This window comes from Tenebrio molitor, chromosome 1 (genome assembly GCF_963966145.1).
Source record: "Tenebrio molitor chromosome 1, icTenMoli1.1, whole genome shotgun sequence".
NCBI lineage: Eukaryota > Metazoa > Arthropoda > Insecta > Coleoptera > Tenebrionidae > Tenebrio > Tenebrio molitor.
The window spans coordinates 15,155,618-15,227,706 of record NC_091046.1 but is presented as its reverse complement, the minus strand read 5'-3'; the positions used below and the strand labels follow the sequence as shown (position 1 = coordinate 15,227,706).

Genomic DNA, 72,089 nt, shown 5'->3' with positions numbered 1-72,089 from the left:
ATATCGTAATTATTTTTTTTTACCTTGCATATTTTTGGACGATCCCAGAAATTTCGCTTAATTACTTGTTTTCAGTAATACGCATCGGACTTTCTCAGATACATAGATATCTGTGCTCATATTTTTGCAAATTCGCTCTTATATGCGTGGGTGACCGCAAATAAGCTTATTAAATTAGAAATAAGCCATTAGGTATTAGGTATGAAAATGGCTCTCAATTTTAAAATTTTTACGACGCAGTAGTGGTGGCAGTTCGTGCCAAAACAAGGGTTTTTCGTTGTAAAGAGTAGTTGTGTAGTAGTGAAAGATCGCACTCAGGCAGCTAAAAGTAATCACTCATTCACACTTCACACTGCGCCGCTGTATCCAAAGACTTGCGGCAAGGAATGCTATTTATCAGCCGTTTCCCGCCCGCTTCTATTTATATTCACTCATCTCCAACAGCTGCCTCCTCTGAAATAAAATGAAAGGGTAGTTTCCTTTTATTTTTGCGAGCACTGACTGTTTTAATTGCTTCTAATTAATAAAAAGAACAATTTAGTCCGAACTATACAAAAGTGCATACATAAGTGCCATCATTTGTATCAACTTGAAAGCTTACGGACAAGGAAAATTAAACAACCATTGTGCTTCGCAAAAGGAAAAAATGAGCTTTGCTAATTAATTTGCCTTTTGTACTCCCGCTGTATCATAATTACTCTGCTGTTTGCATGCGCCGTAATCGCGCATTGTTAAATTTAAAACTTTAATATCCAGCATCGCTACAATTAAGAACGAGGTCCACCAACCGTGTACATATTTCACGAGTTTTCATTTCAGTAAATTTTGCAAAAGGTTTTTGGTTGATTTTTTTGTTTTTGTTTTAAATAGCTCAAATTTCCACTCGTTAAATACCAAAAGAACTCTTTTGCAAGCCGATTTAATTAGGATTAAAAATGAAATCTCTACTGATAAGGTTTGTAACCCGTGTCGTACTCGACCTTCGTGAGATGCAATCAAGATTCAGTTTCCATAGATTGCCATTATTGCAGTTTTGTGGTTTCCAAAAGTTGTAAGTGGTGTTTTTACGGTCGGTTCGTTTTGGTCTAGAGAGGATACCGGATGCGTTTAAGATGAAGAGTTTATTTGTGTTCGTTAATAAGGATGAAGGTCGGCGGCGACGCCTGCTCATAATAACTCTTTTATATGAGGCAACATATCATATCCAGCACTTCAAAGCAAAAATGCCTTTACCTCTTATTCACTGCCTATTTGGATTACCAGCGACATCACAGAAACTACAAGATTTCAGGTCGATCTATTAAGGGACTATCAATCCGGGCAGATTCTCTAGGTCGGGATTACACAAACAATATCAGAAGTATCATACCTGTTTCCATTTGATTCGAGAACACATAATTTAACTCGAATAATCCAGTCGTGAATGTCATTATTAGGTACTATATTTGTCATGGACGAAGATCAAAAATGGTTTTGCTTTGACAACGGTTCCTATATGAATGAGTCACGGTTACCAACATTTGATCGATTCGCCGCCGCGTCTACTGTCCAGTAGGTACTGTAATTCACAAATTCAAAGTTAAGTCATAAATATGTAATACGTATATTTATATGTGCTAAAAAATTGTGACAGTTTTTAAATTTTCTTTTGAAAGCTTTAACTCCGGTATTTTACTTTTTGATTTAATTTTTTTTAATTCATAAGTTTCCAGTTCCTATTTGAACTTCCTAATACATATGTACAAGATACGCACACGTTCCAAATAATTTTTCAGCGAATTGTTAGATTTGCTGAAGCGAGTTTTTGAGGAATCGGTCTCTTTGTGCATTTATACGTTTTACGTGTACCCTGCTGCAACAAGTGGTAAGATCGTGAAACATAAATACAAAGGTTTACAAATATAATGCATTGTGTTCGGTTGCTTTAGTGTATTAAAGTGCATCAACTTCGAACTGAAAGAGATAATCTTCAAACGTTTGGAAGATATTCAAACGAAATCAGACGTCTACCCGCAGTACATTAGGACTTCTTTGAAGCGAATGGGGTTGTAATGTCGTTACGGGGTGTCGCATTGAACGAGAGTTACGAACCACTATCAAACAAGGTGACATATTAAATCCGACAGTTGGATCAACCGCAGACGAAAATTTCCCTGGGGATTGACCGGTGTTTTTAACCACACAGCATCGAAATCTGAGAGCTACGGTTGTCTGTTTACCTGCATATGAAAGTTGTTCATTATGTTGCATGGAGTCTATCAAAGGTTTTTTGTCTCTCTGTGCACATAAATTGCGACAACTCCACTACTGAGTATAACATGATCATGTGCAAATACATATTGTATTGATTCGGTAAAATCTTAAAATAATGCATTTTAACAAATCTAAGCGAAATTCCAGAGTATGTGAATCTGGATCGTTTCTGCCACAACAGGGTTTGTTATGGTTGTTTCAAAAGTTTGATACCTTGCCGTAAACCATAATACGTGATCTAAAATTAACGAAGTACCATCCCAATCGTGCCTAACACCGGGCTGAGAGGATAGGCTTGTGACCGCCGGGATATAAACTGCCGGTTAAACATGACACACATGTGCATAAATATTTTAACGAACTCACTTTAAATTACTTACAAATTAAATGGTTTCACTTGACTTCACTTTGATACCGAACACTAACAGTCAAAATTATTTACGATATATGACAGCGAGACGGTGCAAAACTAATAAATTTGAAGCTTAAAGCGTAAATTTAGGCAATTATAATATTTCAAGATTATTACAGGTACAGCTATTTCCTTCATTCCGGGATAACAGTAGCAATGAAATTATAATGCGACTGCTTTTCCTTTTTCGGCGATTTTTACGTTTTATTGCGCAAACTTTCCCCGATACTACAGCCATTCTGTATACGGCACAACACACATGGCAGTGAAATTTTACCCTTTATTGCCCCACCGCTCTCACTTTTAGCTTGGGATCACAACACAGGCGAACAGTTTTCCTTGTTGACATACGAGAAAATGTGCAAATACGTATAAAGTTTCCCCATGTCTTCATCAAAAATAATTCCATCTTCGGTCAGCTGAAACTTCTAAATGAACTCGAAGCTACCCTTCAGTATTTCTGAAATTACCCTGAAGCCATTACGGCCAGATCTCGTACAGTGAGGAATTCAACTCTAACGGTTTCTGCTTGACCGAACTGTGGTAAGGCGATGACCAATAAATCTTCGTAATTTTCCATAACTGCTGCGAGGGTTGCATGATATTTCCATTTGCGAAACTCGACAAAGTATTCCAGAAAAAATTTAACATTAATAGAAGAAAGCAAAACCGAATAACAGAAACGCGAGCCATAATCTTTCAATTAAGTTCGAGGCGAACTCTACAAAAAATTGATGGCAATTGATCTGGTTTATTTATTCGAATTAATTTGATGTTAAATTGGACAGAGATATCCCATTAATTTCAATTACCTTCTAAGAAGATGTTGATAAGTGGCCTCAAGATTTATTGCCTACTTATTATCAAATGTATTTATCGCCACTTAGAGAAAGTGTGAAGAAAAATAAATGCCCAGTGCCGAATCGATTGACCGCATTGAATGTAATAAGGAGGGAGTGAAAAATCTAAGGGCGAGGGTGATGTCGTGCCGTTACACAAGGAGGAGGGTTGTTACAAGTAGAATAGAGTAATCCTAACAAATGCACTACTCGAGACTAGGAGGGTGATCGATAATACAAAAATAGCAAGAACTTGAATCAAAGAAATTGTAGGTAAAGAAAAGTCTGTCGGTAATCAGGGGGAAAGGGTGGAGAGCCAAGCAAATAAGAAAGTGGTTCTTTTATGAAAAATGCACATAACTTTTTCTTGGCGGTCAATATCGTGAGTAGTAAAGCGAGACAGGGCATTTTCAATAAGAAGTGATGATTTTTCACGAACCTTTTAGCGAGAATATAGGCTGTGTTTGGGAAAAGAAAATTTATCTACAGATATGGAATTTCAATGAGCCATCTATTTTTTGGTAACTTAATAAACTAATTAAAATGTGCAAAAGCAGTGCAATAAAATTTTCTGTTTCGAGACATACCGGCTCTCAAAAACGAGTAATTTTCAGTTAGGTATTATTAGGTAATAACCGTACAAATTTCACTAACTACATAATGTACGTTGTAGACCATTTTATACCTACACCATTCTACCGAACTTAATTTTCTTTATCAAATCACGTATTCTTCTATTAATACTTAAGTTTAAAAATGTACTAACGATTCAATTATTACACATTAAAGTGTAGGTATGCCTATATTTTAAACTATTCGCCTTATTCTATGGTTTTTATAACCTTTTACTATGTACCTACATATGTTAAGAGTGTTCATTTAAATTTCCCGTCAAAGTTGGCGTTGAAGAGTCGATTGTGAACGCACCACTCTTGTAAAAACACAAACAACAGTAAGATACTGACAGCTGATCCGTGATCCGTAATCCGTGATGGGTTCACAATCGACTCTTCAACGCCAACTTTGACCGGAAAATTAAATGAACACCCGATATTTGCAAAATATGCTTAAATAAAATATAAAAAATTACGGAACACTGAAACTGATATCGAGACACTTTTAAAACTCACAGTAAATACACATATCGCGTGTTCATTTAAATTTCCGGTCAAAGTTGGCGTTGAAGAGTCGATTATGAACGCACTACGGATTACGAATCACAGATCAGCTGTTTAAATCTTACCGTTTTTACACGAGTGGTGCGTTCACAATCGAGTCTTCAACGCTAACTTTGATCGGAAATTTAAATGAACACCCGATATATACAAAATAAAAAATAAAAATGATTATTTTATGTATTGTATCGTATACAATACAATAATATGTATGTAAAATGACATTTGTGTTTTTAGGTTTTAACAAATTTCATCGGTATCACAACAATTCAGTAATTGTTCACTTTAACTACTTCTGGAATTTTCGCGTTTTTTCTGGCTAGACAGCCTCAGGGCGTTCTCCTAGATCGTTTCCCACCATTCAAACCTTGTGCAAGTGCCTTTTTTTCTCTCTTGTTGTGTTTCAAGGTCGCGCCAATGTCTTAGTATAACTAAAGGGTAAGGAAAATTCATTTGCACAAGGTTTGAGTGGTGGAAAACGATGTAGGAGGACGCCCTGAGGCTGTCTAGCCAGAAAAACCGGGAAAATTCCAGAAGTAGTTAAACTGAACAATGACCAACAATTCTTTCAGTGTCTTTGTTCAGAACTGCTAAGCAGTAAATATTTTCTATATAAATATATAAAATATGTATTTTTGGAGTACAATGTATTGATTTGGAATTTTTTTTTTCAATCAAAGTAGGTGGGTAGGTAGGTAGGTATAGCAATTAGTAGTAATGGGTAGGTAACAATTTTTCACCTAACAAAGATAAATATCCTTTTAATTTTAAGTAGTGCAACACATGAAACATTCACGGAACACTAGAATTCCACGCAACATCATTAAGAACCATTGCTCCATTTACGATTGCCGAAGCTATTAATACCTGAAAGTTAAAAGACTCGTAATTAGTCCTTAAATTTGTATCTTCTCATGACCAAATGGAATATATTAAAGTAATGAGTATAACGTAATAGAAAAAGATATACATATTTTTTTATTTATGATATTGATTAAAGATATTGAAAGGGGTTTAAAATTGAATTTTGAGAACATCACAAATTAAATGTAGCTTATTTTTAAATTATTCCCTATAAAGCTACATACATATGTACAATTTTTGCATTGAAGTTTTTTATATTTTTTTTTTGTTCGACACTCATAATTTGAGAATTTTCTCCTGTGTGAACGGATTTTGATAAATGTCACAACTTGTCAAAACGAAACGTCAAACTGATTTTAAAGATTTTAAGCGATTTGGAGCTTTTAAAGGGCTCGTCGAACAAAAAAAGGTTGCATTCAACTGGTTCGTGTGTAAATTAGGATCTTTTTGGCACTCGTGGGCCTTTAAACCCTACTCATGCCAAAAAGAGACCAATTTACACACGAATTCGTTAAATAAACTATCCTGCGTTCATTTAAATTTATCCTCAAAGTTGGCGTTGAAGAGTCGATTGTGATCGCACCACTCGTGTAAAAACGTAAGATTTAAACAGCTGATCCGTAATACGTATAATGCGTTCACAATCGACTATGCAACGCCAACTTTGAGGATAAATTGATACTATTATTAATATTTATATACCTAGCTGATTAGAGAGAAACTACATATTTAATTAGAAAATGAACGCACAGTCATCAGCGTTATCTGTAAGAATACCGTGTAAAACATTTCTTAACAAGAATGTGCATGTAGAGTTCACTATGTGTGTGCAAAATCTATTTGAATGAATAATCTGTGTATGAGAACAGTAAAATAGTTTGTTTAGTAACACATATTGGGAGTAGATAATAACTTAAACTAAAGCAATAGAACATGAAAACTAGCAACGATTTTATAATTACGTTTTTAATTAAAATAAATGTATGTGTCGCATTAGGAGAATGTTACAGTAGAAACGTATGTGTTACTGACTTTATTAATAGATCAACTTTCCGTATTAGGCACTTATTAAGATATTAATCTAACAGAGAAATAATAAATAATCTTGATACTTTCCTCCCGTTTTAAATTAACATTACGCATTATAATGATTAGTCTCATTAATTTATTACGTTGCACTAATTACTTCTATCCAACGTCGTTCTGAACTAATTTATGATTATTTATTTTCTTAAAGTAAAGTAAAATGTGTGGTAAAATGTTCGATGTCGATTAACGCGCATAATCGACGAGTGCGCCTGTGAAAAATGTTATTTTAAAATATCATTGCCACCAGTGCATATTCAAATTATGAATTGAAGATTAAAACTTTTTCCATTTTCAAACACACCGGAATTGTTATGGCAAAGAAACTGTCAAATCGCAGCAAGTTTGGATTCAGGAGATGATGAATAATGAGCCTGTATAAAGGGTAAGGATCAAAGTTTCTGCCAAAACTTTACTTGAATGGAAAGTCGAACTGAATTTTTAACTTAGACAACTTGCATTTCACTTAGTATTTCATAGTTTCTTTCATCTGTATTTGACGTCGACCACATGGGGTGGAAAACAAAGCCGAGTTTTAAATTACCGGCTAAAATATAGAGTCTGTTAGTGACAGCAAAACAATTTTACTCCATGTCATATGAAACTTTATGATGTTTGTGATTATGTTTTCTGTTTGTTACAAGTTTTTCGGCTTGATTTATATTTTGTGATGTTTTAAAACATTCTACAATTACCTTGTCGGCCGTTTGTTATTGCAATGTTATCAATATAAATTACTCACGATTCATTTTAGTTGGCACACATATTAAATAATATTTTACCAATTATCATCAAAACAAACGCTTGGACCTCCATTTTTCTAATATTTTCTAAAATTTTACTAATCAGAATCAGTAATTTCGAACTAAAATATTCAGATCTGTCTAAATTTATTCCTCAACCTGTTCGATGATAACAATAGTTAGCCACGTTAGTACGTACCTGTTTATATAATTAATTATAATATGTTAATTAAAGCAAGGGCGACAGAGAGATTGACATTTACGGGAACAATGTGATAGTCTGATATTACCGCATTCCATTATCTACCATACAGGCGGCTACGTTGTAAAGATCTTATCTACACAATATATGTAACAATATGATGTTCAACACTTAATAGCTACAATTAACTTCGTATTATGCTGATCTGTACAACTTATTATTGTTTCTTTTGTTACAATGCTACGTCAGAGTTACGTAGGCATCATCTTTTATTTTAGTAAAACAACTGATTTATGTACAAAGTATTTTGCACCTTCAGCTTCTCTCCACCATGAACATATTTGCTAACGTCTGTGTCAGCATTTCACCAATTCAGCGACTATGATGGATGGCTTCAGCATCTGTTTTCGCGCCCATGATTGACAACTGAACGCGCGGCCGCTGTCTTGGAGCCATTAGTCAGCGCCGTCCCGAGACCTGTATAGTGCCTTTCCTGCCCTTCACTCTATTATGATTTATGATCAGTTCATTTCATTTTCATTTAAAAATATAATTACATTTTCTAGGAACCTAAATAATGTAATTGTTCCTTACATTTCATTTATATTTGCGTAGGCTCGTCTGTCAGTTGCATCTATCTAATATTTATTACAGTGGTCTACTTAAATCAACTTCAATTCAGAGTGCGGAATTCCTTTCCTTTCTGGGAATTCTAGGACAACCGAGGAGGCAGCTGAGTTGAAGAGCACTTTATTAATTTACATATGTAATATAATGTAATGATTGTGATTTTAAATATTATTTCATTCTAGATAAATTGCTTACTAGATATAATGAGCATTTATTTCATTTGATTAATTCGAGGTTAAAAAAATCAGGTAATTCGATAACCATATTTTTCAGTAGGTACTTGGCATCTGAGTTTACTTCAAGTTATAAGTTATAACATTGTAAAATATTAATTATTGGAATTTTAAATTAAAAACAAAATGATGTGTCATGTTATGTTAAAAACATAATACAGGACGTTTAAATTACTCTTGGCTTCTTAATTTGACTTATACCTAATTCTTCCAAATATCTTCAAAATCACAATCTTTGCGTGTCTCATGTTATGACGCACAACTTTTGAGTTAGGACTATCTCTGCACAGCCAGAGGGCTTCATATTTTCTATAAAAATTGGGCTTTGCATTGGTGTATTAATCATTTAAACAACTTAATAACTCAGGAAGATATGAGCATACAAAATTTGTACAGTTTTTTTCGACCCTCTATGTATTTATACAGGGTTATTATAAATTATTGTAGTCGAAGCAGGCCATGCCCATGTTATGAAATGTTTGCCGCTTTCATGTGAACTGTCAATTTTTGTCGCTGTCACTGTCATTATTTAGGTGAAAATTACGGTGATGAGGATTTTATTTATTTATTTTTTTAAATTAAAGATCGAATCCAAAAGTATTGAGTTGTTTTGCACCCAAATTAACTCCTGTGTGTGAACGGTGTGTACTCACTTATTCACATCATTTTGATGTTTTTTATATGAAGCGGCAACCATACATTTTACATTCAGTTTTGACGCCTACTACAATCATTTGTAATAACCCTGTAGAAGTTTATATACTGTTATCTAGTGTTAATTATGGCATTCTTAAGTAATGCTTAATATTTAAACAAGTGTTCTACAGAGTGGCTACGAAAATTGGAGTCACTTTTCTTCATAATGCCAAAAGATGTCGCTGTTTCTACAAAAAATTTAAAGATACAAAAATACATATATTTAATGAAATGGCAACATCTAATTCAATATTTCGTGCAATTATCACTATTTTTAACAATTGTCAGTTATGTAAAATAAACCAATGTACAATGTTGCCAGCAATTCCATTTCATTTTTTCTTGTGGTTCCATCTTTTGGGCAAGTGTGGAAAAGTGAATCCAATTTTCGTAGTCACTCTGTATATGTTGTTACAAAATTACATTATTTACAATTGGTAGGTATAGAATTTGACAATGTACTCCACCGAACTTATTAATTCTTAAGAGGGCTCATTAATAATAATTATGCTTTTATTCCTTTGTACATCTTACACAAAATTACTATATTTAATTAATTTAATAAATTACGTTACGCTAAATGTAAAAAATGAATAAAAGCAGATAATTTATGTAGGTACTCGTAGATATGATTTCTCAAGACGTAACAAGTAGGTATGATTCAGAATACAAAGATAATCTCATAAATGTTAGATTAGTCGTTTCCAACGACCCACGAGTATAACAATTACTTACCATATGAAAATATTTACTGTTGTGTTGGTCTAATCAGATTTGTCGTTAAATTAGATTTACTGTTGTCAAGTAAGCTAGGTTTGTTTGAAACTACTATGAACAGCGAACAGTCGACAAGACTTTTTTTATTGAGTAGCACGTTAGAACTAACAGCGTTAGTGAGAAATCCTCGATCTACGTGTTTGTCGTGTTATCCATTTACTTAATTTATTAAACTTGCCGGGAAAGTAAGTTCATCAAAGCTCGTCTCGTAAAAATAAAAGCTCGGTAACATGATTAATGGTAAAGCTCTATTACGATGCGGTGCTTTAAAATGCTCTCGCAAATCATGGTTAAGTATTGAATAATTTAATTCACGTCATGCACAGAATACATTTGGCAACACATACCTGATCCAGCCCATGTAATAACTTTGAGAATGCGGTGGTGTTACTGATTTATTATTAATGGATTTCCATTAGACTTGAACAATAGTGTTAGTGAAGTGGAGGATAACGAAATGAAGGGAGCTACACCATCTATTGTGGCCACCCACGAATCAACCTTACCGCTTACTTCGAGAAATATTTACGAATTTCCCTCTTACCGAAGACATAAATAAATTACGTTAAACACGTCTCCCTACACTTGATACATTGGGCGGGATCGAATACATATTTTTTAACTGGCAAGAAGAGGCGTATTACATAGATATTTTAAACAAACTCGAGTTTCAGATTTACTAGATGTTATTATTTAATGAAAGGGAGATGGTTACGTCTGATGTAGATCAGAGATAATTATGTTACATACTAACGTAAAGATCTTTGAACTAAGAAGGGTGTTCTTTATTAACACTTACAACACTAAAAGTGACCCTCTTTTAATCTAGTTTATGAGGGGCTAATATATTAAAGACATATGGGAGATTCTCACGACACAATAGTACTCAAGCTTATTTTCACCAGAATAATCAATGACGTTCTCTTATTCTCGTTAGTCGAATAATAAACAGAATATGAAAGTACATTTAAAATATCTCCTGCGAAAATTTAAAATATATTTTTGCGCGATTGTACTCTATTTGCTTGATATTTACACGTCTGTTTCCAAAACGGTAAGTTGTGTTTACTCGTTGCTAACGAAACTCGACGATAAGTAATTTTGGTGTTCTAGCACGGTAAGTAAATTTATTCAAAATTAACCAATTATTATAATAATTTTTATGCAGACAGAAGTTGAAGACAAGATGTTGGCACTTTCTGGAAACTTATATAGCTCTTGTAGTCGGCCTTCCTTGCAGCTGCAATAGATTGTCGGGACATTAGCATTGTCAAAATTTTCATACTCCCATTTTTCCTTGTCTTCTTGATTACACACTGAGGTCGTCGGTTTCGAAAATTCTTTTTAGTCTAAGAAGGTCTTCACCTTTATTAGCTAACAATGTGGCTGAACTTCGAGGAAACGAGTGACTTCTAGTCCTAGCGTTGTCTGGATTTTTCAGCAATCAGAGATGAACGCACCCCACATTCCAAGTTTTTTCTACAACATCTAAGTACTTCGTTTTCAGAATCACTAAGTAAGTATACTCATTTTACCGCTTCTTTATTAACACGACAGGCGTAAATATTTGTATAAAAAAACTCCAACGGCGGTAACTGTTTGCAGATTGCTATAGAAACGCAATAGAAAAATCGACATTATGGCAACATGATGTGAAGGGTAACACATATCGCATTGCATTGCCTATTCTATGAATGCTTTGTAATAAATATTCAATCGCGTAAAAAACGTCATAAGCATCACGAACGTTAAGTCAATGTACCGATATCAGACAATAATTGGAGTCGTCGCTGTGATCCTCCTCCAAACAATTGCTTCGATCGGTACATTGTCCTTACCGTTCTCCATACTTAATATACATACAAGTATTTCTTACTAATATTTAGCGAAATTAAAATTTGCACTTTTTCTTTCTCTTTTACGAGTGAAAGGTAGAAAATATGAAAACAGAGGTACTATTAGAACAAGGGTCCTAGTTTTTTCTTCAAAAAAACTAGAAAGTATTTATCACAAAAATATTTTCACTCACTCTTTCGTTTCAATTGATAATAATTCTCTCATGAGCGAAGTGTCAAATTAGGAACTAGAAAAATGTAAAAAAAATATTCGATAAAAAAAGATCAATATGTAAAAAAAAATATTTTAAAGAGTTCTATTGGTGATTAAATTTATTATGTGGACTGCCATAACACCCTGTAAAAATGACAAAAGGGGCAAACATACATTATTATCACCAGAAGCGGCTCTGATAAATCAGTTCTGTACAAGATTATAGTAGCTTATTTAACGAGTTGATTACAACGTTTTTTTGTTCGACGAGCGCCTTAAAAAGACTCCAAATCACTTAAAATCTTTAAAATTAGTTTGACGTTTCGTTTTGACAAGTTGTGGGATTTTTCAAAATCCGTTCACACAGGAAAAAATTCTTAAATTTTGACAGTGTCGAACAAAAAAGTTAATTTACACTCGTGGAGTAGAGAGAATGGAATTTATTTACGGTGCTCTATCAATTTTCGGTAAACGATTCGAGCAAGAAGAATTCATCGAAATACACAGAGATCGTTCTAAATCATAACAGTGTCTAATAGTAAGATGCAATGAACGCCGTCGGTAAGCTTCAGGTGTTTTTTAGTGCCCTTATATCGGGTGTTCATTTAAATTTCTCCTCAAAGTTGATGGCGTTGAAAAGTCGTTTGTGAACGCACCACTCATCAGTCTGCAGAGTAAAAACACAAACAACGCAAAAGGTAACACTAGATTTAAACAGCTGATCCAATACAATGGACTCTTACGCCTACTTTGAGGTTAAATTTAAATGAACACCCGATATAAATAGAGTATGAGTTTAGTTACTTCTACTTTATCTAGTGAAACAATAGTATATTATTATTATACGAGTTTTGTAAGACGCTTGATTGTGATACGAGTTGGTTGGGGCACGACGAACGCAGTGAGGAGTGCTCCAACAGATCGAGTGTCACAGTGCGCCTTATAATGTATTATTTTTTTCTACTTTGGTTAAAACTCAAAAATCTAATTATGAACGCTTGAGATGCCTGACGCTGGCCAGCGTGATATTACAGCAATACCAACGTAAGACGTATTTAAAAAACCCAAAAACAGTTTCACAAAAAGTTCCTTTGTGACACTACTTTTACTTTCACAAAGACTCACTTATCAAAAAAAGTTATTCTACTATATTATTAGTTATTAGTGTTATTACACACATCATATCACATGACATGTCAGGTTAATTCTACGATAATTATTTGGTCATATTAAAATTATCACCTATTTAAAAATGGTTAGACAATTGACATTTACCAGCAAACTGGTAAGTCTCTAAGCAAAAAAATTGTTTGTTACAAAAGTGTATGTTGTGATTCAATACTTTGTTACATAGTTGGAAAACTGAATTCTTGATAAGAATTTACAGATATTAACGGTGTCAGCTGGTTAATGTTCATAAAGCTTTTACTTCTTGAAAAACAGCAGCAGTCTTAAGTAATGGTAATATAGAATTGAGTCTAGGGTTCGTTAGTGTATCATAGAAATATTTATCAAACAGGTTGACTAGATTGGCACTGCTATTCGTTGTTTATATTCTTGAATATTCTCCGTAGCTTTTTTTGCAGACCAAGTTACATTCGATGTACGAGAATCACTAAATTATTTATACATATCAATACGATGAATTCATGAGAAAAATAAACAATAAATATATGTAATTCTTTTAAAAAAGTGCTAACATAAAACGGCTACACAAAGTTGCGTGCTTCTGTTATGGTAAAAATAGGTGACAACGATCCAAGTATGTACCATGAAATAAGTCATTCTGTTAAAATGAGAAGCTTAGCGCGTACTATAACTACAATATGTGGTTTTCTATGAAGTACTGATGCCTATCGTGTACAACATTAAATTATTTATTAATTTTCGAATGCACCTTTTAAAACAATGTCAAATAACTTCTCAGAAAACGTAATTTTGTGTTTACTCATTTCGGAATCCAGGAATTGTGTTCTTGCCAAAATATGTTAATTATCTTAAACGGTTAACGAATGTTCCACTCATTGCCAAGAAAGTTCTTTTGAAAATCAAACTTTAAGACTGACATCAGTCATGTAGTTCTTTGCCTCGCTTGGTTTGTCTTTGTTCAATATTTAACCGTTAACGGATAGATCGTTACTCTGCCTTGTAACGTATATAACGTATTGTAAAATATTGCTTCGTAATACAAATCTATTTCCAGGTGTCAAAATAACGACAACAAAATTTATAAACTATCTAATTAAGAAATCAGGTGTAAATCACGTCCAACGCAAATTCTAGAGACCTGCCGTACACATGTGCGTTCGTTCATTTATAAAACTATAAATCCTTCAAGGATCCCAAGCGAGGAGTACGGTAGACTGGCGGGGTGCGCCGCCTTCTGGGGGATTAGGATTTGCATGAGTATCGAGGTGCGTGTGCCGCGGCATTTATTCGTTTGGGGGCTCAGTATTTATAGCGTCCCCCGTTATACTCCCGTTATACTGTAGGTACCTTGCTGGCGGTGTCGGTCTTGATACATCCAATAATAACACCGCATTACGGGGATTTATTCACCGATGGAATTTATTTCGCGTAATTCTACAAGAAAAAACAACCCCCTAGTTATGGAAATCCGAAAGTATACTTTGAAACACCTTCTCCGAAATACGTGGCCATTGTGTAATTTCGGAGATTTATGGACGAGAGAGTTTTAATTTAAAATCGGATGATTAAAAATTCTGAAACTTTCCCCCCGTCTGTATCGATTTACTTCTTCCTCCGTACATGAATCGGATAAATCGAAGCAGATGATAATCAGGAAGGGTCGTTCCAAAACCTGATTAAACCAAGTCAGTCATCAATGAAAAATAATTTCCTGTTAGGAGATGAAATGGTTTGTGTTGAATATAAAATACCTCTTCTACTTACATACCGGCGGAAGTTTTATCAGTATTGATTGGATAAAAATATGCCCAATACAAGAAGTTTTCTCAAATTTAATTATTAATTAAAAGAAACTTTCAGGATTTTTTTTCCTGCTGAAACTTTTTGACTTTGATAGAGGGCTGATTTAAGATGAAACCAATAATTAAACCGGCACATATCGGGATTGTAATGAACCTAGGATGGGCGGATAGACACGTGGTAACACGCCCTCCCCTGATTAATGGTGCGGGCAACATGCTTTACATCGGTGTTCTCATATATCAACCTGCACACTGCCCAAATCTCCGGTTTATAACTTATCTGTCCTGAATTGTAAATTGAACGTTTCTCCGTTTTGAATTTTGATGTGTCCAGTTCCTCGCCAAATGTGTTAACCGAACATCCTATTTGGGTTTGCCAAGCAGTAATCAAATTTGCGGAAACTCGCTGTGATGACGGCATTTAATGTTTGCCCTTAGGTCAAGAGTGATAAATAAGTTATAACTTTTTTCTCGACTTGCCGACAGATCTTTCACTCAACATAGCGTCACTTTTATAATTGGTTTGTTTTTAATGTCTCTACACAGAATCAATCCGTCTAGAAGAACAGCAAAGAACGATCATTTATTTTTATTTAGGATGCTGTTCTCGCGTCGTAAATTATATTCTTATGTCACCAACAAAAGTCACACAAGTAAGTATATCAACAAAGTTGTGGGCGCCTGTACGTAACTAAAGCTCGGACATTAGTATCTGTCATTATCGCGTTGCTAAATTTATTAAATTCATTTATTTTCGATGAAAGCAAAAAGTATGAATTTACGAGCACTCCATACATTGCGTGTTTCATTTTTGCATCACTGAATAGCAGTTTCTGTAAGATGTTTACTGTGTGGGTAGTAGCAATGACAGCTACATACATATATACAGATTTGTTGTTGCTTTTTAAGAAGATCTGGATAATTTATGGGAATAAATTATTTTTAATTGATCGTTATCGTTGCTCTTATCTAATGAGACGTTTAATTGTTAAAAATAGAAAAAGGATCAACTAATATCAATAATAAATTGCCTTAAATTATTATCTTTCCTTGTATTATTCATTTCAATTTTTATATTTCATTTTACAACAGCTGCAAGTAGAAGTGGATAGTGATGGCTATTACTCGTGAAAATTATTTTGTGTCGCGAGTCGCAGGCGAGTGACATACTTCATCCGAGCGACTATGTACATAATTGCTATGATATTGTGGAGTGAATTTTGAAATTATGTCTTATTCTCTTATTCAACGGGTCGTGGGTAATGAATCGTGTTCCTGTAATCCAATGAAAAACACTTTAATAATTACAGTATTATCCGATAGGAGTAGAAAAAATTATTTAGTCTGATAATATAATTACAATATATGTAATGCAGCATTAAAATTATCAGTACAGTATAATTTACGTCTCAAATAAAATTAAATATAGTGCGTTCGTAAAGTTCGGAATAAATTCCATAAAACTGTAAGTTTTAATTTCTGAGAAAAATCCTCGAAGAGGTCAACTTTTATTTCAAAAAATGCATATTCTCTGTACTTCTGTTGACCGCTTTTCATCTCGTAATTATGACGTCCTCAATATTTTTTTTTAAATAACCCCACTTTTTTCTTCTCTTTCTGATAGACCTTCGTACTACCTAAACGCTGAGTGAAAAAAATTGGTACCTTACATAACAATTTTTTTGGGAAAATGACAATTTTTATTTCAAAAATTTAATATAATTTTTTCTATAATTGATTCAAAAATTGCATAGTTATCAATGCGTGAAGTGGGTCATTTTCTTACGTGTATTTTTTTTACATTGTTAGTACTATAGTAACTATAGAAACAATACATAACAGTGTGTGAAAAAAGTGCACATAACTTTTTCTGTGTTTCACTTCACGCACTGTTTTTTGTTAGTTACCTAGCAACATGGTCACTAGTTGACATACGTCAGGTTTCCTTCAAAAATTTGAATTTTAAAATTTAGTTTTAAGTAAAGCAATTATGTATAGGAAAAATTTTGTTTATATTTCGTGCGTGAAGATGTTTTTGTGCATGAAAAGGTCTTTTAAGCCGAGACGCAGGTCGAGGCAGTAAAAGCCTTTGAATGCACAACATTCTCTTCACGCACTTAATATAAGAATAACTATTTAAGGTAAACTTTTTTTTTTCAATGGGTTTAGTTAAAATCGAAGGTTTATTTTAATAGACCAAACAATTTAGAAGATTTGCGGCAGAGAATTCGCGCTGAAACAGAACAAATAAGTCCTGACATTATTGAGCGCAGTGTACAGTGTCGGTACGTGCTAAATAGTTGGCGGGAGGCAATTTTAACATTTGCGTTGAATTTTATTGTTAACCTTAGATGTTTGTTTTAGTTTGACGTTAATTAAAATTTTTACAATAAAAATTAAATTAAATTTTGTCAAAAAAATGTTATGTAAGGTATCTATCAATTTATTCCGAACTTTACGAACGCACTGTATCTAAATTGTCTCAATAATTTATTTAATTGATTAAAAAACTTATCGCAGTAACTAGAAACTAATTTATTATTCTATGAGAAAAACTGACTGCGTTCCATGAAGGAAATAATAAATTTCACATTGCAGTCTTGAGTTTTAATTTATGAATTATAAAAGTGTCATAAAAAGAATTTAAGCATCTCATGAGTTTTTAATGACGAGTTCACATGTGAATTAAAATATACATTCTTATACATATAGAATACCGAGTGTGGTAAATATACTTATCAAATTACAGATATTGCAGGAAATCCTAAAAAATGGTAAAAATTTCTTATCGATAAAATCCATATTCCAGTTGAGTGATTTTTTAAAATGTCATTACATATTAAATTTGTCAAACTGGTGCAGTTCATGATCATTGTCTGTAATAAATTTTACTGTGTACCAAGTCCAGGTACTTAAATCTCAGCGTCCGTCAAAGAGTGGTTACCTATTTAAAATAAATGTTATTGTTTCATGTTCGTAATAAATTGTTGTCAATAAACACAATAAAAGATCTGAAAGATATTAAAAAGTTTCACGTTACTTTTAAAAGGTGTGTGAAACTATAAATGTAATTGCACAAGAAATCACGAAAGATACGATCGTACAAGCATTTTTTATAAAAGAAAGTCTACATTTTAGACCTGATCAAGATTATGTGAGTTCAGCGCAGTTGGCTGAAAAGAATCTACTGTAGATTACGAAGAATGCAACATGTGTCACATTAAGAAACTGAAAGATCAAGTGATAAAATTGTCACACATCATTACCTAATTACAATAGAAATTCAAATTGTTCAGCTTTCTTTATCTTGTGATAAGAAACATATGTTTTAAAGTAAAAATATACACATTATCAAGAACAAATAAGATAACGAAGATAGGACATCTTCTTCAATTTACATTTTAATTAGAGGGATTTACATATTTAAATATTGATATCCGTCTCATTTCAATATACCTACACTAGTTTATCGACATTCAATACTGATGTTATCTGTACTATCTTCAATTTATGTTGGTAAGAAATCTTCGTTACCTTGCTATCGGTTTAAAATTAGGAAAATCAAATCGCAGACCAATAATTTACAACAAATGTACGCTTCTAGGGTTACATTTTATATCACTGCTCAAGTTTCCGGATAAGATAAAGTTACATTTAATTGCCGCGCCCAAAGTTGCAGTTATATTTAGAAGAGCGAGATTACTTTTTGCTCTACTTCTCATAAATCATCACAGAGTTCCTTTCAAATTAAAATTTTTGCTTCTTGATGACGGACTTATGAGCAGACAATATTTAAACGATTTCTTATCGTTTTGATGAGAGTGTATTGGTGGTAATAAATATAAATCATATTATTAATTTACCCAATTTATATCTATTGACGTGCAGTGAACTCTTTTAACCTCATGAATTAATAGAATTTATTTTGATTTAGATCAGACAAAACACTTAATTGACGCATCGAGGTATTTATACTGCACATCTTAGCACAACACATTAACTGCATAAATTTATCGATAATAGGAGCGCCTGTGTACTATTTTATCTTTGTGCAGTTTGTTATACACTTACTTACCTTTCGGTTTATTATTTTTCCGTAGTAATTGTTCGTTATAAATCAAAAACGGTGGGATTGGCACTCCCTCATAATAAATCCGCCGAGGTTTATGGGTCTGTATCCACACACATCTTTAAATTGATTACTTGCACAATAAACGAGCCGACAGATGCGCTCTTAAATTTTTAATTTGTCAAAGGTGATTCATCTTTCCCTTTTACCTTTATTTCCTGTAAACTCTTCACGTTATTCAATAATAAGTGATACAATAATACATAATTACTTCAAAAAGTAATTTCATTGCAGTTATCTGTATCCACGTGTTAGTCACGTGTTAGTCACACCAACCATACACGATTAAAAAATGTTTTGTGTCCACCAAGGAAAAAAGTATGATACCTCTCTAGAAACTGAGTCTGTATCCATAGTTATCATCGTTTTTCATTCACTGTGTTTCATTCACTGGTTTTCATTCACTCATTTTTCCAATTCTTTCTGATAACGTAATTTTGATTTTCTAGGCGGCACTTGCCTCTTCCAGGATATCATCAGCTATAATATAACTAGTGGTAAGATTATTATCGATGATATTATGAGTGAAATTGAGCTGGAGAGCTGCTTCAATTTCAGGAATTTAATATTATCGATGATTAATCATACCACGTGTTATATTCGATGAGACAATATAATGAATGAAATACAAAATTATTCATTTATTTGTCAAACTTACAAATTTATTTCAATCAAAAATCGTAACGACGAAAGTAAATAAGAAATTTTTTTTTTGTTTTTTATTATCACTGTGATAGCCATGCAACTAAGGACTTTACGCGTTTTCATTGGATCATTCATGATCACGTGATACATGAATTATATCGTCAGAAATATACAACTCTTCATCATCCATTTCCACAACGTGCAGACAACCATTTTATTGACATTACAGAACTTTGTTTATGTATTTTGTATTTTATTTTTTCCATAGCAACAGATCCGTCCAAAAGTGTGCTTTATTTTTATTTAAAATTTTAAATACAAAGTTACAGACTCACTTTCTAAGGAGGTATCCAACAAAGCCAAATACATCAAAGTACAAAGTACATCGAGAGTAAGCCCGCTTTTAAATAAAAAATCATCGCTGCCAACATTTAAAGTATGAATATTTGGGTTATGATTGAAGGTTAAAAATTACTGCCTTAAGCTATAACTTTATACAATAAGGTATGTAATATGTACCTACATACTTGTAAAGGTAAAGTGAAAAATTATTTTATGTCTTATTAGTACATCAAATGAACAAAGTACTCAAATAATGCAGAAAATGTTTATTTATACGATAACCATCTACAATATAAATAAAAATAGAAGTGTTCGTTTGTTCAAAATCTACGATCTCCGAAAGTTCTTCACCGATTGCTTTGAAATTTTGACACAACGTTGCATTCGAATAGGCGCGTGTTGTTATACAGGGTGTTTTCGAAGTTGAGGCGTTCCTTTTAACATGTGATAGTATGCGTTGTTCTAAAGAGTTTTAGCCAAAATCACCTTAGTAAAATGTGTACGGCAATGAAGATACAATAAGTTAACTTTCTTGAAATTTTTGAAACCGGTCCTGCTCAAATTTGCGCTGATTTGTCAGAAATCAGAATTGACAAAAAAAAATCAAATTAGCATGGACGTTAATCAAAAGACTGTCAGAGTTGTCACCTAATTAGTCGGAATTGCTTTATCATTACGAAAATAATGAGCTCACGGATATGTTGCTAATGTATGTACATATATAGGCAATGTTATCACGTTATCAAAATGCAGCTGCGGCGTCCAGAGAGTACGCAGAGCGATTTCCAGAAAGATACCATCCTGGGCCACGTCAGTTATTAATCTAGTACAGCGGAGAAATAGACAGGACCGGACTCAAAACTAAAATTTTAGAAAACCATAAAAATATACAATAAATTATCTCCGTTAATACAAAAATTTAGTAAGAAGTTTTAGGCTAAAATTCTTAAGAATAATGTATAGTACCTCGTGTTACAAGGAACTTCTCAACTTCGAAAATACCCTGTATACCTATATTATACAGGGTGGTTCACCTAGCCCGTTCTGATTTCCCAAAATCGTATCAAAATAAAAATTAGTAGCCGACTATAATCGACTACCTACTCCAAGTTCAAATAAAATATTTTCAAAATGGCGACACTTCCAGAATTACCGGAAATCGACGCCATCTTTGTTTTTTTAATGGAAAGGTCTCATTTTGATTTCAAATTTGGATTCTAAGTTAAATTTTGAATTTGGAATCTCCTTTTGTCAACATTTATCTGTCATCGTTTTTGATCTATGTTATGTTTCATTAAAAAATGTATATGTAACTCCTAAACCATTGGAAACAGATAATTGATGTGTTTTTTTTTTATTAAATTCCCGATCTTTTGCGCAATTAGTAACGGCAAAACAAACACGAAAATCCACTATTTCAGTCTACTTATACAGTGTTAGTCAAAAGTATGGAATGGGCGATTTATTTCCGTAAATAAACTAGGCAAAAATGAATCGGGAATTTTTCCTTTTTTGAATTTTTTTTTAACTACAGTTTAAAATTTGTAATTAAACGTGTTAGAAATATATACACATACACATTAAATGTAATGTTTCAAGTTCTGTAACATTTTAAATTTATCTAGTATTTAAGAATACGCGAAAGGATTGGGGCAATTATTTTGCTTTCCAAGAAAAATTGTGGAATTCCCTATTTATTTTTGCTTAGTTTATGCACTTTATAAAAAAATGTCATTAACAAAAATTTTTTACTAATTATTCTCAATTTCTTGGCCTACTCGTTGACAAAAATTTTGATTAGATTCATTTTTCCGGTTGAAATTTTCTATTCATTCTTGAGTGACGGAATACGATTGGTTGAAACAACTATGAATGAAATAGTCATAAGGAAATTCAAATCTACATTCGTGTTTTTCCTCTCCCGAGGCTTTAAAACATTGACAAATAATGTCTCCCCACGATTTTACCTCTCCATATTTTTTTATATTTTCGTCTAATGGCGGCGAGTACGAATTCAATTTTCTTTAAACAATATATTAGCCTGGTTTACGACGGGGATGATGCTTATTTATGTTTACAGGGGAGCAAACATTAAAATAAGCCACTATTACGGAGTGATGACGTTATAAATCTCCCTCATCCTGCTAATCTAGGATGGATCAAAGTCAGCCACACATTTATAGGCGATACGGCCAGGCCGAAAACTAATACAGACAGATTTCCCAAGAGACCGTCTGGTCAGCCGCGAAAAACAACGCCGTTTTCTTTTTATCTGAAACTCATATTAAACCAAGATACGAAATTGTTAAAAAAATGAGGACAGTGACAGAATTGAAAACGTAAAGGCAATAATAGTTTTATAGTTGTGATATTCTGCTGGGAAAGAAAAGTAAAAACTACAAATGAAATTTACTGCATTGGCTAGTTTTGACGCGATAGATAACGTACATTCATTTAGAAACATTGAATACAGTTACCTAATAAAAATCTTGGAGCAGGAAAGAGAAATTCACGCATTGAAGGTAGGTACGGCAACAAACACCATTAAATCCATTTGTTTAAATTGTAATTTAAAACTTGTTTGTTTATAACTTCACATTACAGCTTTGTCGTAAAAGTCTGTTTTTAAATTCTACTGTCTCTAATCCAGACAGACAAGTCTGAATTAACATGTGAAATTTAATTACTCACTACCTGTCATTAATTAATTAAAATAACTGGAGATAATTGTCATCAAGTGTTTTTTTCCCTCTTGGTGAACCTGAGATCGTAAACTTTGGCAATGACCAGACCAATTGGAAACGGCCATAAAATTAATGTTGTTCGGTTACTCCACAGACACGGGCAAATATCAGTAGTTATTTAGTACCTCAGTTACTACCAATTTAAATCAAGTTTATCAATCATTCTGTCCAAGTTTACTGCATTGATAGCCTCTGTTTTATTTTATAACATATAGTCTGTCCTATTAGTATTAAATTCTAGACGTAAATATCCCGCAGAATTAAGTTATATGACTTCATAAATTCACTTTATCGCACCGATAGAGGGCAGTTCTACCAGGTTTAAGTGACATTTTTAAATAACCAACAAGTGCAAAATAAGTATTACACAGGTCAGTCACCGTTCTGGTAATAGAAAAACAATGATTCATAAAACTATATTTCATCCAAACATTTATGTGTGTAATATTCTTTTGTCATAAATTAATTTATAAGGAGATAAAACGGGAAAAGCTTTCCCAACTTCTGTCTGCGACTGCAAAGCATACAACTTGCTTTAAGTTAATGACAAATTGCTGCCACACTTAAGTGCATAAACTTTTAGATTTACGGAGGCGTTTATGTCTGGGATGAAATGGGGTGTTAGTGTTAGGATAGTATCAAAGACTTGTCACTGGAATATGTCTAATTGACGCATCAGGTTCGTGTTTTTATTCTGTACATATACACAAGCATCACGTTCAATCAAGATTCTTCAACCCAAAATTCAATTTATTTTTACCATTTAACGGTAGATATTTAATTATTATATTTACATGTATACAATCAAGCTTTAATTTATGTAATACGTTTGAAATTTTAGAATGTCAGTCAACGCATGCGTAACACAAGTTAATTATAAATATTATATTATATATTATTATGTAAAGAAGTGATCGGGCAGAGGGAATGCCTGTTATGCCCAAGATAAATGGGCGTCATACTTAGATTTAAACGCGAAAATGGACTCAACCCAGCTAGAACGATATCATTAGATAGAGCGTTCCACTCATCAACAACTCTATTCACGATGAATGTTTGTCAAACAGAAGTGCGAAACTTATCTTTGAGTAACTTCAAAAGATATCCTCTAGTATGGTCTGAAATGTTAAGAGGAAACACATGTCTGATCGACTAGAGCGCACTGCTCTCAGTCTGGTAAGTTTTTATTAGGTTTTCTCGTTTACGTCTCTCAGAAGGAGAGCAAAGATTGATTAATACAATTAATCCATGGTACTGAGGTCGATCTAGCTAAAGGATTTCTGATTGCTTTACATTGTACCTACTCCAAGTGTAGAATATCCCGTTGGAAGATAAGGTCCAAATAATAAAAGTCTTGCAAAAGTTTTGTAAGTCTGAAGAAGGCTGCAGGACTTACCTTAGCGAACGCTGTATTCAGCGTTTTCGGTGAGACGTAAGACAAGGTCTGTCCAAAAAAGATTGCTGGTGATAAGATGCCTTCGGTCTTTGTTCCAAATGTGCAACACGGTGCACTTGTCTACATTTAATAGTAGTAACCGGTCGCAGGATCATTTGCATATGACTTGAAGATTTTGTGCTAACAACACAAGATTGTTACAACTATTACATACATGTGTATATACTTTAATATCGTCGACAGACAAAGCAAAAGGCGATGTTAAATTGTGTTTGATGTCAGCCGTAGAAGCAATAAAAAGTAAAGAGGTAAGCATGGAATCCTGAGCAACTCCAGTTATACCATCGACGTATTACCAATTTCAACTCGAAATGTTCTATCAGTTCACAGCTAGTCACTCCACTGAAGTTATTTACCCAGAATGTATAGATTATGTAGCTTATGTAAAAGAGGGCATTTTGAACCCTTGGTATACAATGTCCAATGATAACTATTAGTTACGGAACACATTCTGTAGATTGGAGAGTATTTGAGGAGGTCAATTCGAGAAAATTTCAGATTAGAATGCTTTGAAGTTAAACGGAATTTTCTCAAGAAGGAATGGACAATCAATACCGTTATGTATTAGAAAATGTATTAGAAAAATGACTGCACACATGTTTCTTCGCTCTTCAAGAGAATGCATAGAAAATCTGTGAAGTAGCATTCTCTAACGGTAGCCCCTTTCTGGGTAAACCTTGTGCAACCTATACGCCACGTATTTCAGAATCTTTCTTTGCACTCTTTCAAGCTGGGTAATACGAGTATGTAAAGGGTGTTTTTTAAAATTTGGCGTCGAAGTAGGCGTTGGAGAGTCGATTGAGATCGCACCACTCGTGTAAAAGCGTAAGATTTAAACAGCTGATTCTTGATCCGTAACCTGTATAGTGCGTTCACAATCGACACTTCAACGCCTACTTCGACGCCAAATTTAAAAAAATACCCGTTACTTGGGCGTGAGGTACCCACACTACCGAGGCGTATTCCAATTTGCGGCGAATTATCGCATTGTATAATGTAAGCCACGTTCCGAGGTTACAAAATTCTCCCGAATTACGAACAACGAAACCGAGTAATCTGTAAGCAGCTGAGGTTATGCTGTCAATGTGACAAGAAAAATTTAATTTGCTGTCAAACGTAATTCCTAAGTCTCTCACTTTGTCCTTCCTAGTTATTATGTTGTCGCCGATTTTGTACTTATATCGCAGGATGTTTTTCTTATTTGTAAAAGTCAGTACCCTACATTTATTAATATTCAAAACTAACCCATGAGATTGAAAGCGATCAGCGATTACATCAAGATCACTTTGTAGGTGAATGCAATCCGCCTGAGCTGCCACTCTGCGAAATAACTTTAGATCTTCAGCATATAACAAAGGCATAGATGTTAGGTCTCTGATTATATCGTTGACGTAAAGGTTAAACAGTACTGGACCTAAAATCGACCCCTGTGGAACCCCGGAAGTTGCAAAACTGTGTGATGAATCAAAACCGTTATACCTCACATACTGACTTCTGCCGTCGAGATAGGACCGAAAAAATTGAGTGAGAGATTCGGAAAAACCCATATTTTACGCAAGTTTGAGGACTAGCACACCGTGATCCAAAGTATCGAATGATTTGGCTAGATCCGTGTAGATCACATCCATGATAACACATGATGTTAGGTTAATTTTTCCATTGTTCGATGTCTCAAATTTATCATCCCTTTTAAATCTGGTTCTGTTTGGCAGTCAGGGGGAACACAACCTGATTTGAACGATTGCTTCATTAAAATTAAAACGGTAGTGGTCAGAGAATCAGCGCAGTTCTTTAGAACGTTGGCTGTTGCTAATTCTTTTTTGTTATTTGTTATCGTTAATCGCATAATTTAACATTTTTGTATCCTATTTGGACTTTGAGGACTCATTTATTTTCAACCAAATCAAATAGATTTTTATTTATCGGTTGACTCAAACTATAATAAAATTAATCACAATCACGTATTACAGTCTAGCAACACCAGGGCTTTGGTTTACATGTTTGCATCAAAGAGGTAGAGCAGCACGATTGAGGATTGAATTAAATTCTCTATAGGTATTAAAATAGCACGTTTTACTTGTGATATTCTAAGCAACCCTACACTACAGGATTAAGAAACATTTGTATTTACAAAGTTACCGCTGTATTCCTGTGCCAGTTTATTATTACAAAACAAACATCAAAAGAATTTGAATATTAGTCATATGTTTGATCCTGTTTTTAAATCTATATTATTGTTTAACCAAGATTAAAGCGCCGTATTTACGAAAAGTTAGTTAAATGTTTTCACAAAATGCTCGTTTAAAAAAATGTTTATTTTGACACATTCTTTTTGCACTATTTATAGATGAATTTTTTAAATCAATATGAACAAATGGACAAATGCATCCGTGTATGTTATTTAATTAATGAATGAGAAAACGAACGTGATTCATTTTCATCATTTTGTATACTCCGGCCAGCGAGAGATTGGGAGATTTAAATTGTAGACTTGGAACCCAACGCTACGACATACACTAGAATACATTAATTTGAGCATAATTATTTCAGGGCAAAAAATGTTACTGTTTGAAGGTAAATTAATAAATAATTTACGCTAGGTATATACATAGTACTTTCTCTGCGTAGAATATTTAGTGATGTTTATGTCAACCAATCTCTCGCTGGACAAACTATACCACAATAATTAATTGTCAGAGCATACCGGGTGTATTATGAAAAATCTTTGGTGCTGTAATGATGTGTCAAACAAAGTAGTTTTAAATGGGCTACACTTTGAATTGATCCAATATTTGTTCTTGAGTTCTGTTTTTGACAGATGATAGTCAACTTTTTTTTTTCAAATTGCACTACATATTAACTTTTTTTGCTCAGTTTTATAGATTTTTATTTTGAATATGAAAATGTAAACAACCATGCTCATGCTTAGAAACAAAAAGAAGAAATTAAAAAATAATGTATTTTTTTTCAATCAAGCAGTCACATTAAACAGTGCATTCTAATTTTGCAAAGTGACTAAGACAGCTATGGACATTTAAGACAATGTCTATTTGACTCCGGCCGATAACAGAGATGATTTAGTAAGAATAATCGTAGCAGTATGTGAACAAATACCACCAGAATTTTTATTAAACGCCGCAATGGGCGTCAGTGGAAGGTGTCGAATGTGCCTTAGAGAGAATGGAGATAATTTAGAACATTTGCTATAGTAAAGTTATGGATAAAAAATAAGGAAGTTATAGCACCAAAGGTTTTTCATAATACACCCGGTATATGTAATTTTTTATATTCTCATAAATTAGCAGTCACCAATAGACAGGCATTGCCATTATGTATTATAATCCACTATCTTGTTTAATATATTTTAAATTTAAAACAAAATTGCTCGCTATAAATTCTGTACTGTATTTGCATTACTGTTTCAATTTTTCAAAGCTATTTCGATTCAGCATTTTTCACATTTATTTAAGCTATATTTAAGTAGTAACAATATTTTATTACATAGCTAACACATTTAACATTCATTTCATTTAATTTAAATAAATTAAATTCATATTCTTTATTTTACCAATTATTGATCACTTAATGCAAAGAGATATCTCCATGTAATAATAGTTTATTAAAAATATTGGCCTTTTAGGGTTAACAACCATTGTAAATCAATATGTAATACAAAACAAGAAATGATTGCAGACAATAGTACTTACAATTCCATAAAGTTGAAAAAAATGTTCGTATTAGTGTGTTTGTTTACAGTTTAATAACTATTTGTGCAATATGTTAGGAAATGTAATTTTTTCCAACATCGATTATGAAAATGATACTTTCATCACTCAATTTAGTGAGGAAAATGGGCGTTTGCATCACTAGTGAGGAAAATGGAGAAAGTAAACTCACTAGTGAGGAAAATTTATTTAACAATCTACTACATTAACAATCTACTACCTAGGTACTTATTAATATAAAAATTTAAAACACTATTATTTGCATTAAGAATTGAAACTCCAGATCCGGAAGATTCAAAACATAGGGGTGTAAAATAATAATAAAGAAATTTAAAATTGAGACTCATTTTCATAAGCGATGTTGGAAAAAATAGTATACACAATTCGTGATCAAAGTGCGATTTTTCAACTCGCAATACTATCCTCACTCGCTGGCGCTCGAGGGTATATCATGTATTGCTCGTTGAAAAATCAGGCACTTTCATCACTTATAGTGTAATATACTATTTTCCGTATTAAGCATATTAAGCGTGTACGGAAAAAAATGGACTTCCTACGTGATTTTTTTCTACTGGACTTTGGAAAAATAAATTAAATTTGGATATTTTCAATTTTCAATAATTATTTATAAATTAAAAAGTGAAATCAAAATTGTTCTGTTTTCGTTACTATAGAAAAACAATTTTGCTTATAAAAAAAACAAAGTTCGTGAAGGCGTTTAAGGTGTACGCTCGAGTAAATTTACGGAAATTCTATTAAAATGTCTGCTATACTTAGTGAATCGTTTGATATTGAAGAATATGCAAGACAGGCCGATTAGCTGAAAAATAACGGCGCACGAATATTGAACAATGTTTTTCGTGTTAGTTTAAAGAAAATCTTTAAAAAAACATTTATTTGTTGTAAATTTTGAGATTATCTTTGACAGATTTCAAGTTACGTATCTCAGGAAACGATCAAAATTGAACTTTTAGTGTTGAAACATTATTTCTCCACTTGTTAGGAAATATTCCACTTTTGCTAACTCAAATTAGTATTCAAATAATTATGTTAGTTTTCCAAACTCTAGTAGAAAAAAAATTGCAATTACAGTGTACTCTCTCTTAAGCGGACACCCGCGGTTCCCGAAATTGTGTCCGTTTAATAGAGGTGTCCGTTCAAGAGGAATTTTTTTCTTAATATGTAATACATATGTATGTGTATCATAATTTGTCTTTGGTCAGTGACTGTGATAAAAATGAAACAGAAAATGTTGGTAATGCAACTTTCGCCTTTGATCTTATTAGAAGGTCCTAACAAGGAAATATTTTTGTTTCTTGCTTTAACAAAGTACTTGTAAGTGAATTTGTCGATGTTAAATCCGTTCGTTTTGAAAAAAAAAACTGGTTTTTGTGTGACGTACTCATTGGAATTCCACTTCTGTAAAAATTCACCCTTTTGCTTATAATGTTCGTCGTCTGTGTTTTCCCAATTTGAAATTTACCGGCTAGAGCACGAACACTAATCTTTTTGCTTGTCATAAAATTCAACTACATTTTTTTTTTTTAAGCATAAGAATGCATTTTTTTTGGTAGCGACATGTTTGCTTCTTCGAGTAAAACTACTGCACGCAGTTCTTAGACCGTTCCGTTTCCACCCGTGAGCAGACTTCAGGGGAAATCCCGATGTTTTTACATTTTTACAACACTGACTGTCCGCATAAGAGAGGTTCGTGAGACTTTAAACACCGAAATTGAGTGTCCGTGTCCGGTTAATAGGGAGTCCGCTTAAGAGGAAATATTTTATTAGCAAAGCCATACATGTTTTGTCGGTCCCTCAAAAAGTGTCCGTTTAAGGGAGATGTCCGCTTATGAGGAGTGTCCGCAAAGAGAGAGTACACTGTATATAAAACAACAATTTAATACAATTACATACTCGTACATATATTATATGCAGAAACAATGAAGAATGGAAAAATTCTTCTGATCAAATTCCAAAAAATAGCACATACGCAAATATAATTTTTCATGTATTTTTTGAATTTTTTTCAATAATACAATACATACATATGTTTTGTTTATGTACACTTTGTTAGATGTTCCAGTTTCTTCTGTTGAGTGAAGCATAACACAATATAGTTAAGGTCAAGCATAGTTTATTGATTGCAACTGTTTGTATTAAAAAAATGTCATTTCTAAATTTGCTATTTTAGATGAATTTTGGTAGGAATTTCCTTTTATTAGTGAAATTTTACACCGTATACTACTGTAAGAATACATTTTAATTAGCTGCTTTATCTACACCAGGAATTTTTTGGTAAACTGATCTAACATTAACTATAAACCTAAAACTTAAAACTGAACATTTAAAAAAATCTCTGGAAAGTAAGTCGTGGTTTTCTCTGTCTTTTGCAAACACAGTTTGTCTTTTTATTTGGTGTACTTAATTAACATCATTGTTTGTTCCGCAATGAAGCTACGCCATACGTTAACGGAAATTTTAAACAAGCACCAGTCCGCTTGATCTCAGATATTATTGAAAACATAAAAATATTTAAGTTACTAAAAAATTTAGATTATTTTCCTATTCTTTTTTTGAACAACAAAAATTTAATAATGCTTCGCAACTAGGATTTTGCTTTTTGCTAGAAATATTTATGAGTGGGTAGGTACCTCATCACCACGCAGATTATTCCTGGTGGCTTGGGTGAGCAGTCGCATGAAAACGGCATTTCATCTTTTGTGAATTGGATTTGAAGAGGTGAACAGAAGGTAGACACAATATGGTGAATAACGAAACATGGCTAGGAATAATCCGTCTGCCATCGCTTCAATGCATTCACAAGTACTTCAATCCGCCCTATAAATACTAAGTATTATTGTGTTTATTGAATCATCTGAAAAATTGGACGTCCTAAACAAACACATAAGCTTTTCCATAAGCCTCTCAGTATTTGTTCAGATGGGATGTTTTGAATCTGTATGCATTGATCGAAAGATCGACGGTTCCACTGTTATTTCACTGGACGGCTTAACCGTAAGAGAAAACGACTAAACAAATATTTATGCTGCCTATTAAGTTGACTTACGTTCATATTTTGGAAGCGCAATTAACCGAATTCTTAACCACAATTAATTCGTTAATCTAAATGTAAATACGCCGGGAGTGTAATCCGAAAGGCACATTTTAAAAAGCATTAAAGCTGTTGTGAAATCAAAATTTGTTTAGCTTTAGTTAATGTGACACAATATTTGAATGTAGCTCATATCAATATCGCTTCATAAACAGGGGTCCCTTACTTCCTTTGATGTATAGGTACTTTGTAAAAGTTTGGAATATTAAATTGCAAATCAGCTTCGAACGATAAGTAGCTGCTCAGAGTCTTATCATCTTAGTTTAAAAGACATTCTTTCATCGTAAGCTGCTTAATTAGAATTCCATTTTGTTCGCCGTGTATCAGTGACGAATCTTAATTATTTTTTTTTGAAAGTTTCTTTTTACTTTGTCTGGTGCACTAAGAGGAGATTAATATCGAAATGCATAATTATGCTAATGTTATAGCAACAGATGACATTAATGATTCTTGTTCTTACATTCTCCGGGGAACATTACTTGGATGTTTTTTGGATGTTTAATAAGATAGCATCACTGAATTGTCGCATATTTTATTGTGACACTTTATAAATTGTCCACTGCTTACGCTTTTACTTTATATTCCAGCCGTAGTCAATGTATGCGTGCCATCTCCAGCTTGATTCAACGACCAAGAAGAAACACACTCGAAGTAAATAGTTTAATTATGCAAATAATAATAACAATGGAAACACAACCAGGTTCATTAGTCGTTTATTATTTTTTAACGGTTGCCAACAGGAAATTCGCCTATTAAAATGCACTGGAAAAATCTCAAGTTCCTCTTCTATTCCAATTAGTGCACAAAAGGGTGTTGCGCCGAAACCTGAGCTCCTCATTTTTGCATATGAGACCAGTTCATTATGATCGAATTCCTTCACTAATGAGTCCTACGAATAGAACCTCACACGGTTACCATTGATAATATTGCGACGCCCACGGCAGATGTGTGTTGAATTCAGTAGCTCATGATGGGTGTTTGAATCGAATGCTGAGTATGTTTTCTGTATTTACAAGCAGCTGTGTACGATTCCTCGTCCGCCCATGTTTGGTTAATTTATACAGAACCGCCTCACCTTCTACAGGGTGTCGAGTCTTACAATGGGCCCACCTCAAGAGATTTTTTCCCAGTTAATCGCCATTAAAACTAGTTCCAGCAAAACGACAATAAAACCATTCACAGTAGTCGATTCTGATGTAATGTGATTTATTTACGAAAAAGTATGTGCACGTCGATTCCTTACAACTGCAAGGAATCGACGTAAGGAATCCCAATATACACGTGTTCCAGAACTCGCGCCCCAGAGAAAAAAGGAGAAATCTTCATAAAAGGACAAATAAATAATCCCAATGAAAAATGTTTCTATGTTGAACGGTATTCAAGAAAAGAACAGTTTAATTCGACCAATCAAAGCATTTTAAGCCATCCAGGTCTATTTCCCGTAATTGTTGCTAGGTTGCATATTTTATTACGTTTTCAATAAACTGACCGGCTATGAAGCTTTTGAGAAACGTCAGTGTCAAAATTTCATTCAAATCACTTCAAATCGCTTTAGTACCGCCGTCGTGGTCAACCGTGCTCTTTCATCATGTATTCTGCAGCGGATTATGTGAAAATTTGATAATTTACGGAGAATGTGGAAATGTTGATAATTTACGGAGAATGTGGAAATGTTGATAATTTACGGAGAATGTGGAAATGTTGATAATTTACGGAGAATGTGGAAATGAAGTAAATCCACATGCTCTATTTTCAAGAGCATTTCAGCAACGATTTTATACAAATTTGTGGGTTGGTCTATTAGGGAATCGTGTGGTATGTCTTCAATAGAAATTAGTTTACATGTCAGCTAACTTCCCTCTTTAGGTAGGATCTTTTGAATTTCCTGCACGGTAAGCTCGAGACATTCACCCAGAACTTTGAATGGAGAATTTTTGAATGCAGAACTTTCCAATTTGCTTGAAGACATTCCACATCTTTTTTGTGCTATCGGCTAGTTTCAACACGCGACGCACTACCACACTTCAGTCGACAAGTTCGAGAAATTTTGGATCAACAGTATCCTCATCGATTGATAAGTTGTGGTGGTCCACAACACTGGCCTGTGCGGTCCTATTGCCTTATTGCTACAGGAGAACAATTCAGGAGTTACGTTCAGGAAGCTTTTGCCACAATTACTCCTAAAATGGTTACGAATTCTAAACTGAATCTTTTGCGACTGGCACGGTTATGCTTGCAAATGAATGGTGGCCACTTTGAGCACTTCCTTTGATTGTATTTATTTTTCGTTTCATAATCCCTTTTGGCTTGTGTTATACCTTTTCTTCCTGTTTTGTACGATAAGCTCACGTGCATTAGAATAAACAAGGTTGTTTTCAGAACCGCCATTTGTTGTTTTATTTAAAAAAATAAAAATACTACATAGATTTATGTGATCGATGGAGAATGTGACATCTTGAATGACATCTGCCTTAACCTAACATGTTGATGTTGACACTTTAGCGGACATGTTATTCTGACATTATTTAATTGTGACAATTTATAAACTTAGCAACCGATTTTATTCACATTAACACCTCAGAGTTCCCTTTCTGGAATTGGTGGATCTTAGATGTCTCACAACTCTCTTATGCAAGCCATTAATTGTTCTTCGTTTTGCATTCTTAGAATCGAGATTGTTGTCGGCATTTGTCTGTTTCGGTCTGTTTTCTCTGGGGCGCGAGTTCTGGGACACCTGTATACTATTCCTGGCAAAATAAGATTATATATCTCCCATAAACCCTTTTCCTCCACAATAGGGACAACAGGGTTAATGGTGCTGCATAATCTAATCGACAACAAATACTATACAAATATACAGATTAGACCATGGTTAATCATCAGGTAAATAATTTGGAATACTAAAAACAGAACAAAACTATGGCTGAAAGTGTTGTTTTACAAATATGATTCATTAATTATTATCACTAATATGAAAGCAGCTGTGTTTCTAAGAAAATTCGCAACTGTGAAAGGGCTATTTATCGTCAGATTGGTGAAGTTAAGCAATGTCGAACGTGGTCAGTGTTTGGATGGATGACAACTGAGGAAACGGTGTTCAGTTTTAACTTCAATACTTCATCGCTTCATTACTTGATAATATAATAATATAATATAATCCGTAATGGAGTACGAACAACCTTAGAGGTGGACGTCCTGTAAAATGGGTGCGTATAGCAAAATAAATATGTAGTAGTAACAGTTCAAAGGAATTGTCATTACTTGATAGAAATATTATGTATTCCAGCCTGGATGCCGTGTGCGCTTTTGTAATAATAACAATGTATTTACTTCCAACAAGTAAATACATCCAGTAAAACTAAACCTCGGTAAAGTGAACAAAATTTAATAATGAAACAAAATAAACAAATTTTTTTAGATAATAAAGTAACCATAATTTTAGAAATCTGGCGCATTGAAGTAAATGTTATAACTACCACTACATCTACACATTAATACAACCGGCGTAATAAATATTTATTTACATTAGAGTACGGTAGGGGTATTTTACAGCGCGAAAATTAGATTTCAGAATCGAGGCAAAGCCGAGGGCCTGATAAGTTTGAGCGCTGTAAAATACCTACCGTACGACATTTCAATTAGATTTTTCGGCTGACCAAATGTTTTATTTTCTACTTCACCATAGGTTTCACCTGATGTGTGATCTGTGAAATAAAATCTACATGGGTCACTCCATTTAGCGACTCTGTATAGCTACCTAATCCATTCGTGTTTTCTCGTGGAAGATAGTACGTTATACTTAGACATGATTAGTTCCACATAGGTAGGTATGTACTTAGAAATAAGATCCAAATTATTTTGTAAAAGATGTAGAACTCCAGAAACAAATTGACCAAAACCTCAAATTTGTGATGGTGGTGGATAATTTATGATTTTAACAAAACCGTGTGGACCCGGTATTGTCAAACAGTTTACTTAGGAGTGTATGTGTTTATAAAAATCACGAATTACAAAACATTTGGAGAGTTATACAGCAAAGCAATGGTTCGGTGGTTTTAAATTAATTTTGGGTTGCTCTTCTTGAAGACAAGCGTTATGTCGATGTTTTTCCGTATGTGGAAACTCTGAGGTTTTAATTATTAAATTAAATAAATAATGAAAGGATTTAACCACAACAGTTTAACCAACTAAGCATAGCAAAAGCTGTGATGAAGCCGTCGTTAATATACATATCTTTGGATCGTTTTAAGACAGTTATATTCACACTTTAGAAATGAAAGTGATCAATATTGATAAACTGGAGGCGTTTTTACTAGTTGCTAGATGATGTTATGTAAGATCGGATGAAATATAAACAGGATATTAAAAAAATCACTGAATGCGTTCTGAATGTTCCATTATTCCAGAAATTGTCTCTCAGTATTGTCTCCCTTATTCCGAATAAACGCAAAATTTTATTTAGAATCCATAGATATCGGGTATGATTTTCATTATGTTTTTTGAGGTTTGTTCGTTTGTTGCACCTCAAATTATGTTGAGAATATCAGCATCATTTTTAGAAATACCTACCTTAACTGGTCGAAAATAATAGATGATGATAGATATGTGTACGATTTTTTCAGAAAGGAATGATGTATTCTAAAAACGACATTTTTTGTTGCATTGTAAGAATTAAGATTACGATTGAAATCGTCATATTGGGAAAACATGCGTGAATTTTAAAAAAGGTTTCTGGAATAGGTACTGTCGAGTGGTAGCTATATCTCAAACATTTTTGTTCATACTACATTAAATCCATATTATCATGTCTGTAATACATACAGAATTTATCATTTTTCTTTACAGCTCTTTTGAATGGAACTGGAAGGAGACAATCATAATTTTTAGAAATAGGTATAAATTTATAAAAGTATAAAGTTTTTCCGCATAAATAGCAAGTTATGGTTTCTTTTCCATCGGAAACTTCGAGAATTGTTAACAAGAAGGCTAACAAATTGTCGAAATATACCGAGTGACTATAAATGATTGAAAATTATTTTGTTATGTTGGTAACACATTTGAAATCTTTAGTTGGCGACATCGTTGGCATGACACACGTAATTTTTAAAATTGAAACAAACGTCAAAAAAATCTAAATCGACAATGTACTTCGTGACTTAACCTAACCTAAATAGAAATGACTGACAGATAATGCACGACAAGACTTGAACTACCAACTGCATCAGTGTTGCCAATCCACTATTTTCTTTCAATCATTTATAGTCACTCGGTACAAGCTTCAGATAAAAATTACTGAATTTGATTTAACAAAGATCGTAAAGTTTATTAGATTCGAAGTTAATATTGAAAAACATTCATTTCAAGACTTTAATAATTTGGCATCAAATACGCACCAAAGAGCAGTTTAATATTCGTCGTAACATAAAGGAAGGTAAATTTCATATTATGAAATTCTGACGTTGATATACAAGCAATAAGGTGGAATTCAGTGATGCAGCAAAACCACGTCGTTTTAAACGAGCTCAATAACTTAAACTTATTTCTTCACAGCGGGTTGTTCCCAGCCTGTCCTGATTTAACTACTTCCGTTTATTAAATTGAATAGTTAACAATACCCATGGTTAAAATCCCATCAAGCATTTGTATAATTACACCATATGGAGTCATAAATAATAATTTTTAATTTAAGACGGAGGCGTTGGTTACAGTCACGTGCTGAAGATTACAAATGACGTTGAGCTTAGGATAAAATGGTCAGATATTTCACGCTTGTCTGATGTAATTTAACGAATTCTATTCTGTTCATGGCAGTCATTTTAACTTAGAGCTTTCGGTATAAAGGCATTGATATTCAGAATTCGAGCGAGGGACCGTGCTTAATTCCATAAATTTAACGACTGACGCTGTCTAGCTGCTTGCATTTAGACATAAATTCCCTAAAATAACAATCAAAGCCCAGTTTACACGCCTAGTTGACGTCTATTGTCATTTTGTCTCGTTCATATGCGGCTAAGCTAATACGTTGGTGGGGTCTTTACTGGGCACCTCACGGTAAAATCATGGTTCACCATTGTTCACGCCGCAAGTAATTCGACTCCTCTCTGTTGTGACGAATTTCATCACAAATGGTGCAGCTGGACCCACATCACTCACATAATTCTCCATCAATGCGACTAATTCTCGGCTACTTCGCTAATTATCATAAGCAGCATGTAGGGCTAAGCAGTAAATTTTATTCAAGATAAAATTATTTCAGCAAACAAAACTAGAACACGGTTGATGCAATTCTTAAATAGGGAGGACACCAATAGTTTACGAAGTTTCAGTAGTCTGATTTAATTAATTCATTATACCCTAGCTGTTTGCTTTTCACGAGAAAGTATTTGAATGTTGACAACTAAATTGGTTTTATTAAACGACTTCGTGCAATCTTTGGAACAACAACTCGAGCTACGATTTCGATAAACACGATCATTCTTTAGAGTCCAAACGACGCTAGTTAAACTTCATATATCGTGATTACTGCCAAAGTCTCGAGAACAAACGAATCTTGGAGACATGTTTACGTTCCAGTAAACATTGAAGATGAGGGACTTGATGACGTACGATAGAATTATTGGCAACGTCTTATTCGTCAACATAATCTTCATCAGAAACGAATTCGACCTGAAACTGGAGGCAATCGATGCCTCGTGTCGCATTAAATTACTTTTTTGCTAACTTATTTTTGATGCCCTATCTCAAATCTTATTATCTGGGGAATTAATAATTTCTACGTTTGCTTTGATCCGAAAAGGAATTGTAATAATTAATTAATTTCATTCCTTTTGAATGCTAAGCTGTAACAGGTACCTACCTGTACGACGTTCAGGTAAGCTAACGAATTCATTAAATGTGCCTTGAAAACTGCCATTAAAGGAAAAAAGTTCTTTGTAATTTTTTCTTTGCCAGCTTTACATAGTTTCGTTTTCTTCTTCCGCAAGGTAATTTTCAACTTGAATGTTTTTTTACATCTTCTACTTACATACTTTCGTTTAATCTATTCAAGTAATAAAAATACCCTCTATGATATTTGAATAACGTTAACGTTTTAAATAAAATATCAAATCCACACTGTTCATTACTCAGCTTTTCCAAAAAACGCAAGATTCCTCAATTGTTCTAAACAAAGTCTCTATATCGGGTAACCGTCTCTTTTTGTTTCTATAAGCATTATTGTCTGATTTATATATTTTTTTTTGATAAAAAGTTTCAGGCAATTTGCTTTTTCCAAAACCAACATAATCTGCATTTAAAATTATAATCTTCAAGTATGTAATGGCTGAGGAAATTACAAAAATAAATACAAGATATTCTTCATATGTATGCTATTTATTTACACTGATCACGAATATGTACAAAGGTATAAACAATTTCATAATTTAAAATAGGGACTCTATTTACAACAGACATGTAGCACATTGTATGATATTAGATTGTCTTATCATAAAAGCAATGAAATGTAGAAAAAAGTGATATTAAATTAATTAAGCATATTTGGTAGTTTTCAGCCTTGGCGAATTATGGCGGGTAGCTGAAAATAAAAGAGTTCACGTTAATAAACTCAAATTGACTGATCAAGCAATAATTCAATTAATAAACATGCAATGTGATTTGCATGGTTATTAAATTAAAAATAAAATAAAACAAAAAAACATAAAATAAAAATAGTTATTAAATTTACTCGCTGAAAGAACAGAAACACAGGGTCGCTAAAAACTATGGATATGTACAGCTAAATATTTTCAGAACGGTTAGCAGAGATCGTTGAAATTCGGGACACAGAAGTCTTGAAATTCTATCATTTGACATTTTTTTGAATTTTCTAAAATCATTAATTTTGAAGATACAAGGCTAACTTGATTTTTTTTTAAATGGCACGGGGGTCAAATTTAATATCTTTAAAGAGTATATTTTGTGAATTCAGTGATGTAACACATGCATATCTTATTTTAACCGAAACCTTATAAAAAATTATCGAATTAATAAAATTTGAAAAAATCTAACCTTGGAAATGTTGTCTTTATCTGTCGTTAGTTCTTTGCCATCTGTATTTTGACCAAAAAATAAACAAAAGTTAATAATAAATGTAAAAATTAGAGATTTAACCGAAACAGAATACATTTTAATAAACAAAACTAAAGTTAAACGCAAAATACATAACTTTTACGCTACAAAAATTTTCACAATGGCGGCGACGTGGGTGTGTGTTACATCACTGAATTCACAAAAAAATACTCTTTTCAAAAATATTAAAACTGACCCCCCCGAGCCATTTAAAAAAATCAAAAATCAAAAATCTTCAGAATAAATGTGGTTGGAAAATTGAAAAATCTGAGGTGATAGAATTTAAACACTTCTAACTGTGTCCCAATTTTCAGCGAGTTCTGGTAAACCGTTCTGAAAATATTTAGTTGTGTCCATACTTTTTAGCGACCTGTATAAGAAAATACATATGATATATGTATAGTGGTGTTGCAAAATAGAATTTTTCTTTGTAAGAGCTCACATATTTTATTTACTTGCTTTTATATTATGAATCAAGTACCTATGAATGTTTAAAATGACTATTATGTGGCTATTCATTAAAAATAAAAAATTAACAGTGTAGCTTATATGCTTGTCATAAACTGTAAAAATCTTGTAAATGCAGGAAAGGTGTTTGTTTACATACCCAGTAAATATAATGTGAACACCATAATCTTTTCGAAGTACTTTTTAAAGTCTGGCCATCTCGATTAATTTTGGAAGTGGTAAATCATAGAAGGTCATATGACAAGATCACAATGAATATTTTAAATTGCAATCAAAAGCAAACTGGCCTATGACATCATCAATAATAATTTATTAAACCACTCCCCAGCTAATTTTGAACAGTTGTTTGCAGCATTTGGTTCGCCTTCTTCTGACACCTCCAAGCTATCAACAATTCAGTATAATAAAAAAATAATTCAAAAAATGAAATAACATAAGTGATAAAAACACTTTAGAAAGTACACTATAATAAGATTGAATTTTGTTTTCTTTGCCTCCATAATTAAAAAATAAAACAACGTGTGGCGGTTAAGATAAGACTTTTTTAGAAAATTAAATTCAGAGATTGCGTTCCAAGCTGTGTAATTTGGCATTCAAATCATTTTAATAAAGCTGCAATCAGTCAAATTGTAATTTAGCATCGGGCAGCTGTTTTATTTAAAAAGCATTTACGTTCGCAATAAATAATAATTGCATGTATCTTATAACGCACGTTTTTTTTTTTATAGAAAATAAGGATAAACCGTTTCTTCTAAAATTACAAAGAAGAAAACGTTTTAGTGTGAAATTAAAATTTTATTTAATTATGATACTCACCCAAAAAATATCGTCAGCAGTAATGACGCCATTTTAAAGTCGATTTATCACAGTTTAAGGTCCAACGTATGTTCTAGTGTTCGAGACGTATCTAGGTTGTCTGCTAAGCCTAACTGGCGGCGGCGTAGACAAAGGAGGTGGTGGTGGCACAAAGCCAGAGTTGCATATTTCTGTGGCCGCATAGTAACGCTCGGGGGGTGGCGGAACCGGAGGCGGTTTCGGAAGGAAGTTGTGCAAGGGTGGCGGAGCACGGGGAGTTTGCGGAGGTTGTAAGGGCACAGCATATTCGGGGTCTCGTACGTCTGCATAATCGGAACTACCCGGAAGTCTTCCCATACTTGGTTCACGATAGAGTGCTGGCTTATCGCAGCCGCCTGGCACTTGAGACGGTCGTGGTGATGATTTATATCTTCTTTGCTGTATTACAACGAAAACTACTACCGCTACCATTAACATTACGAGCACTGATAATACTCCAACTATCACGCCGAGGTATTGTCCCAGTCCTGACGGGGTGTTCACAGCACTTACGACATTTTTATTGTCTATTCCCGAAGTGGCGATTTGGTCTTTTTGTAAAGAAGGTTCTTCCAATTCTTCCTCCTCTTCTTCCGTGAAATTGCCATTAACAACGGACGAGTCGAAAGTTACTTCGCTAATCATCAACCATCTAGCGGCAAACTGCAACTGCAGTTTAACAAATCTCCCCACGCGGTGGTGGAGTCTGATGGAAACGTTGCGTGGCGTCTCCCAAATGCGATCTTCAATGTAATCAAATGTTATCGGCTCACCTTTGTAACGCTTTCCACCCACACTGAACAACACTTTAGCTTGAGAGAACACTTGAACATCTTTGGTAAATTGGTTGTTGCTGTATATGTGCACCGCAGTAAACTCGCGCACCTTGTCGAATTCAAAAATAATTTCAATGGGCTTGTTTTTACGGGTATCATTCTTCCATCCCACCCATCCTTGTTGGGAATTTGTCTGATAGAACGCAGCTTTGAAGTCGTCAGGTGCAACTTTCCCATCAGTGAGTTGTCCCAGGCCGTACTGGAGTTTCTCTCCGTCCCAGTGTCCGTCATATGACGTATCGTAAAACTCCCAACTGGTTCCCCTCTTATCACCTTGTGGCATCGAGTAACTCAAAATGCCGTCGATCCATCGACACCCGTAGATCTCGACACGCATGCACACGGTCCTTTCGTGGTGGCTGAGTGGTAAGAATTTAATCTTGCTCGCCCATATGGGTGGATCGAGTACAGTCTTTGATTCGAGATATGTGTTTATGTTGCCTTTCAGGGCCTCTTCACCAGAACGATTTCGATAGCGAATCCACTTATTAAGAAGACGAGGTCGCCAATATTCCAAGACGTATGCCTCTGCGAACTCCATGCCTTTGCCATTACCAAAACGTCCTTGAGTTTCAGTAGCTGTAATCATGTGGACCGTATGCAAATCTATTTGTATCCATTCCTTCAGGTCTGGCGTAGCTGCACTCTGAGGACACCAGGCTCCTCCATCCAATTCATTTTTCAGTCTGGAAAAGAAAAATAGTATTGAAGAAGTTCAACGTTTCTCCATTTTCGACTATAAAATTTAATACTTTAGAAAGGATGTAATCAAATAAAATTTTATAGAGGTCTGTGCATTCACAGTCGCGAAAAGTCATCTTAGGAAAAGTAGCGTACCGTCCGTGATGTGGTCCCACGTTTCCATGCTCAAACGAGGAACTAGCAGTAATATCCTGGTCCTTGATGGCGCCCGTTTCCATGCCCAGTGGTGCAATGCATTGTGCTGCAATAATAAAATGTTATTAGACGGATTAGAATTCAGTGAAGCTTATTTGTCGCAACTTTTTTTCGGTGGCTAATATAGTTAAATGCAAATAGCGGTCTTTATTAAACGCGCGTCTGTGATGCGAGGCTCCAAAGGGAAACCGGCACATTAGAGATCTATTCCCAGCTGAAAACGCTGTGACATGCAAATACCGGTCCTTTTGTGCTCTCGCACTTCGTTGCGCCACCACTCACCTCCTACGGGGTCAATTACTTACAGGGTTCGATGCCATCTGCCGCTGTCACCAATAGGGCCATCACTGCCACCAGGAGCGCCTTCATTTTCAGCACCGACCTGTTCGCTTCAAGACTGCGACATTTATCTTATCTGTAACAAATGCAACCGATTAAGGTAAATTCTTCATGCATGTAAAGGAGTTTTTCACAAAAAAGAGCCAGAGACTTATTTCTGAAGAAAAAAGTGCATTCAACAGTAAAACTATTGACTGAAGCAGTTCGCTTTATAATAATAATAATAATATTTGAAAAAAAAGCATACAAGTCAATTAAATCTAATTAATTATCTATTAATTAATTAATCATTATCTCTGGGTTTATTAAAAATCGTGAAAATAGATTAAAATGCATACTAAACAAAAACACGACATTAAGTTGTTCATTTTGAAAATTATATCATTGCTTCTGTATTTTTGGTGATATGATACTTCTGAGGCACAAAATGAAGAACATCATAATGATGATAAATAATGAGTGACAATGTACAGTCAAAAAAAACGATGAAGAAAAACTTCTGTATTTTTGCTCATAGATTGGAGGCCAGTTTATAGAAACGTGTTCAGTTAATTTCGTATTTGATTACGATTAACTTAATTTCGCTTCTGTAAACTGGCCCAAAATGTTTATACTATTTACGAGTATGTTAGTGTAAAATCCGGCAAACTGTAGACAATTTACGCTTTTTCCAAATCATTTGTAGAATTTATCGTTATATTGAGGAGTTTAATAAAATCTGTTATAACAAAACAAAATAGATATCTAACGATAGAAAAATGTTGTTCCTTTCTACATAATTTAAAATCAACCGTTCTTATACACATTATACAACGTGTAACAGAAATAAGTACATTAATTTTAACTGGTAATAGAACTCGTCAAAAGGAACAACTTTTCTATCTACCATTTTGCCGAAAAACGATGTTTAATTACAAAAAAAAAAAAATTTGAGAGATTTTTCACTAAAATAGCCCTACGCCACTAAATACTGCAATGGCTAATTGAGATCAGCGTTAATATGAAAAAAACATCCATTTTCATCCAGAAAACGTGTTTTAACGCCGAAATCGAAATTCAAATAAATCTACCCGTATAGCAAAAAATCCACTTCGTAAGAATCTGGTTGTTTCACGTTTTTAGGTAGCTTAGTTTTGGAGATATGAACGGTTTTAGGAAAATCTTTCCTATTTTTTTAAGCCATTACGCAACGTTTTTCGTCAAAATGGCAGAGAGAAATGTTGTTCCTTTTGATGAGTTCTATTACCAGTTAAAATTAATGCACTTATTTCAGAAACACCCTGTACAGTTGACGATATTTCTTTTATATTTGCTATACTTATCACTTATTAGGTTTCAATTTAATCAAACCAAACTAACTAAAAGCAAAAACTTCATTCTCTTGAGACATGAATAAATTACACTGTCAGAATTTGAGAATTTTCTCCTATGTGAACGAATTTTGATAAATGTGACAACTTGTCAAAACGAAACGTCAAGCTAATTTTAAAGGTTTTAAGCGTTTTGGAGCCTTTAAGGGACTCGTCGAACAAAAAAACGTTGTATTCAACTCGTTCGTGTGTAAATTGGGCCTTTTTTGGCACGCGTGGGCCATCTTAAAACGCGAGTGAAACGACACAAACTCGTCAAATAAACTACTATGTATTACATTAGGAAAATGTCAAATATCACTTTTTTAGTTTTAAAATTTAGAAAGGGATCCAAAATCAAAAAGTTGTAGTTACAATGTTCCATACGAATTGGCTATACCATTGTACTCTTGGTTGATCTATAATTGCCCGTTGAGAATTATTTGCGTTTTCTTGTTGTTTCTGTTGACAATTTACATTTTATAATGATGCATGAGAATAATGTTTTCTTTCTTTTTACTTTCATTTACCGTTAGCAAAGAATGTTACATTGTATAAGAAGTGTGGAAGAGTGCCAATCTCTCAGTAAAGAAGTCGAGCGTCGCAATCACACAGAAATGAAATTAATTAAGAATTTAAAACATATGTACATATTAGGAAAACAATCTTCCCTGTAGACCTTTTGTCAGCCTTTTTCACAATTGGGCACCTTTTCGTAATGCTATTTTCGTGTGCTTATTTTCAAATGTTTAGTAATTTAAAATTAGTTTTATTTTAAAATAAATTAGGCATCTGTTCAGGGTCGTCGTAACCTCTCATTATAGACTACAGGGGCTGCAGCCCAGGGGCTCCTAAGTCAAAGAAGGTGCCTAAATTTATTTCAATATTTGAACTTGTGTATATTTTTATTCTTTTATTTTAAACTTATACAATTTAAATGTATAACATTTCTTCAATATCACGGCTTCCAGGAGATACAAAGACTACAGGTTAAGAACCAACTTCTGACACAGGGTTATCGTTGCTGCGCAGTTGTTTGACGCCATGTTGCGATGAAACAAAGTAGATAATACAAGTAGAAAGTGTTCCTTTCTAACAAATTTTGTGGGTTCAAACGACTTAGACGGACAAAAATTGTAAAATCTGCTAAAATGTTTTTAGAATTCCGTAAATAACCCACTGTATCGCGCGTTCAAATGAAATCCTGGGCTGGGAAGACGTTGGAAACAGTCAATTGTTGTGCTTTTTTAAAGCGTAGATTAATTGGAGCATGTTGACAGCTAACCTAAAATTTAAAGCCAAAAATTTTTTCTTTTTTTTTCTTTCTTTGCAATGTTTTACATCAAAAATAGAATAACGTAACGATTCCTATTCTCGAAGCAAATATCTAAGGGCACCTTTTGCTGAAAACAAACATGTTCAATTATGTCCCGATGTCAAATGTCATTCGTGTCAAACGGCGGGAAATTCAAACTTTACACTGTTCTAAACGGTTTAATTTTTCCAACGCCTACTCAGCCCAGGATTTCATTTAAACGCCCGATATTAATAATCTCAACAACACATTTTGGGCACCAAACTACATAAAAAGGTAATAGCAAAATTATACAGTAGACTCCGGATATAATGAACCCGCTTTTAGTGAACTTCCGGCTATAGTGAACGCTACTTTAGGTATCCGAATGTTTTCCCATAAGACTAATACATTTTTTATCCGGTTATAATGAACCCGCTTATAATGAACTTCCGGATAAAGTGAACCGAATTTTATAAACTTAAGGTTTAAAATTTCCGTTTATAGTGAACTTTCCGGGGGTTCCCCGGATAATTCCCTGACTGTAACGTACGTGCTTATGCGTATCTGATCGCGTGGGCCAGTTTAAAACGCAAAGAAAGCCCAATTTATACAAAAACGAGTTGAATACAACGTTTTTTTGTTCGACGAGACACTTTAAGCTTCAAAATCGCTTAAAATCTTTAAAATTAGCTTGACGTTTTGTTTTGACAAATTGTCACATTTATCAAAATCCGTTCACACAAGAGAAAATTCTCAAATTCTGACAGTGTCGAACAAAAAAAAATTTTTTTCAATCCAGTAGCTCGTGGTGAAAATTTGTACACGCATTTCAAAAACAACTGTACAGTTGGTTGCAAAAAAAACGGGAACTGTCAGAATAAAATGGACACATTTTTACAATTTTGTTATCGCGTGAAACCTTCTTACGAGAGATTATGTTAGAATTATGGTCAAAATTCAATAACATTTTTAAAAATTATTTGATAGGTATTGTCAACTAGACAGTTAATTGACAAATGGACAAAACCAAATTTACATTAGAAAAAAATTCCTTTCCCGTTTTTTTCGCAACCAACTGTACGTTAAACCTATAATCAACATGATAAATTTTATTTTCGTTTTTAGTGAACCTCGGATATAGTGAACCAGTTTTCATGCATTTTTCAAGTTCACTATATCCGGACTCCACTGTATTTTAAAAGCTGCAGTTCGTGTCGAAAAATTACTTCTTTATATTATTGATTAAAATGATTAAACTGAGGTCACAGTGACCCTAACAGCACGTGCATACCTAACAATCAAATAGGTAGTAAGTTTGTAAAAACTAACGCAAAACACAAACATATTTTTACATTTGAAGCTTTTGTATAAGAAATAAAGTCACAAAGTTTCGTTGTCATAACTTGTCAAATAATTCATCTACCTAAAATAATAGTAGATTATAGGTATCATTAAGAGTAGAAGTGAGTCTTTTTGTGCTAAGCCCAGAGATTGAAGACCGAGACGAACTCGAGGTCGCAACTGAGCGAAGCACAAAAAGACCTTCAACTCTGAATGATAAGACTATTTTATCTTCAAGCGGATCACAAAAAAATCGGAATTCACTCAAATTGCAGTTCTTATTACAAAATCTTTTTTACGGTTATGACTGCTGCTTGTTCAGATCTCAATCAAAGAAGAATAAAAATCGTCCAATATTCGTAAACGATTTGTTTTTATTCTTAAAATTGTTTCTTTAGATGTATGTAATACAAAATAAGAAAATTGTGGGAGATGGGAAACAAACTAATTCACTGATTCACATTTATCAATGACAGGACGAGAGACCACGTAGTGTCTTTAATATTTAATTAGTAACTTAATATAATTTAGGAACAGGCAATCGACAATCGAGTAGGATTCTATTGTGCGCACGATATCAATTACTTATTTAAATGAGTCAAGATCCGTTCAGCAAAGGTAATCGAAACTGGGAAGCCTGACATTTGGTAGACAGTTCATTATATCTCTATACCGAAAGGACGAACAGGCAAAAACCACGAAACTGACTCCATATTTGATCATGGAAGCGTTAATAATACAACCAGACAAACTGCCGCTTGCTTTAGTCAAGTTTCTTGATATTTCCGGGTAGTAATGTACTTATATTACACGTGGAAAACTCCAAACTCGTGGAAGATAGAAACGATGATGGAGTAGTTTTGCAACGGACGGTTCGGAAAAGTCTTGTCTCCAATATTTCGTGGTCGTAAAATTTAATTCGGGCGGTCAGCCAGAATTGGAATGTAAGTACTAAAGCGCGTATAATCCGTGAATAGGCAGAGAAGAGACGGCCTCACAAGGCGTCCGTCTCTGAGCCGGGTTTCAGCCAGCTTATCTTCGTCATTACCCATTACAAACACTTTACGAACAGAGCCGCTATTCTTATCAAATAATTAGTGCGTTCTTCCTTTAAAGGAAACGGGATTCTAAAAACTGAATAATTAAATCTTTCCCGCTGCTACCGTCACCACCAGCTGTACTTGGCCGCCCAAAGACAGAGGGCGGCTTGTTCTTCAGATGTTATCAGTCTCCAACCGCCGACTGACTGATGACGGATCCTGATGGCTGACTAGCGCCACGGAACACAGAAACTGACGTTATTTATCTACGGCTCGCCTCCGGTCTACAAAAATTCTCCCTTGCCTACAGAACCGCGCATCGTCCAGTAGCGTTTCGACGTGTTTCGACCGTAAACCCTGCATCATCAAGGTACGCTGAGTGGGCGCGAGGCGTTGTAATAAATCTTGGGGACCACCCAGAGAAAAATAATTGAGCTCGGTCAATTTTAACCAAATCGTCGTAAACCAGGTAAAGTAACAAGTCGTAAAACGGTTAAAATTGGCACTAACGACGCACTTAACAATAATCCGATATTTAAAATCGCCGTTGTCATGTATTACAGCCTATTAATTTTACGACAATTATTTCCAGATGTGTTCGCGCAAATGGAGTTCGAGGAAAACTCTCGAATTCCTCCGTCACACATTACTCACTGCAAGGCGTAACTAACACTAAAATGGCATTCCCAGATCAAAGTTCTTCTCATTTTTGCTCTCAGATGGTAAACACGTGCTGGCTACCTAAACCGCAGCACACGACAAATCAAAGAACGGTAAATCGCTTCGTATTTCGGTCATATTTTCTCGTACTTGGTAATTATGTCACGTAACACGAGCCTATGCAGACCTACCACAGTCGTACTACATTATATTTATTCGGTCTTCCGGTATCCGGTCGATATTATTGCATACCATTTCGATATAATCGCTCACAACAGATGGTTGAACCAGGATTTGAGCACAATCTTTCACGAATAAACGCCAATAACGTTTTGCCTCACAATAAATAACCCGACAGCTGTACAAGTTATATTATCCGAATCATTTGAGCTCCATAGAAGTGAAATTGAACGTGCCCACCTTTTAGGAAACCGACGATTTGATCCAAATCAAATTAAACTAGTTAGCGAGGAACGGTCCATAAATAAAGCGGATAAGTGTGTTGCTGGTGTAGCAGCCTAAATCTGTCCATGTCCGACATAAATCTTCCCATTATCGGAGGACAAGACAGTAGTAAATTAATAAGCTAATAGATAGTGTCAATTTATTTCGAGCGGACGCAGTGTCATCTATGTAAGATTTGCTTCATTTTTAAGCTGTTGTGTTAACAACGGCGATTGGAGATACTATTTTAATTGGCGTGGGATTTTTAAAGCAAAGAAGCCACTCGACTTGTTTAGTTTCCGCCGTGAAGTGTTTTGAGAAAAATACACCAGCCTCCACTATACGTGCACTCCTTTGTTTACCACTACACTAAGATTGTCAATAAAATCATTTATTTGCTGTTTGCATTAACATTTGTTTATGGAAATATCTATTTAGCTCTGTGTACTCAAATGATATATTATCATCTTGAACGTTTAGAAGCGATAAAATGATTGACATGGGAGCGGCAAAGAAAAGTCACTGAACCCACTTTCGTAAGAGGATGATGTTATTATTTTTGACTCTTTCAAAATCCGACAACACCTTTAATTAAGAGGTACTGCCTAGGCAACCTCATCCATAAATATCAACTGTTTTAAATCATTACAATGAAACGGAAAGATAATTACCCCGTTCCAAATACAAAAAGAATCGTTGGAAATTAATAATTTCCTTGGATTGTTATAGAAACGTTCTTTTCAAATACACGATCGATAATAGCTTCTGAGATGAGAAAAGAACTGGATGTACACCATGTAGTCATCGTGTTTGGTTGGAAATCCCCTTAAAAATACATATCGATCGTAAGAAAAAAGTTAAAGGATGTGAGTAGATGTTATTGACTAGAATGTTTATTCCAAAAACATTGAAACGAGAAGTAAACAGGATATTCGACGTTCAGGGGAAGTCAATCTTGTAACAATGTTCTTCTGATTTGATTCTGATGCATAGCAAAAGTTAGTAAGCATACTAATGAAAGTCGAGTAGCTTAGATCGTCTAGTCTAACGAGATAAATTTTTAAATCTTGTTGATTTCTGATCTGATTAGATGTAATTTATATCTGCAGCTATATATTTTTCTTGTTTCTGGGATACTTTAGCTTTTGAATTTCAAATGTGAACAAAACTTGGAAACTAAATTACCATACTTGAATAAATATTGATTTCAGTGTATCGCATGGAAGAAATACAATAAAACTGTATTCACAGAACATTAAGTAAAATTGTTTTTCAAATAAACACTCTTATTATCTATTACATAATTCAAACAACTTGTTAAGTAGCTTCGTAAATTAAGTACATTTGAATTTTATTATCTCAAAAATTTGACATAATGTCATTCAGAGTTTTATGGTTCAGGTGGATATACATAAAATTTACGATGTACGAGGAAAAAATGACAGTGAAATAAAATATTTATTTGCAATGTGATATACATACACGTAAATAACTTACATTGTTCAAAATTTGATTCTCCTTTCTTTCTGAACTCGACCGGCTATAAACTGATTTTGCATTTTTCTTAGAGTAACTATTCTACAACTATTCCGTAATTACTTTTTAGTTAGAGTTTATAAATACATATGTACTTATGTTATTAAAAATTTGTCCATACAAAATGCAAAAAAAGTCAATAAATTGTCTATCTTTATCCCGGAATTTTTCTTGGTATGACAATATTGCTTGTGATTGCTATAATAATAGTTCTCGGGGAAGATGTTTTTGAAGTCTGTGTAGCAAGTTTGTGATTTATACTATTCTTTTCTTTTACTTCAAAAAACTGCAATTTTTAAACAACTGATTTTTTAACTTTTATCTAAAGAACATCAACCTTAAATAGCATCCTTATTATTCCGTGAGAGCAAAAAAAAAACGCCATCAAGGATAGCTATGAAAAAGAAAGTGCCGTGTCTAAGAAAGTGCCGTGTCTAAGAAAGTGCCGTGTCGTTGATTAAGAAATTCGTCATGCATTTGTGGAATCCTGAAATAGGTTATTTAAATAAACAATTACATATAGGTATTATTGCATTTTTTCCGCATTATGGACTGTATCATAGCTATCCTTGATGGCATTTTTTTTTGCTCTTACGGTAGATATCGTGCGTTCATTTGAATTTATCCTCAAAGTTCGCGTTGAAGAGTCTATTGTGAACGCACTATACGTATAACGGATCAGCTGTTTAAATCTTACGCTTTTACATGAGTGGTGCGTTTTCAATCGACTCTCCAACACGAACTTTGAGGATAAATTTAAATGAACGCACGATATTAAGTATTCTGAGCCAACTTTTAATTGATTTATTTTGTTATATTGATATTTGTGTTTTGTGAACATAAAAGAGCATATTTCATTTTTCAATTTGTCGATATCGAGATTAGATTGTTTGGGTGTGTTTGGCTTAATTTTTAAAACACTAGAAGTAATCAAGAAATCACATTCAACAGACAACATCATCTTTGGACAATTAAGAGAGAAAATTGTGTGGGTAGTCTACAAATAGGATTTAATTGAGGATAGACTAATGTCCTTTTCTTGTTCTTTTACAAGGTCTGAGTTCAGTTTTTAGTTTCTTATTTACCTTCCTCATGCTGTCATTTCCCTCACATCAATATTTTCAAATCCGCCTCTTCCAATAACATCAACATTTATTTTACCTATAAAAAACCTGAATCCGCTTTAGTAAGCGGTTTCCGCTCGACGGCTTTCCAGACCGTCGCCTCATTGGACAAATAATTTTAACCGTCATTATTTTTTCAGATAACAAAACCATCCGGAAGAGGACTAGTTAAAACAGGTCGACTCAACTTTGATACTTTCACACCGAAACTTTGTCAAAGGTGCCTTCTCACTGACATCAACATGAGCGAGAAGTGAGAACAGCAGCCGGGCTTGCAGCACCTGTTGCCATGGGAACCCCTCTCTACCCTTGTTGGAGTCACCAAACAGATTCGTTGGCATAAAACAACAATGAGTGGCAGTTTAAAAGTTTTAATTCGAGCCATCACCGTAATGTCTATTATACGTAGATGGCGGCAATGGGTTGGAATAATGCAACCGCTGGGATTTAGCGTGTGATCATAAAGAGCCAGGCGGTCTTCACTAATTACCTTTAAGCGGATTTTAAACTAGCGGCTTTAACCAATACGCACACCGTATGACTTGCGACTTTAAAATAGCCGGATTTGTCGTTTTTTAGGCCTGGACGTTGGCATTTCTCGCGTTATTCTTACGCTGACCATAAATTCAACCGTAAAATTACTTTGCTTAAATGATTAACTTTGTATAAAGCGTGCTATTTATGGGCTTGCACAGCCTTAAGACTAACTAGTTTCAAACGATAAAAAATGCGAAATCTACTCATTCAAAGGTAATTCCTTTATTGGTCATAAAACTGTCGAACGATGCACATAATTCAGTCTACTAAACCATTCTTTAATTTCATGGAGACCGAACATTGTACATATTTATAGTCAATTTGCAAAACACATTCTACTCAAACCTGCAAACCGATACTGGCTTAATAAGTAACGTGAATATTTCTCCGGTTTCTGTTCTGAAATAAAAGAACAGCTTATTGCTTTGTCCGCGTTATTTGCACTTGGCAATTTGATTACTAATTTCGTTAAACCCACAGCGGTTGAAAATAATCGCGTATGCCATTACGACTTTCGACAAAAATGTTCAAGAACTTTACACTTGTAGCTTTTTTTTTTTTTTTCATAAAAATATCTTCCTTTATCGCGTTTCCAGTTGCAAAGATTATTGGCGCCACTCGACAGACAGGCACCTACGTACATATTTAGATGCACGGGAACACATGAAAATTGTACTGGCACCTTTGAGTTGGTACCACTAATAATTGCGCCAATAAAGTCAGATGCCTGTGACCTTTTTGGAGCCAATGTTCTTTATTAATTAATTAGCAATTACTTCATTTCCAGAAGTCAAAAAATAAGTTTATTTTATTAAAAATAACATATTTACTTATTAGGTGACTTTTTAGATTAAAAGAGGTTAATTTTATTATGCATATTATGTTCCGATAGGTATATGGTCTCCACATTTTCATATGATTAAAGCATATCTACATGTGCATTTATAAATAACTAAACAACAGCTTTATGACAAATTGTTATATGCAAATGTCTTACATAGGTTGCTTCCAAATATGCACCACCGCATTAATGCTAGGACCAATGACAGCGATTGACGCCATGTCGAATGCTGTACCAGTTGAGAACCTTGGAAATACTCAGTGGTGCCATTGACATTGGCACACTTTGAGCCCCAACAATCTTTGCATGTGAAAACCCGGTATGATTCATATTATTTTTGGTGTTTAATAATAGGTACACTCTGTCTAAAATTCAAAACTATGTATAATGGAGTCTAGGTTTCCTAAAAAACATTTTCAGTTTTCTATGGATTTCTAGTATGTAGTTTTCTCAAAAACAAAATCTCCGGTTTCGAACATTATCTTGTGGGAAATTTCAAAGATGTGAGTGTACTTCTATTTTTTGTATTTAATAATATCATTTAGAAAATAAGTTACGAGATTTAGTAAATTGTAAAAGTACCCTTGTACTATAATAGTTACGATCAACAGAAACCTAACGATGTAACTACTTCATTACACTTCACAACGGAACCCATCAAAGTGCTACAAAAAGTGAAAATATTAACGTGCAGAATACGACCGGAAGAGTATTCTAAACACATTTCTTAATAAATAAACTAATCGCAATACACATACATGTCTACTTCTTGAAATTAACCTTCGGACTTTTGTTTGTACACCCTCTTACGTCGATCAATTTTATACAGGGGTACTCATGAGTAAATAATGGGCCTAACAACGTCCCAAGCAACCAAATACACATATTTCTCAAACGACTAGATACCAATTGATCTTTTTTATTTTTTAATGAATCCAAGACTGCTTTTATTAAGACAATTTTCAGTTGTCGTTACGTGACATCTATCAAACCTAAAATGTATTTGTGTTTAAATAAAAATAACCTAAAAAATTTACATTAATTTAGATGTCATCTCCATGTCAAATTAAAAAAAAAACTACTGTTTTAATTTTTTAAAATAAATATATGTACATAAATGATCCACGAAGGCGATGAAAATGTATAACTGGTTGCGTTTTAATGTTTGTAAAGCCCATTATTACTCGTGAATAACCCAGTATAATTAATTCCTCAGCGTTCTGTCAAACAGAGTACGTTCGTAAGTCGTAAATAGTAGTTTATTTAACGAGTTCGTGTGTAAATTAGGCTCTTTTTGATACTCGTGGGCCTTTAAAACTGGCCCACTCATGCCAAAAAAGCCCAATTTACACACGAACGAGTTGAATACAACGTTTTTTTGTTCCACGACCCCCTGAAAGGCTCCAAATAGCTTCAAAATTAGCTTGACGTTTCGTTTTGACAAGTTGTGACATTTATCAAAATCCATTCACACATTAAATTGTAAAGATAATCTTACCGGCGGACCAGGTAAGTCACGTGACCACAAGTTTTTTCAACGCTTTTTATAAATTGCAAAAGTAGACAAATGTTTTATTGGTTGATCAATGATGATCCAAAAGTAGTGCCAATTTAGGTAATTTACAAAAAATGAGAAATTGTGAATACCTACATATGTATTTATTTCTCGGTGTGACTGTAAGAAGAGCAAAACAGCAATAAACAATTAATTTACGAATTCTGTTCTTTGTTTCTTAATCATTTCAAGGTCTGTTTTATTATAAGAAGAGCGTTCTATATTTATTTTAAAATTTCGCTATCAATCCTTAAAAGATATATTAAATTGAAGCAAGGACAACACACGACTTAAAAATAAACCGTAAACATTACAATAAAAACCCCATTCAACTCTGTTGAAACACTTATTAAAGCACTTTGTATCCATCTTTTCAATTTCCCGGTACTGCTCACTACACTTAAAGGATGTTATTCGGCTCCTGTGAAAGGGAATTTGTTTGTTTATTTCACCGTTTATAACTCGTCTATTGTGACATTCATTCTAATAATATTTTCATTCCAATTAAAAGCAAGCTGCCTATTTTCGTATCTAAAGAAATAAACCAAATTCCCAAAAGAAAGGGAATAATTGTGCATTGACCTTTGGTACACGGCCAGAAACAGAACCACTGTCAACATCAGTAAGTCGAGTGCCCGCCTTCCGAGATTTATAACAACCTTTATCGATCGGTATCGATAGTCGACAGGCCGCCTCACATAAATCTAAGTACAGACCTGCCCCTGGCGGCAGAAAGAAGGTGCTTGCTGCTTTCATTTGAGTCTCTTTTATTGTTACACCGGTAAATAATGGGATGATGAGAACGGGTGATAACCAGGAGCTCACATTGGCTCATCTGTCTTGACTGTGACATTACCAGGCCGTTGTTTCTTTTACCTCGACATATTAAAACAAACACAGTTCCTTTACCGTGTTAATAAGATATTTATATTTAGATGGATGTATTAATAGCGAAACGAGACATGTGGCGGAATGCTCAACATTAATCATCGGTTATTGGGAAAATATGATGCACACTTCCTTCCTCAAAAACCATCTTTTACCTGTCCGTAAAGAAGAAGTTGCACGCCATTGCTCAGTAAAAAAATAAACGGTAGCAACATTACCCGACGTGCTACTGGTGAAAACTGCGATGCAGGACGTTACTGGCATGCACAATGTCTACATATAAATAATAAACTTCATGCTGACAGGGCAGAACAAGAACGATAGTCTGATCTGCAGCAAATGGTAAATTTTTAAAGTTCGGAAAAGGACAAGGTTTTAAACTTTCCTGACCTGACCTGACCTTTTTGCCAACCACATAAATTAAAATTTATGAAAATCTTTTTTAAATAGGTTATATACTGTACTGTACTGTACTAATACTAAAATTTGAATGAAAACGTTTTAATTTAAACTATGTACTCGTAATACAATTAAATACAAGCACACTGTTCGTCTATTGTTACTTTTAGCCACAATGAAAAATTAGAAAATCGACTTAATTTTAAACCATGTTATTAATATGTAGGAGAGGTATATTGTGTATTTTTAAGGTAGGGTAATTGATGTTGCCGATAAAATGAGGGTGCAAAGTTCTCATGGTTTCTTTCAAGTAGTGGTGATGGAGCTCAAAATATGTATAAACAATTGGAGGTGAAATATTTGGACAGAACTGAGTGAAAGAATACAAGATTGTTACATTTTGTAAAAAAATGAAAACAAACTGGTACACAAAATAACACGTAACCCACTTAAAAATTTTATGTAAACATTAAATACAAGTCGTGAGAGCTGTTGGTTCTTACAAAACAAGTGGATAATAAGCACACAGTCCAATTTATTTTTATTTTCTAAAGAGGAGAAAATGTTTATATAATGTAAATTAACATCTCTGTTGGGCTATTTCAAATAAAAGAGCAGTAAAGTTAATTAAATAATTGTTGTTCCCTGAAACGAGGCTCACTTAAAATCGGTTATGGTGGTTAACAATGCGGCATGCATTGTCGTATGAACAAAAATTGTGCACAGCAATAAGTGTTTAACCGCCCAACTACTCCCGGAAATTAAATATAAAAATATTATCTCATTTTTCTGGACCAGACATAAAGCTGTCTTTATTTATCACTGAGAACATCAGCGAGTACGAGTTTTAGGGCATTATTTCATCAAAAATTCACGCTTTCTTATCTTCTAAATAAATTTACACAGAGATGTGGGTGACGCTGCTGGAGAACGTTATCCGTTTGATGCATTTGAACCTATTAACTGCCTTGGTCCAAATTGAAACCAACTCTACGACAAAAATAGAATAAATCAGCACTTGGTGAGTTTATTTACGAGAATATAAAGTAACTACTGAAATATTATTTCCTTTTTGGAGGCAGATTCACTCGTAAAAATGTCATGATTATTTACATGGTTGAAAGTTTTAAGGATGTTTGTGTAAAGTGAGACACACCATGGCGGTTTGGATAACGACTGTTAAGAAACACGATATCGGAGAGGGAGCTTCCATCATACAGCATCCATCCACCTACGAGGGGTGATCTTCGTCGGGGTTTCATTTTAATGGATGGATCGTCTCTGTGAAAATAAGTTCATTGCATTAAAATAATTTTCCCCGGGGGCACTAACTTTTATAACAAATAATCTCGACGTGAGGATAATGAGTCATGTATCACTAGATGACTAAACTAATATAAATTTCTAATCTTTCCCCGTCCTTGGCATGACACAGTGCACACAATGTATAAAAGTGGCTGACTGTAGCCTAAACAAACGCATCCCCGTTCCGAGACGGAAAAAATGTTTGCCGAGGGAATTATAAATATTTCCATATATAATGAGGCTTAAGACTAAATTATGACTCTGTGTGGGTTAAAGGAGAGATATTAAAGTTGCTGGTGTAGCAGTTTTTTACTGTTTTGTAAAAGGTTCTGGAGATTATACTTCGCCTCGATGGAGTTAATTTTACGACCCTTTTAATATTTTAGCGATAAGTGCACGGAATCGTAAATATTCTTGACATAATTATCCCGCTATAGTGAATTGCATATTATAGGTATGTACTACGTTAAAGTAAAAAGAATGAATGTGGATACCTAACTCTGGAGTTACATACGAGACACTTGCCTACGTGGATAACAAAAAACACAACTTTTGTTTACATTTCAGTGGTTCAATGTTGCACTTAATATTAAAACAAAAACAAGCGACTTGTACCACAGAAAGCTGGGCGTAAGAAGTACAAGTAGAATCTTAAAAATTGCCAAAACATAAGGACATGAATTAAAATTACATATTTGAGGCATTACGTGAATCGTGGAACAACTTGAAACAATCCAAAATTGGTAGTCGTCTCATGAGCCAGATAAAAACCGATGGATAAAAAAATCTGCACAAATTATCAGTAAACTTGTTTCATAATCTAATGATGATACTGCCTTAAGATATCGTCTCATTCGTGGTAATATTATTTATAATATTTACATTATTGATGTTCCTAGATCGAAATTGTACCAAGCACGGATGGTTGATAGTTTGGTAAGTGTGACCACAAATTTGGTAAAATTATAATTACGAAATTTAAGTATTGTTTTGTACGAGTACCTATAAGTTTGTCTGATCCGTTGAGTCAATCGGTTATTTAAAAAATAATTTGCGGCCTGATGACAATTTTACTTCTAAATTCTTTCATTCTCATTATGTCAATGTCAAAATGATGGCTGTAGTTTAACAGTTAATTTAACATCAAGAATTCGTTCTTATAAAAAAAAATAACTCAAAATGTTTCAATAAATAAATGCACAAAATGGACGAATAAATATTTTGTCATTATGTCGTTACCGAATTCTTTTACAAAAAAAGATTCACAGTATTCAGTGGCTTTTACTAAAACAATAAAGTCTTTTTTCATTATCATTGGCCCTATCTACCTGTGGATATATGTACATATAATAATTACATTATTTTAAAACACTCCAGACATTTATAAGAACAACAATTTATGGATTACTAAATGATATCCGTTGTTGACAATGTCAACTAGTTTAGCGCTTAAAATGTTAAGTAGCATAATCCTCCCGCTATTTCTGTAAACTACAGAATTGTCAGATCTATTCATGTTTCTTTCGGTTGAATGTAGCTATAAAAACTGTATTTTGACAGATTTTCATCTACTATCCTATTCCTAAATGGTGAATACGTTCGTATATTCATAATCAAAGTGTAAATTAATGAAACAATTAAACCATTAGTTAATGGCTTGGAATTACAGATAATCACTAGATACCGAATCCGATGATTTGTAACCGAAACAATAATTACTTTGCAGTTACTAATTAGAAGGAATACATGGGGCATGACAAATATTTGCTAATTAAGTGCGAATCTCTAAATGTTTACAAGTGGTACCGCTAAATAATATCCAGCAGTCGATTTCTGTGCGTTATTTTTGTTGACAGACGCAAATGGTAGGAGATTCTCATTGAAAAACTCACCAATCACATGATATAATCCATAAGTAGGATCGGGACTGTTAAAAAACATAAATTCACAGCAAATTCATATAATAAAGATTAAAATAGTTTAGAGCGCACTCGTAAAACACGCGTAAAGCTCCACTCGTAAAGATTCAATTCGAGCCGCTACACAACAAACGCCAGAACGGAACACTAAAGCGAAAACTCAGATATCCAATGGTGAGAGGTCCCTATCTGCCCCCACCATTGAGAGCGTCTCCCACCAACGTGATCCTGGACCTGGCCCATCTAATTCCTGGGCCCGAAACTTCCTGCCTTGGCGTATGAATGTTCTATACGACGGCTCGCAGGTATATTCGAGGCTATGCAGCATATATCACCCCCGCACAGGTAGCCTAGTAATAATGTATAGCCTCACATCGACCCAGCACAGTACGCCGCACGCCATTGGCTAATTATTACCTGGCATGCTGGCCAGACTTGGCGCTATCAACCGATAATGTGAAAACTTTACGGATTACGGAATGTTTTTCGGATCGTTTAAAGTTTTATACACGCGATGAGTTTCGGTCTTGGGGGATTACGAGATTCAAATGAAACCATTCACGATTAAAAAACATGGGCCAGATACGGTCGCAGTATTTATTTTTTATTGTTTGCACACTGGGGGGCCGCAGCAGAAACGAAATTTTTCAGGTGATGATGTTTTTAATACCTTGAAGAAACATAACTACATTTCATAAATATTTGCATAACACATTAATTTTAAACGAGCGTTAAATTTATTTTATTTGGCCATTCGTGTGCACGATGGGACAATGAGTGCCCATAATTATGCCCAAATTTGTCGGAAACTGTTTTTCGATTATAATTTTATTTGCCCTGCAGTTGAGCGTGGGCAGTTGCTTGATATTTTTGTCTTGCGTTTTATGATTATAAAAAAGGAAGCCAACAAATTAATGATGTGATAATAACATAAATTGTGTCACAATATCGGCGAAGGTATTTTCACATTGTAAGATTTCAATACTTTTTATCTTGTAATACATACCCAAATACATACTATAAATATTATTTCAATTTCGAAGTATCTTTTCTTTCAATGTGCTAATGGTTGCAAAATGCACAATTATAATGAAATACAAGGTGTTTCTGTAATAGGTGCATTAATTTTAACTGGTAATAGAACTCGTCAAAAGGAACAACTTTTCTATCTACCATTTTGCCGAAAAACGATGTTTAATTCCAAAAAAAATTGGAGAGATTTTTCACTAAAATAGCCCTACGCCACTAAATACTGCAATGGCTAATTGAGATCAGCGCTAATATGAAAAAAACATCCATTTTCATCCAGAAAACGTGTTTTATCGCCGAAATCGAAATTCAAATAAATCTACCCGTATAGCAAAAAATCCACTTCGTAAGAATCTGGTTGTTTCACGTTTTTAGGTAGCTTAGTTTTGGAGATATGAACGGTTTTAGGAAAATCTTTCCTATTTTTGTTAAGCCACTACGCAATGTTTTTCGCCAAAATGGCAGAGAGAAAAGTTGTTCCTTTTGATGAGTTCTATTACCAGTTAAAATTAATGCACCTATTTCAGAAACACCCGGTATAAATTTTGGTTTATGTGCACTGTATTTATACTCTCAGTTAAATAATGAAGAAACTTTAGACTGTACATATTTAATTTTAATGATTCAATAAAAAATTATAAACTGAATATGTATAATGTTTGTTTATTGTGGTTTTGTTTTTTGGTAAAACGAAATAATTCAACATCCCAATACAGGATTATTCACGTAAGATGAGGAGCCTGACCAGGTAAAAATGCAACCCAAAAGACAATTCACAAAGCAATCTCGATCTCTATTACATTATTCGACATTATCATAATTCATAATGCACATAAAACATAGACAGCTTTTAACGTCAACCTAATGAATGTCAAGTTCTGAGAGAAAAATACCTCTCTCAACAAATTATGATTTAATAACAATAATAAGCAATTAAAATCACAAAAGTAATGGGTAAGTAGGATCATATCGGTTCTGTCATCGTTCGAAAATCTTTTCAAATAGTAAATATGAACGAAAAATGCAATGACAGATATATCTTTAATATTAATAGAATACCTACTTGGATTCCTAATTTAATTTTTAAATAGCAAAACACAATGTATGCTTTGTCAAATGTATTTTGAGTTGCATTTTTACCTGGTCAGGCTCGTCATCTTACGTGAATAATCCTGTAAGTATGGATTTTTAAGTAGTGTTTTCCTTGCTTTGTGAATTTTTTGTTTAACGAATTTTTTTCCAATACAACTTTTTTCATATTGGAAAAAAAATACAATCAAATGATCAGAAATAAATAACTGACAAATTTATGTAGAAAAACATTAAAAATTTCTTACTCATTTGATTTCATCCATAAAAAATCTATTGTGTAATTTATGTACATACTTTAATAATAGTCTGTGTGACGAACTTGCAATAAATGATCCACTTTATCAAAAATTGTATAGAGGTGTCCCAAAAATGGCGTACTAACGATGCACTACGGTGTAGAAGAGATTACCGTAAACCTCAGAAAAATGTTAAAAAAATTCTATTGGACTTATTTGCTGATTTCGACGTCTTTGAAAGTGACACTTAACAGGTCAATTATTTCAAAATATATGTATTAAATTGTCATGACAGCTAACTCTAATCGTACATATTATCACAAAGTACTACAAGATCGCTCACTACCAATAGAGAATTTAGAAGCACTACTGTCACATTGCAAGATAATGATGTACGAGTATATCTTTGTTTACATTGTACTACCCTTAATAATAATAATAACAATAATTGATTTTTTTGCCTGAAAAATTACATATTTTCATATTTTTTTCATGTACATTTAAACATCCTCGATAAGGTAGTAAGTAGTTAGTACGTCAATTTTGGAACATCCTGTATACACACATTATTATTAACAAAATATTTTTTTCACTACTAGTAATAAAGTCTAGCGTTATCGGTTGTCATAGAACACTGAGAAGTTTCGTTTTTCTACGTTGGCTCAGTTACAGGTAAATAATTCTTCATTATTAACCAGTGGTGAATTATGGAACAACCGTCGCCTAGCAACGAAGAACGAAAGATTGTCGTCTATTTCATTGGTTAACGTAGACGATTTTCATACCAACTGTCAAGAAATGACAACACGGACCCGTCGCATCCGACAAAATAATTTGATTAATAATTATTATCAGAAAGAGTTTTAACGTATACCGGGTGATTCAGATTGGTATTCGCGCCCCTACATCTTTTTTATTTTAAGAAAAAAGTATAGCAAACCATATATATTTCTAAATTGCTTGTGAAACTACAATAGATGATGTTGTCAAATCTTCTCTACGATGACATATGTCAAAGTTTAAGATAGTCAACTTTTTTTTTAAATAGTACACTATACATTTCTTAGCCTATTCTTGTAAAGCTTTTTTTTCTACATTTGAATGTAGTGTAAAAAAAGTTGACACTTACATCAGAAAAAATCGAGAAAAAAAATAAAATATGATTTAATTTATTCGAAAGCGTTATATTCTAAAAAGAGCTAGTTAGCCAAACATTTGTAAATTCGCATTATGTTGGTTCCTTGAATGTCACTATTTACAAGACTACCACGTATCCAAAAAATAAAATTATTTGACCTTGTTTGTTTTGTAGCCTCGGGTGCGCCTCGGCCAGAAAACTGAGACTCGGACGAAATACTAAATCTATACTGAATTGCGTTATGTTGGTTCCCTGCATCTCACTATTTTAAGAATTACATAGCTAAAAAATAAAATTATTTGACCGTGAAATACCCAATCCATCCTGAATTTATTTTATTCGAATATGTATTAGAATTTACACTTATTCGAATTTTAATAGTCAGCTATTTAAATATTCGAATAATTCGACTACGATTCCCAAGACTCATCATGTCATTCATGCACTATCAAAATTCAACTAGGTACAATGGAATCTTGGGCAGTCTGTTATTGTCATTTCAAAAAGTGTCAATGTAAATGCACCTTTACCGTTATTATGATTGATATTTTCAAAAAAACTGTCAAATTAACTTAAGCTTGGTTATGAGTAGTTAAGGTATGGTTTAGAAATTTTGACAACTGAATGACACATCTGCCCAGTTTTCCGTGTCCCCAATAGTACATATTTTCATCGTGTATGCATTCAAAGTGGTATAGTTAGGAAGAAGTTAGGTTTCGTAGCCAGATGTTATCATCGTTATTTATTTAAATGTAGGTTATAACATAGCTATTTATTTAAATGTAGGTACTTTAATAATTGACGCTATTAATGTCAAAATTCAATTGTCTCCATGGCTAACTAGCTCTTTTTAGAAAATAACACTTTCGTATAAATTAAATCATATTTAGGGCCAGTTTACAGAAGCGAAATTAAGTTAATCACAATCAAATGCGAGATTAACTGAACACGTGATCGGATTGAACGAATCGAAGTTTCGGATTCATGTGTTAATGGCGCATTAAAATTTAATTCGAATTAAATATTTAATTCACTTTCTATAAACTGGCCCTTAATCTTTTTTCTCGATTTTTTTCTGATGTAAGTGTCGACTTTTTTTACACATTCAAATGTAGAAAAAAAAGCTTTACAAGAATAGGCTAAGAAATGTATAGTGTACTATTAAAAAAAAAAGTTGACTGTCTTAACTTTGACATATGTCATCGTAGAGAAAATTTGACAACGTCATCTATTGTAGTTTTATAAGCGATTTACAAATATATATGGTTTGCTATACTTTTTTCTTAAAATAAAAAAGATATAGGGGCGCGAATGCCAATCTGAATCACCCGTAGTAGTGAAAAAAATAGTATATAAACCTCGGTGGAGAAGTCCCTTATATATAGCCTTCGCGCCTTACAACCCTCGGCGCGCCTCGGGCTCTAATCTTGGCGCTCTGGCTATAATCATGAACTTCTCCACCTTGGTATATAATATACTATTGCATCAGCTTTAATTTTGTACATGATTTCATTATTTCCCACTTGTTGCACACTGTTGTAACAAAAATATACACGCTTCAAGTTAAGAAAATACAAAGTCTTATTAGGTGCATAAAATTTGTTTTGATGACGATATTAGCACATACATAGTATGACTTTGTTTAGACGTTTATCACATTGTGTGTAGTCATAAAAGAACACTTTAATCATTTTCTGCATACAATATATTACTCAGCGTAACATGTTTAACGTGACGACAATGGCCTCAAACCACCAACACCATTTACAAAAAAATAATTGTAAGTAATTTTTATAGTACAAGTAAGTAAAATTAAAACAGTTTTATCCGGCAATGCTAATTTGTATAAACATTCTATAATTTGTTAGTACATAATGAGAAATTTAATGGGGGTCATGTCATACGTCAGTAATGTCAGGCAGTTGTTTGTTTAAACGACTAATCTTTCCAACAACAATACAAAGATAGATATAGGGATTCAACTCGATGGGGTGCAATGGTGATTTGGTGAGGGATTTATTCTACAATTTCAGTATAAGTCAGTTAGACATTGTGCTTAGACATATTCCACCCCATCTGGTTTGGTGTACTGTGTGTCCGCCGCACAAAACCAGTCAAAAATAGGTCATATGTTGCCTTTGGGATATTGTGTAGACAAATAAATCACACGGACCAATAAAGATTTTGATCCCGACAAGTTCTATTGTAACGGAAATGTCATGTGTTCAATAGGGATTGGAACGGTATTATGTTTAGTGGATTCGTTCGTATCGTTATCTTGGCGTAATATTTTTATTGTGAAGATATATTGGAAAAATTTTATTAGATGTCTCATTGTACCCGAGATTACGACGTTTTAAAAAGCTTTTATGTCATTTATGCACATGAGGCCCTAAAATACACACTTTCTCGATCGTAACAGATTATCGATTTGACATCTCAACAGTTAGCAGAAATAGAATAGTAAGTACAGACTCAGTCCAAAGTAAGAAAACTCGCTAGGGAGTTTTGGCAAGTGACAAAATGTATCAGATTTTAAAAGAACCGTCGCGCTAATACGGAAACAACTTCCACGGTGCTCCGGACCATTCATCATTGTTTGACAGTTTTACGATTGTGTTCTGGGACTGTTTTTGAACCATGTCTGAAACTATCAATCTCCGAGGGAGAATTTGGAGGTAATGGCGGTGGTCCAGAAAGTGGGACGAAACTGTTCCGCGTGAACCCAAATTACTTTAGAAATTCCATTATTTCAGTGCCTCTATTAAGAAAAGAATGGAACCGATAATACTGCAATGACCAGTCAGAGGCGTGACGACGTCGGCTGAACTACAATAGGGTTTACGAACCATGCCATCCGAAAATTCATTCGATACAGTCAGTTTTGCCCGGACACACAAACGAAACCGCCGCCGTCTGCATCCTACATTCTGCACTCAGGTGATAAATTCTTACCTTTTTCATATCGATCCGATCAATGCTGTGGTCTCGACTTTTACAAACTTTTCAATGTCCCACAGTGCAGAAAGCTGCACGAAAAGGATCTATGTATAATATAGGTGAAGTAACCACAAAAAAATTAACAGTTGAAGTATTTTGAAATATCTACTCTTCGCCTCTCTGTAAATTACGTACATGAGTATTAAGACATTTTTCTAATTTGCTGTTTTAGCAAAGCTGTTAATGCATTCATTTTGAATGCGTTAAATAAGCTATTAACACATCCGAAATCTAGGAACTATTTTCAGTTGGTAACACACATTGCCGGCAGCAAATTGACTCTGGTATTCTCTGCTATTTGCCGTATTTCTGAATAATTCATCTTTAATCGCAATTTCACTTGCGAAAAATGACAATTATGTTTAGTCTAGATTCAAATTTAGAATTTTACTTTAAATGTTAACCATGAAATAAATGTGTCACCAACTGTCACAAAATTCCTAAATTACCAAAATTGATTTTATTTGTAAAAAAACATGTACTATTCCGGACACGGAATCTTGGCCAACATTTTTTAGACATTTCTAAAAAAAATTATGTAAACCAATCATTAGTGTCATTAATGGATGACAGTTATTAAAAATCACTTTGAAGTTTTTCTTGTGACATCAAAAAAGCAAGCAAATGACATTATCGAGTCAAAAGTTGGGTTATATTCAATAAAGGCCAGTTCACACATATTTGTCAGTTAAATGTCAGTTGTGGCCAAGATTCCGTGTCCGCAATTGTACTTATTTAATATGCAAATTAGAAAAAATAGCATACAAAATTCGTTTTATAAAACTTAAGAGCATTCGTCATTTACAGGCACTCCTGCTTGCAGCAGTCGTGCTGCAAATCTGACTCGTGTCTTAATATAAGTTTTATAAAACTTATGTTTTAATATATGTATGTACTATTTCGCGCAATCGTGTTGTTATAGCTACTTACAATTGTTGTTGAAACAATCTGAAAGTTGAACTTAACAACCCTAATGCTGTAAGTAAATAACGACACCGATACCTACTGAGGTAAGTCATTAATGACATTCATGTCTTTAAAATATTCCTGTCAAAAAAATTACTTCAAAGCCATTTTTTTTCGTATAAGCGATTGTGCGAAAAACGTTGTGGGATATACGGTTAATAAGTGCCATAACAGAATCTTTCTCGATTCTGTTATAATACACTTGCTAACCATATATCCCAATATACTGGTAGGTTAAATAATTATTATGTGGAGTTTAAAATACAATTGTAAAAACACAGAACTAAAAATGTAAATGTAATTTTTATTATCTTATCATCTTAACGCCAGGTATGCAGCATTTATTATAATTATATTATTTATTACACTGAATAATTGCTTCACCAAAAATAAAGGTTTGATGATGTGTTTTTATAATCTTTATTTCATAATCATGCTAAATAACATTTAATTAAGAAATACAATAATATGTAATTATAATATGTATTACTGATACTGTATTTAAAAATTATAATTATTTTTAAACAGACCGATCTAGTGACGCTATAATTAATTATTATTAATTTTTAGTTTGGAATACAATGCCATTTTGTTTGATTTCTAAAATTATTTATTGCTTGACAATTATATGAAATATTAATTACCTTACGAAGTTTTTAACCTTTACCTATGTCCGTATGTACACTGTATTACAATGTATGTAATTATAAAATACGAATAAAAATTGACATGAGAAGAAAAAATTACATTAAATTTTCCATAGACATTGATCAGGTAAACCTTGTTACCAAGGGTATAATGGTCTGTAAATTTTCAGTCGCACCGAAACGGAAGTTAACACAGAAAACTTGTAATTTCTGTTAACTTTCCAGCCAGTTTTACGGTTGTCTTGAAAAGCATCTGCAGCAAGTATCGTAAAACCATAATTTAACATGATTGCCATCGCTTAACATTTTAAACAAGTCAGAATATTACTGGTTATAAACTACTTAACTTCAATTCACAACTTTTATAGAATCATTTCGACATGTCCAGCTGTGTTTAAAGAATAAAATGTGCAAGTCTTCTTCTCGTAAAAAAGATCATAGAATTTTACAGAGCTGCAAATAGCTCGACCGCAATTATAGCTCTTGTCATTTTTTATGCATAGGCACATGCACTAAATTAGAGGTATTGTGGAATATCGAGAATGTATGAAATAGAGTAAATTGCCTGTTATCATCATGATGCCTTCATCGAATTTGATAGTAAATTTTTACTAGCACAATATACTCGTATGTATTTACCCTTTCATATATTATTTCTTTGTTTTTAATACGTTTTTTTACTATAAGAATATAATAGTTATTTATGCAACGAGGTTCTGTGTAAATTGGGCTTTTCTAATTGCCCTCGAGGCCTTAAAATCCTCGCTACGCTCGTATTTCAATCTGGCCTCTCGGGCAATTAGAAAAGCCCAATTTGCACAGAAATGAGTTGCATACAAAACTTTATTGTTTGAAACGACGTCCCCAAAGCTTCCAAATCTATTAAAAATGATTTCGCATTTGGCTTTTGACAGTTTTGACAAATTTTTCAAGAAATGCCACTTTGAATGTGTTGTCTAGGGCAACGGTTGGTTATCTCCTATTTTTTGCTTTAGAGCAGTTAGGAGGCAGTTTACAAAGGAGAAAAATGAGAATTTATGACAGTTGAAAGCAATAATAGTTATTTATTTAACGAGTTCGTGTGTAATTTGGGCTTTTTTTGGCATGAGTGGGCCAGTTTAAAACTCGAGTGAAACGAGAGTTTTAAAGGTCCACGAGTGCCAAAAAAGCGCAAATTACACAAGAACGAGTTGAATACAACGTTTTTTTGTTCGACGAGCCCCCCCAAAGGCTCCAAATGGCTGAAAATCTTTAAAATTAGTTTGACGTTTCGTTTTGACAAGTTGTCAAATTCATCAAAATCCGTTCACACAGGAGAAAATTCTCAAATTCTGACAGTGTCGAACAAAAAAGATTGTTATAGTATTGCCGTTATAACTTTTTATCTGCTCCGCCCACTAAAATTGACCAATCAGAATCAAAGCCAGATTTAATCTGTACAACTTTTCATCACATTTGCCACGTAAAAAAGTTAAGGTTAGAATTTTGCTGTCAAGTCCACAATTATTGTTTTAGGTTCTAAAAAATAAAATGTCATTAAGACAATTCGAATGTCAGAAATTTTTACTGTGTAAATCAGATCGTCTTAACAACCTATTTGATTGGTAACTAAGAAAATGAAATGGGCGGGGCAGATAAAATGTTACGTTGTCCTTAGTATAATTACTCTTACAAAGATTTTAATAAATTCTTTATTTATTTTTCCTTTTATTTTATATTATTTAAACCCACTGATGATCATTTTTCAAAATCAATGGTCAACTTCCTCCGAATTACTCTAAAATAAATACTTTACTCACAAAATCTTTTAAAACAATTTCAAAGTATGTACATACATACATATTGCAATGGCTTCTAATACAATTGAGTTAAATATTTGTAATATGTAAAAAAAGGAATAAAGATGTGCTTGTAGAAGCGTTTCATTTTAGCTGGCAAGACAACTAGTGTTTCGGATGACATACCTACAAGCGTAATCTTAGAAACTGCAATAAAAACATTGTCTATACTTTGCTCTACATTTTAGAATATATTTTTGTCGTATTTAAGGGATTACTCATTCCTTCAGTACATCACATTTAAATGGACATCTCATTCTCTGTAAAATCTGTTCAGTTCATAGATTTTTAGAAAGACATGTTTATGTGACCATGTAGTCCCTTTAATATAAATTATGTAAATACAAAGTTTCAGAATAGAGGCGTAAAACTTAACGGGAAAAAAATTCCTTATTCCAAATTTTGGCGGACGCTGTACATACCTCCTCTTGTGTTTTTGTTGTCAAAAGTCCTTCGTAGATATATTTTTGATCCTTGCAAATGCTAAAATTTACTAAATACTATGTACTAATATGTATTTGAAAAGCATAACCCAACAACGAAATTATCTAACCTTTTAACTGACCCTAACTAGTGGGAATTAATTTCTAACTAACATCTCCTTGTATGAACTGTAAGATGTAAAATGCAAAAAAAAAATCAAAACAAATCAAAACATTGAAACCGTAACTTTAAATGAGGTGTGCAATTAGTGTTATCTAAGAAGTTAGTGTAGTTTTGTCGTGGAGTAAAAATAGGTATCTGGTGATAAAATACTGTAGGTTACGGAAGATACAGTCACATTGTACAAAATATATGCGTCTTATCAAATTTTGTAGAGATCAATGACTCGGTGACAATTACCACAAAAGTTTCATTAAAAGTTTGAGATCGGTCGACCTGCGACACATTACCGTTAATATAACACACAAAGCGCTATCACTGCATTATGAGTGAGTAAATAGCATCCATTATCACACCGGCGCCTCAGAACACACAGACTTGTGCCTAATGCGACTTCATACGTAATACCCGAACGGTTCCGGGAACTGTAATTCTACACTAACGAGGGTCCGCCTTCTTCACGGGTCTCGGTGTTCGAGCATCAGGCCATCCCCGGGGGGCTGGAGGGTCAAGATTGCACCCTGTCCGCACCACTGCAGGGTTTCGATTCTCGCACTGCAGGAGGCGTGAATACGCTTAGTTTTCATCTAATATTAATGCCTCGAGTATTGTATTTTCACTCTTAAATTAAATTCAAGAATGCCGCTAACGAGATTCTATTTTATACAGATTTTTTCTCGCTCCCGCTCTTTGACAGCTCTTTAATTTATCGGATGTGCAACACGCACAACTGATTACACCAGAAAAAACTCATTACGCCGTAATTAAGTTCTGTGTGGGCAAAAAGATGCGCAGATTTAACGTAAAGTGGCATCTCTAAAGACAATTTTGAGTAAAGACGACTTGTTCTCCCGTAATGAACGAGTAACCCTGTTATGTTGTATAAAAACTGTGACAAAACATTTAATAGAACGGTTTATGTGCGTAATTAGCAAGTAAAATCTGTTGGCCGAAATAAAATTTAATTTTCATTGTGTTTTTTCCATAATTATTTAAATAGCGTTTCCTTTTAATTAACTTTTGCTTATACAGCAAATTACTCCCTAACTGCTCTCACTGGGACTTCATTAAGTTCAAGGAAAAATAATTGGTACTTGAAATTGAACAAATTTGTTTTCATAACTCTTTCAACTAGAAGCATATTTTTTTAATAATTAGCACAAAAGTTAAAAATAAAACAACAAAGAGGATTCCGTTCTAATAGTTGTTACTTGTTATTGTTTTATACATGTTTCTAGGAACTAAATAGGTTGATATTGAAACGCAATATCATTTGGAAAGGTGAGAAATGTAACAAGAGTTGCCCCCATCTGTGAAATTTGAATCCAGGTTTCTTTTTTCAGAAAGGTATTTAAAACCAAATATGTAAAAAATTCTGATGCTGTTTGTAATCGAAATAATTTCTTTAACATTATTTTATAATTTAAAATTTAAAATTAATATATAGACATTTTGTAAAATTACAATACTTTTTGTTTTATTTTTTTTAATTTTAGATAAAAGTGGATCAAATATCAGCTTATTAGGCAAAGCTACAAGCTGGTAAAGCAACATGGTAAAAGATCGTTTTAAAGTGAGATTTTATATGAAATTTAAATAGGACAGATACTGAAGTTATAATATTAAAAGTAGAAATGTAAGTGTGTGCACAGATTTAAATGTATGGGTATGATTGCACAAACCTAAACTTTTATTTCTACTTACAAGCATTCCGTTATCAAAACTTATTAATTGTTTCCCTCCGCCACCCGGCGCACGGCAATTTTGCCGGAGTACATACACTATTACGGATATTACTATCAAGTAATAGTGCAGTGCTTATCAACATAATTACCGGCGTCTCGCCTCCGCATTTTGACTTTGTTGTGTATTATGTTCTGTGCCAGTGTTAAGGAATTTCCTCACGATATAATAATAATAATAATAATAATAATAATAATACTTTTATTTAGCATACGCTATTTAAATACAAAAAAAAAATAAAACAAAATCAAATGCTACAATACAGAATGAAAAAAATATATAACAAATAAACAGACATCCCAAAAATAAAAATAAAAGTATCATATAAAAGAACCGATCTAGAATCCGAAAGGAAATCGGCAACCGTGACCACAGGATTCTACCAGACTACGAATCAGTTCCTTCCTAAAACTAATTACATTTGTACACTCTTTGATGGGCCAAGGTAACATGTTAAATGTTGATAATCCCTTATAAAACAATGTATTGAACTTTCTATTTGTTCTGCAGATGTCAATTTTAAACATATTGTTATTTCGTAAACTATACCTGTGCAAGTTACTGTTATATGTCACCTTATTTAACAGATAATTCGGCATTAACTTATTTTTTATTTTATAAATAGTTACTAACGTATTGTAAATTATTCTTGTTTTTACATCCATAAGCTGTAGTATATTCAACATATATTGAACAGATGTATACCTATCACATTTCAGTATAATTCTCATACATCTGTTTTGTATAATTTGGAGTTCCTTAATTCTGTAATTTGGCAGCATATACAATAATGATGAACAGTAATCAATGTGTGGTGCTATTAGTGATTTGTACAGTACAAGTTTAGTATATGATGACAAATTTTTAGAAATTCTGCTTAGAAAGAATGCTTTCTTAGACATTTTATTTTGTAAGTATAGCGCATAACTGTGAAATTTTAACTTGCTGTCTATGATCACTCCTAAATATTTTATTTCTTGAACTCTTTCTAATTTAACATTATTTATTTCTATATCCAC

The 72,089-nt window shown here is 33.6% G+C and overlaps 1 protein-coding gene across 2 annotated transcripts; it reads right to left on the bottom strand.

Annotated features, from left to right (window-relative positions):
• Positions 1–38,415: 38,415 nt before the first annotated feature.
• On the bottom strand, positions 38,416–58,935 carry LOC138141273 (discoidin domain-containing receptor 2-like). Of its 2 annotated transcripts, none has more exons than XM_069061979.1 (5): positions 58,752–58,934; positions 42,510–42,619; positions 42,145–42,250; positions 40,454–41,993; positions 38,416–38,636 (listed from the first exon to the last, which is right to left on the bottom strand). In XM_069061979.1, exons 2-4 carry the CDS (start codon positions 42,571–42,573, stop codon positions 40,508–40,510), a joined length of 1,656 nt encoding a protein of 551 aa, XP_068918080.1. In that variant the 5' UTR covers positions 42,574–42,619; positions 58,752–58,934; the 3' UTR covers positions 38,416–38,636; positions 40,454–40,507. The 2 variants fall into 2 exon arrangements, with proteins under 2 accessions (XP_068918080.1, XP_068918087.1); XM_069061986.1 differs by lacking the exon at positions 38,416–38,636 and adding an exon at positions 38,682–40,021 and having other exon boundaries at positions 58,752–58,935.
• Between the last annotated feature and the right edge of the window lie 13,154 nt (positions 58,936–72,089).

Excerpts from the sequence above, each read along its gene's own strand:
- LOC138141273 (XM_069061986.1), bottom strand. The coding sequence starts at position 42,573 with ATGAAGGCGCTCCTGGTGGCAGTGATGGCCCTATTGGTGACAGCGGCA. Across the intron at positions 42,251-42,509 it reads GGCAGATGGCATCGAACCCT|CACAATGCATTGCACCACTG; the intron begins GTAAGTAATTGA and ends TTATTATTGCAG. Across the intron at positions 41,994-42,144 it reads GTGGGACCACATCACGGACG|ACTGAAAAATGAATTGGATG; the intron begins GTACGCTACTTT and ends TTTCTTTTCCAG.